Genomic DNA, 67709 nt, shown 5'->3' with positions numbered 1-67709 from the left:
CCCGGCTGGCCCAACCCGCACCGCACAGACCCCCAGGCTGAGCCCGCCTGGCAGCCCGGCTGGCCCAGCCTGCACCGCACAGACCCCCAGGCTGAGCCCGCCTGGCAGCCCGGCCTCCCCACAGCGGGGGGGCGCGGGTGGGTGCTGCCTGGCCTCAGCCCCCCGGGCAGGTGCACCCCGCACAGAGGGGCGGGTCCCTGTGGGGCGCCCACCCTGCGGCCGGGGCCAGGCTGCCGGGGGGCTCCGCTGGGCTGAGGCGGTGCTGGGCTCACAGCGGGGGGCTGGGGGGGCCGTCTTCAGGCAGGACGGCCCGGGTTCCCGCGGGAAAAGGCAGAGGGCCAGGTGGCTCCCAGGGGGCGGGAGGGGGAGCCATGCAAAGGCTCTGCCCCCCCCCCCCCCCCCCGCCCCGCTGCGCTGCCCCTCCCCACGGGCCTGGGGCGTGGCCATCGGGAACAGCCCCGGGGCCTGCTGACCCCGTGACCCCTGTGGCCGGGCGGGGCCGGGAAGCAGAGGTGACGCGGACCGACCGGCCGGGGGTGAGGGGCAGCTTCCCAGCTCCGCGCTCAGACGCCCTGACCACCGGTCACCCAGGAGGCAGCCCGGCGCCCGGGCCTGGCCCCTCCGCGGCGGCTGCTGCTGGCACACCCCGGGGGCGGCCGCTGGAGGGCCTGGAGGGATTTGTATTCATGGGATCCCCTCGCGCCCGCCCTGTGGGTGCAGGAGGGGGCTGGACCCCCTCTGGGGAGCCTGCGCCTCACTGACTCTGAGGAGGGAATTCTGTTTGTGAAGAGAGAACAGAAAAACTCTGTTCCTGCCCAGCCGCCCCCCTCCTGCCCCTCCCCCTCCTGCCCCCCCCCCCCCCCGCGCAGCTCCCGGGGGAGGAGCGGGCAGCCCGTGCAGGGGTGGGAATGAGCGGCAGCCGGTGACCCGTGTGCACCCCCCCCGCCCCCAGGACAGTGGTCCCGGGACAATCCCGCAGGCCGGGCACCCTTCAGGGCGGGCCGGCGCCCCATGGGAGCTGGGACCCCCCCGGGGAGGGTGGGGGCTGGGACCCCCCGGGGAGGGTGGGAGCTGGGACCCCCCGGGGAGGGTGGGGGCTGTGGGCTGTCTCCTGGGGAGGGTGGGGGCTGGGACCCCCCGGGGAGGGTGGGGGCTGTGGGCTGTCTCCTGGGGAGGGTGGGGGCTGGGACCCCCCGGGGAGGGTGGGGGCTGTGGGCTGTCTCCCGGGGTCTGTCAGACTCACCCCATGGCCTCCTGCGGGAGGCCCTGCGCCGTCCGGTTCCCCGTCGCTCCCCGCCTGCCAGCGTGAGAAACCCTCATGGGGGGCCTCCCGGGTCCACGCCCCGAGCAGCAGCAGCAGAGGAAGTGAGGGGGTCAGGCCAGCCCAGGGGCCTCCAGCCGGGTCTCGGGCACCATCCCCAGTGCCACCTGTGCCAGGCTGCGGGCCGAGGCCGGCCTGCGGTGTTGGCGGGCGGGGGAAGCATCCCTGTGATTGATAGAGGAACAGGAGCAGAGAGGCGAACTCACTTTCCCGGAGCCACACAGCAGCGAGGAGGGCGGGACTGGACCCCATGCCTGGGCAGGAAGGAGACCTGCTCCACGGACGGAGGGAGGGGCCCGAGGAGGCCCCTCAAAGCCCCCCTCGGCTGGGCTGCAGCTCGTGTCCCGTCCCATCAGCCCTGCTCCAGCCCCTGGTGCAGCACGGACAGCAGGTCCCGCGACAGGACCAGGGCTGGGGGACAGCAGGTGTGGAGGGAGGGGGGCTGGTGGGTGTCCTGCCATGTGGGGACCCAGGAAGCTGGGTGAGGAGCAGGGGAGACCCTGCACAGCCTGCTCCTGTTTGCCTCGGGCCCTGCCCGCTGAGCTCCCCCGTCACCCGCCTCCAGGGCCCCTTCTCTCCGCCACAGCCTGTGGGCCCACTGGACAGCGGGCAAACGGGGGTGCGGAGAGGACAGGAGACCGCCCAGGGCCCCGAGCTCCGGCTGAGAGGGCCCCTCTGTGCCCGGCCCTCCTCAGGCACAGCGCCCTCCTGCCCGCCCTCAGGGTGCCCCCTAGGGCCCCGCCTCGATGCCAGGTGGGCAGCTGCTGGGAGCCACCCCCCGCCCCCCGAACACTGCCCCCCGGAGGGAGCCGTGGGCGGCCGCGCTGTAATTGCCGTGTAGCTGGGCCTGTGTGTGTTATTGGGCGACACTTAAATCCCAGCCTTCTCAAACGCAAACCCGGGTAAGTACAGGCTCGGGAACCATAATTCCACGCTTGGGGCGTCCCTCGAGGCCGATGGGCGCGCGGCCACCCGACCGCGGACCGTCCCTCTGCGTCCTCGGCTGTGATGGTGTCCGTGTCCGTGGAGGGGGACCTCGGAGAGCGACACCCGTCCCCTCGGCCGGCTCATGGCTTCACAGCGGGTCCACTGGGCCCGGCCCCCGGCCACCGGCCACCGGCCACCAGCAGGACGGTCCCCGGCCACCGGCCACCAGCAGGACGGTCCCCGGCCACCGGCCAGGATGGTCCCCGGCCACCGGCCAGGACGGCCCCCCCATTGGCGGCCAGGACGGCCCCGGTCTGCGGGATGCGTGACGTGCAGCCTCGGCGTCAGGGAGGCCAGAGCAGGGCCCGGTGTGAGCGGAGGGGCCGTGGCCGCGGCCTTGGGGACCTGGGCCCGAGCTACGCCGCAGAGGGACTCAGGGTCTGGGCGATGACGCGTGGAAGACCCCAGCCACAGCCACGCGAGTTCAGGGCCGTGCAGCAGCAGACTGCGTTCGGCGGTGGGAGCCAAGAGGCGTCGGAGGGAGAGAAGGTGTTTGAGGGAAAGTGAAGCTGCCGGGGGCTGTCTCCCTGCCACGGGCTGCACCGACCCCCCTCCCAGCTCCATGCCACCCCTTTTCTGGCCCTTTGCTGGGGCTCTCCTGGGGGCTGCTGGCTGGAGGCCTGGCCCACTCAGGTGTGAGGTAGGGCTGCCCCACCCTTGGCCTGGCCTTGGGGCGGGGGCGGGGGGCAGTGGGGCCGGTTGTGAGGTCGGTGGACCTGGCAGCCCGAGCCTCGGGGCCAGAGGCTCCTGCCATTCGGCCGCCTGTGCCCGGGCGGGCGGGCGGGCGCTCTGTGGGGGCTGCCCCCGCGCCCCCGCCTGGGCTTTGTGCGGCCTTTCCCGGGACCATGGAAAGGCCGTGTCAGCGCAGCCTTTGTCTGCGGACAAAGCGCCGTTCACAGCCGCCGGCGCTCGGTGTTTGGATAATTCGCCCACAAAGAGCGAGTGGCCTTCCGCTCCAGCGGCCGGACCCGCACCGCCTCCGGCTCTCAGGGCGTCTGGGAATTCCCACAGCCCGCGGCGCGGCCGGAGCACAGCGGCTCCGCTGACACCGTCCACACCCCTCCCCCTCCCCTCTCGCTACAGGCCCCCAGCTCCCGGCCATCTGGACGGCCTGCCCCCCACCCTCGGCCCCTGTGCTCCCGGGGACGGAGCATCGCTCCCTGATCTGCAAAAAGGGCCCAAACACGTGGGAGCTGGGAGAGGCCCCAACCCCCCACGCACACCCACACACACGCACGCACACCCGCGCGCACACACGCGCGCGCACACACACCCATGCACACACGCACACGCACACGCACACGCACGCACACACGGGGCCCCCAGCGCGGACGGCACCTGCAGGCGGTGAGCCCGGAGGAGGAGTGCCTGGATGGGGCAGGAATCGCGCTGCCACAGAGGGAGGAGGTCACCGCTGGCCCAGAGGCTGAGAGACCCCCAGTCCCATCAGAGCGAAGACCACGGTGGGGGGGGGTGTCTGCACCCCTCCCGGCCCCAGCCAGAGCCCAGGGGCGGCCGCCCGGCCCTCAGACACGTTTCCCGATGGAGAGACTCAGGCCCAGCGACTGGAAGAGCTGGCCTGGGCCCCAACGCCTGAACCCCGAGAGCCGTGGCCCCAACGCCTGAACCCCCAGGGCCCTGCAGCCGGCCTCAGGTGCTCTGCCTCTCGGCGCTGACTGCTGGGGCTCCTGCCGGCTCCGGGCTCCTGGTCGGGCCTGGCCCTGGGCAGCCAGGGTTTGGGGGCTGCAGTGGATTTGCCGCCCAAGATGCTGGTGACACGGAGGCCAGCATGGACGAGAGGGCGTGGATGGGAGGGCGGGCAGCCTCAGTCACGCCATGGGATCTGATTCGCTGACACCATGGGGACACGGGAGGGCGTGGGTGGGAGGGCGTGGGCGAGAGAGTGTGGACGGGAGAGAGTGGACAGGAGGGCGTGGACAGGAGGGCATGGACGGGAGGGTGTGGACGGGAGGGCGTGGGCGAGAGAGTGTGGACGGGAGAGAGTGGACAGGAGGGCGTGGACAGGAGAGCGTGGACGGGAGGGCGTGGACAGGAGGTCGTGGACGGGAGGCGTGGACGGGAGGTCGTGGACGGGAGGGCGTGGACAGGAGGGCGTGGATGGGAGGGCGGGCAGCCTCAGTCATGCCTTGGGACCTGATGGCGCTGACACCGTGGGGACGGCCGGGCGGTTCCTTACAGAACAAGGCGTCCTCTTTCCAGACGACCCCGCCCGCCCTTTCCGTGGCTTTTCCCCAGAGGAGCCGAGCTGGTTTCCACACAGAACCCTGCCCGTGGGCCCTGGCGCAGCTCCTCCACACACCACAGAGTGGGCAGAGCCAGGGGCCTTCCGATGGCGGTGAACTCGTCCGCCGGATTCTGGAGGGGCTGGGACATGGTTTGTTTGTTAATATTTTTATTGATGTCAGAGAGGAAGGGAGAGGGGGAGAGAGAGAAACTTCGAGGAGAGAGAACCATGGATCAGCTGCCTCTGGCACGCCCCCCACTGGGGCCCAAGCCCACAACCCGGGCCTGTGCCCCGACAGGAATTGAACCTCACCTCCTGGTTCCTAGGCGGACGCTCAGCCCGGCCAGACAGCGGTGTCTCCGGAGCGCCAAGAACGGCCGTCCAGCCCGACAGGCAGGCAGGAACCCCAGGCAGGACCCCAAGTCAGAGCGGGTCTGAGGTCTGCGCGCTGTGCTCCAGCCCTGAGGCCGCCCGGGCGGGGGAGGAGGGGCGAGGCGGAGCCCGAGGGTCGGGGCGGGGTAAGGACCGCAGACGTTCATCCCACCCAGAGAGCCCGGGGGGCGCGGAGCCCGCCCCGGGGGCCTGAGGGAGAGCAGGCCGGCGCCCGGGGTCAGCGGCAGGCGGTGCGGGCGTCGGTGGGAATCTGCTCTCCCACAGCCTGTGTGTGAACCAGCACAGCTCTCAGGGGTCAGGGTTTTTTTTGTTTGTTTTGTTGGTTTGTTTTTGTTTTGTTTTGTTTATACATTTTATTGAATTTTTACAGAGAGGAAGAGAGAGGGACAGAGAATAAGAAACATCGATGAGAGAGAATCATCTACCAGCTGCCTCCTGCACACGCCCTACTCGGGATGTGCCCGCAACCAAGATACATGTCCTTGACCGGAATCGAACCCGGGACCCTTCAGTCTGCAGGCCGGCGCTCTATCCACTGAGCCACACCGGCTTTGGCTCAGGAGTCTTTTTTAAAGGGTTTTACCTGGATGACGACCACACGCACCACAGGGCGACCACAGACAGCTGGGGCGGCCGTCTGTGCGCCCCCCGGCGGGCGGCGCGGGGGCCACGGGGGGCTTCTAAGGGGGACCCGGAGCAGCAGGTGCCCGAAAGGGGCGCTGCTGCTGTTAGCAGAGTCCTCGCCCCCGCCCCCGCCCCCCGGGTGTCACTTCGTAAGCGCGACGTCGGGCGAAGAGGCGAGGCCGGGCTGCAGCCCCGGTCCACGCGGGTCCACGGGGATCCACGCGGGGCCACGGGGATCCACGCGGGTCCACGGGGATCCACGGGCCACCCCAGCCGGCGCCACCCGCAGGCCTCGGGGGGGGATCTGTGAGCCGCGCTCTGCGTCCCCTCCCTGCAGGTGGGCGTCATTAAACTCCAGGAAAAACAGTGTTTGCGGCGGAAACTGGAAATCCCGGAGGAGGAGGAGGAGGAGGAGGAGGAGGAGGGGGAGGAGGAGGGTGGTTTCTCTGGTCCCCACGCTCCCCACGGGGGGAGGGGGGTCCCCTGGAGAGGCCAGGACGGGGCAGCCTCGGAGGCCGCGTTCTCTGGGGCCTCAGGCTGGGTCGCCTCCACTGAGGGGTGTTCTCTGGGGCCGGGAAGCCCCTGTGCCGGCCCGGCCGAGGCCTGTTCTGCTCCGAGGGCCCCGGGGCGGGGGGGGGGGGTGGCCCCGTGCTGGGACCGGGTCTGGAGGGGCTGGGACGCCCAGGGCCACTCTGGGACTGGCACCCGAGTCCCGCGCACCCGCCCCCCCCAGGCCCTGAGCAGCCCCGGGGCCCCCTCTCCTGGCCAGGAGGCGGCCACAGGGAGGCCAGGGCCAGGCCAGGCTGGGGCCAGGCCGGTGACATCATGACTTGATGCTGCCAGTTCCTTCCCGACCTCGGAAACCCCAACATCCCGCTCCAGGAACTGGTCTGCGGCCGGGCTTTGGCCGGCTGCCCCGGGAGCGAGTGGGGAGGCCCCAGGCTCCCCTCCCTCCCCCTGCCTGTCCCCGAGGCCCCTTCCCTTCTCGGCTCCCAGGGAGCCGGTGCCAGTGTGAGAACCAGTGGTCAGCTCCCTCTGCCCCCCCCCTGCCCCCCTCCACGGCAAGAAAAACAAACAGCTGTCCTCGCTGCCCTGGAGCACCGCCCGCCTGGGCCCGGCCCGGCTGACTCACCCGCTGGCAGGGCCACCAGGGGCCCCGTGGCTGCCCCGCGGTGACCCAGGCCTCGCCCCCCAGCCGGGCCGGAGGGCAGGGGCTCACGTCCCCCTGCAGCCGCGCCCCTGACCTCTCCGGGCCCGTGGCTTCATCGCCAAGGCCGCCGAGGGCCAGGCCTCCGCTCTGACGGTGGCGGCCACCTCGATGGGAAGGCCGAAAACAATGTGGTTCAGTGGATAGAGCGTCAGCCTGCGGACTGAAGGGTCCCGGGTTTGGTTCCAGTCAAGGGCATGTACCTTGGTTGTGGGCACATCCCCAGTAGGGGGTGTGCAGGAGGCAGCTGATCAACGTTTCTTACTTTCTATCCCTCTCCCTTCCTCTCTGTAAAAAAAAATCAATAAATAAAATAAACAAAGTGGGAGGACATGGGCCCGGGAGCATCGCCCGGGGACTGCCTGCCGGTGACCGGCTCCTTCCTTCCTCCCGCAGACAGGGGGCGCCGTTCGCAGAGGCGGGCAGGAGGGCAGCTCCAGCCGCGGCCTGCTGAGGGCACGGGCCTCCCAGCCCGAGTCCCCACCTGCCCCTGGGGCCCCGTCTCTGCTGGGGTCAGCAAGGACCGGACAACCCAGAGAGCTGGGAGCTGCGGCCCGTTCTGGACCTGCTGTGTCCTGCGGGCGGGGACCTCTCCCAGGGGCAGGGGTTGGGTGGGGGTGGGGGGTCCAGGCCTGGCGGAAGCCACAGGAGAGCGTGCCTCGGGGGTGCCCTGGGCACCTGCACAGGCCCCGGGTTCTGCAGGCAGGCAGCGGGGCCGGGGCCGGCCCGAGGGCCTGGCAGGGCAGGGGGCAGATCAGAGGGCACGGAGCCCCGCTGGGTTCCCACGCCGGCCCGGGGGCAGGTGTGGCCTCGGGGTCAGGGCGCGGCGGGGGCCAGGGAAAGCCGGGTGTCTGGCCCGGGCCTGCCGGGCGGGAGCGCCGGCCAATTACCCCGCGGTGGCCGGAGCGAGGCTAAGAGGATTTGCCTTTTGTCTGGCTGACGATCCCAGCTCATCGCCCTCCGGGGGCACCAGCCCGATCGCTAATTAAAAGGAAGCCGCCTTCGCCATTGCCCCGAGGCTGCGCGACGTGAAGCCCTGGGGTCACCCCAGCCCCGCGGAGGGGCAGCTCCCAGCGCCGGGCGGGGGTGTCTGCCGGCCAGCAGCCGGCCGCGGCTGAGGCCCACAGTCGCCGGCCGTCCTCCGGGAAGTGCGGGATGGACCCCCTGCGAGGTTTCCACACATGCTCAGCGGCAGAGCCCGTCGTCAAACTGGCCCTCTGTGGAACCCCACGTGGAGCAGGTCACGGCAGAGCTGCTGTGGGAGGGCAGGGGGTCCCAAGGCCAGCGCCCTGCCCACCCGCCCTGGGTCGGGGCACCCCTGAGGGCCGCCCCGGGCCACCCCAGACTGGGATGTGGGGTCCAAACCCCTCTCTCTTACTGCGAGGCTGAGGGGGGTTCCCACTGGCCCCCCGAGGACCCCGCCAGCCGCTGCAGCTGTGGGCCCCCCTCTCCTCCGTGGAGCCGGGAGCCCGGCCGCAGGAGCCGGGGGAGGGAGCAGGCCCAGCGCCCCCCTCCGCCTCCGGGACCCGGGCCTGGGGCGGCAGCCTGGCAGCCAGCACGCAGCTCACGGGCCGCCTGGCGCACAGTGGGCGCCCAGCCATGTGCTCGCTGGGCGAAGGCATCGCGGAGCTCCTGACCTTTAGCTGCCTGAACAGGACTGGGCGCTCAGGACACGGGCAGGCAGGCGGATGAGACCGGTCCTGGACGGCGGGGCAAACTGGCCGTTCTGTGGTCTGTTTTCAGACCTTTGTGGCATTTTCTCGTTGAGCCAGGCTCTGCCAACTACCACCGCAGGCCCACCAGACAGCGCTCCAGGCCTGTGTCCTGGGCCTGCCACCCGCTCGCCCCTCCATGGGCCCGGCGTGCCGCGGAACCTCCCAGAAGCCTGGGTCCAGTGGTGGGGAGGGTGGGCAGTGGGGGGGCCGGGCGGCCGGGGGGAGAGGCCGATGTGACACGAAGCCTGGACGGTCCCTTACAGGTTGGGGTGATGAGGCCACAAGCCAGGGACCGGGGCCGCCCCAGGAGCCGGACGGATTCTGCCCTCGAACTGAGCCCCTGAGGAGGCGGCCCTGCTGACCCTTGGCCGGCTGGTGGCCCCGGGCTGTGCAGAAGGAAAGGTCCCCTCTAAAGCTCCCGGGGAGGTCATGGCCATGCCCCCCGGCGGCCACAGGAGAGCGTGCCCCCTGCACCGGGAGCTGGGGCACCTTTGGGTGCTGTCATGGCTGCTTCTGCAGGACGGAGCCAGGCGCTGACCCAGAGCAATCAGAGGGCAGCCGCCTGTGGGACCTCTGCCCCCACATCCGATGGCGGCGGTCCCTGTGGGGCCCGAGGGACGGCTCAGCGGAGAAGGAGCCCTGGGGTCGCTGTCCGGGCAGGAGTCGGCGGGAGGGTCAGGCCTGCGCGGGCGGAGGCGGGAGCTGCCCGGCTCGTTCCACCAAGGCCGGTGCTGGGCGGGCGGGGACCCGGAGGGTGGGGACCGGGCGGGTGGGACAGGAGGCCCGGGGAGGGGCCGGGTGGGGCCGCAGGAGGTGCGGGTGGGGCGTGTGGGGACAGGCGAGGCTCCCCGGAGCCAGCGCGGCTCAGCCGAGCCCGTGCTGCAGCCCCAGACCCGCCGCCCACGCCCTTTTAAGAACAAAAACAGATATTTGTGTTGCGTGTTGTGTGTGTCGGGGTTCGCTTTCTTGGTGAAGCCAAAACTAGGTGCCCGCCACGACCGTGCGGTCCCCCAGCGCCGAGCGAGGCCGGGGCTGCTGCCAAGGCCGGCAGGGACGGTGATGGTGACCGGCGGGCGCAGGTGTCAGAGCGATTATGGGATTAAGGTGCCCAGGAGGCTCAGCTGCGGGCGCCACACCCAGGCGGGCGGCCCTGGGCCGGGGCACCGGGAGGGGCTTGGACAGCAGCCGGGCCCCTGTACCCCACAGCACCCCCCCCATTGAAGAGTAAGCAGACAATAACAGACGGGGGGGGGCACAGGAAGAAGACGTGTCTGCTGAGGGGGACAGAGCAGAGGGGTGGGGACCTGGGGGTGTCCAGCGGGAGCAGGGCTGGTGATGGGGGAGAGCGGGGGCTTGGGGGGGAAGCCTGCTGCCTAAGGGGGGGCTGTGCCCAGGGCAGTGTCCGCTGCTGGTGGCACAGGAGCCTGGGCCTTCAGGGAGGGGCTGTTAGGCCGCAGGGAGGAGTCCAGGGCAGGGGACTCGGGGACGAGCGGGGTGACACCCACAGGAGCCCGTGAGGGGACGGGAAGAGCCTCCATCGGGGACCAGGAAAAGCATGAGAGGGAGGGACACCAGCCGAGGGATCCCCGAGGGTGATGGAGGCCGGGACCTGGGGGCCCACCTGCCCGCCTGAGCTCCAGCCCCCAGGATCCTGGTCCCGCCCTGAGGCTCCCAGGGTCCCCGCTGCACGGGAGGCGCTGGCAGGCCCTGGGCCTCAGCGGGTCCTGAGAGCGGCCCTCCCTGCTGCGGGCACCCCCAGTCTGGGCGCCCCGAGCCCGGGCGCAGGCCTGGCTGCTCAGATCTTGGCCGCCGGCTGCCCTCCCGCCCAGTGCTGTCGCTGAGGTCCATGGAGCTCTCCCCTCTGGGAACCCAGGCGGGGAGCAGACCCCCCACGGCCACCCCAGGCTCCCAGCAGCAGGCCCCGCCCTGTGGCTGAGTGACAGACAGGAGAAGCCTAGGCCTAGGGTGGGCCTGCTGAGCCCACAGGCGGCTGTGTGAGGAGCCAGGAGGGGGGGAGTATGGGGAGCGGGGGGGAGGGGGCCATGGGGAGCCGGGGGGGGCATGGGGAGCGGGGAGGCCTGCACAGCGCCCCTCCCCCTGTGCCCCCCCTGCTGGGCCCACCCTGGGTCTGCCCCCACCCTCCCACAGGCAGCCGAGGCTCAGCGCCAGGCCCTGCTCAATGTGTGCACTGGGCTGTGGGACCCCCTCCCCCCACCGCAGACCCTGCCCCAAGGCCCAGCGGGGTGGGGGGGATGGGGGGCAGGAGCAGCCGGGTGGCCGGCACCCAGCCTCGCCCCGCCCTGCACAGCCGGGACTCTTGTGTGCGGACTTCTCTGCTGAAAGCCCAGCGCCCTGGGCAGAGTGGGCGGGAGCCAGCTGGCACGCAGCCTCTGCCCGCCGGAGCACTGGGCTGCACTGGCCGTGGGCGGGGGAGGGGGCAGCGAGAGGTCCTGCCGAACGCTGCAGAGCCTGGGGCTCAGTGCACGGTCGCCGCTCCGGAACCTTCTGGATCCTCGTCAGCTGTGGGGCCGCTCCAGGCTGCACTGTCCGCCCGCCGGCCCCCCAGCTCCACGCTCCCTGTCCTGTCAGTTCCCCCCGGCCTCGCTCACCTCCGTTCTCAGGCCTGAAGCATCTCTGCCATCCCCCCTCCCTCCCGACCTCCCTCTCCTGCCTTCTCTCCTGGGCCCAGCCGGGGTGCCGATTCCTCCAGGAAGCCCTCCCTGACCACCACACCCAGGCCCGGCTCCACGCCCTCTGCCCTCCCAGCCTCGGGGGCTGAGGGTGGGCCCCTGGGGGGCAAAGGGCCAGTTTTTCCTTCTTTCTGTCCCTGTCAGCAGGGCTCTTAAAGGGAGACTTTCGTTTGGATTCTGCTCTGGGACCCTGGCCTCCCCAGCCGAGCTCAGTGACGGACAGACAGACGGGCAGAGGCAGACCCCGTCCTGCTTCTGGGGAAGCAGAGGCTCCGGAGCCGGAACGGGCAGAGCCCCAGGCCCCTCGGGGGGCATCCAAGGTGGAGCCGGGGGACGGCTCAGCAGCCAGGGGGCTTCCCGAGAGTGTGTCCTCAGGGGCAGCCGGGACCCCCGCTGGATTAGCACTCGGGCCTCGGAGGGCGGGGGCCGACCAGGAGGCCAGCGAGGCCCCAGGGAGGCACCTGCCCTGCACCTGCAGGCCCGCCCTGCCCTGCGGGCCGCGGGCCTGGCCTGCAGGGGGAGTCAGAGGGCCGCCGCGCCGGCTGCTCCCTGCCAGCGGCCCTCACAGCCGCCCAGGTGGTGGCAGGTCCAGCTGAGTCCAGGGGCACGGGCCCCGGACCAGCCAGGGGGGCGGGCAGGCGGGTCCAGCCCGGGCACTGCTCCGGGCCCCTGGGCTCCCCTCACCTGTCCACTGGCTGACCACCTGCCGCTCCCAGGACTCAGCTTCAGACGCCGGGGCCCGGGACGCCCAGGCGGGCATTCTGGGTGCCAGGCTCTGCCAGACTGAGGACCTGTTGGCAGGCACGTGGCATCCCAGAGAGGCAGGTGGGTGACGCCAGGACCCGATAAAGGAAACGGCCGCAGGGAGACCCAGGCTGACCCCCGGCTCCGAGCCCAGGAGCCCACCCTACGCCAGAGCTCCAGCCCCCACTCCCCGCCGCCATCCCGGCCCCAGACCACAGCCCCCCTGCCCCAGGCCCCCTCAGCCCAGGTCGCCCCCGCCCTGCCCTCCTGACCCCCCCAGCGCTGGCTCTCCCGGGTTCACGCAGCAGCCTGACCCAGATCCTCGCCCTGAGCCCGGTCTTTCCTGTTCCGTCCGGGCGAGGATTGTAGTTGTCACCTCCGCCTGAGACCTGCCCTCACCACCGCCGCCCACTCCCGGGAGCTGTGCAGGAGGAAGACCCCAGAGGGCCTGGCCTCAAATCCTGGGTCTGCCTCTCGCCGCTGGTGACCTTGGACAGAACCCTGTATTCCCCGTGCCTCGGTTTCCCCGTCTGTAACATGGAGCCGGCACTGACCGATTTGGGGGAAGGGTGCTGGGAAGGTTGTGGGCACCTGGGGGCCAGACCCAGGGGCTGGCATGGTGGGCTGCTCAGTGTCCATGGGCCTCAGCCTGCTGGGGGCAGGGGCAGGCAGCAATGAGAGCTGCCTCAGGACGGGGACGGGGAGAGCAAGGGGAGGGCAGAGCCTGGTGAGCTTGGGCAGACGGGAGGGTGTGGGCAGGGGCAGAGGGCACAGCTGGGGACCAGGGGTGCGTGGGGCAGGAGCAGGGTGGGGGAGGGGCTCGCTGGCAGGCGGGGCTCTGCGAGGGGCGGGGCTTTGGGGGAGCTGCAGAGGAGGCAAGGGTCAGGAAGACCTCCTAGGCCACCCCAGGAGCAGGCCTCTGCTCCCCGGCCTCAGGCCGCTGCGGGAACAGCCTGGGCAGGGGGCAGTGCAGGAGGCCGGGGTGCTAAGCTGTCTCCCCGACAGGAAGGGGGCCGGCGGGCACATCTGGAATGAGGAAGGAGGGGCGTCGGAGCCAGCCCATGCCCTTCCTGTCTCCCAGGCCCCTCGGCAGCAGATGCGCCCCCAGGACCAGCTGCCGCTCAGGGCCCTGAGGTCCCTCCCCAGGGACAGCCTGGGGCAGGCCCCCGGCAGAGCTGCCTGGGCCCGGGCCCACGTGAATAAATGGGTGAGCAGGTGGCAGTGAGCCCCCCCTTCACTCTCACGGGCACCCCACGCCCTCCCTGCTGCCAGGCAGGGCCAGGGCAGTGGGAAGGGCCCACGAACCAGCCCACCGAGGCAGGAGCCCTGTTCCGGGCGCAGAGCAGGGGGCCGAGGCGACCACGGCCCGAGGAAGGCTGGGGCGGGCGGGGTCTCGGCCCGGGGCCGGGCGGGCAGAGTGGGCTCGCGCGGGGGCGGGGGGGGGGGGCAGGGCCGCGGGGATGTGCCCGCCGCGGGGGGGGCTGGGCCCGGTTGAACTGTGGCCAAGAAATGAGAACAGTCTGGGCACCGAGGCCTGGCCTCGGCTCTTTCCTCATTCCTGGGCTCGTGGGAGTAGCCGGACCCTGGCGTTCCTCCGCGGCCGCCACCTCGGATCTGCTTACCGTCTCACGGGGACGAGCCTCCTGCCAAACTCCGCCACCGGCAGCCCCGGCCCCGGGCCCACCGCCCCGCCCCTGCCCGCCTCCTGCTGGCGGGGAGACTGAGGCCCACGTCAGGGCGGGCCCGTCCACCTGCCCCCTCCGCACACAGAGGGCCGCCCCCTCGGGCCGCCCACCTGCAGCGCCTCCCCCGGGGCTGGGGCCAGGCTCCGCGGTGCCCGGTGGGCAGAGGGCGGACGGGCTGTTGATCAGAGGTTCCGCCGATGCCAGGCTGCTGGGGCCGCGGGCGGTGGCCAAACCGGCCAGGTGGCATGCCTCCCGGCCCTTGGCAGGAATGCCATTCATCCTCCGGGCATGGTTACCTCGGGCGAGGCCGGCCTCAGAGGAGGATGGTGCTGCCCGGGGCCTCGCTGCCTTCCCATCACCAGAGCGGGCGGGGGGGGGGGGGGCACCCCAGGGCACATGAGCCAAAGCCCAGCAGACACGGCTGGACGGACCACCAGCCACGCCCAGGCCAACTGGAGTCGGGGGGAAGGGAGACACCGAGGGAAGCAGATGGCGCCAGGGGCACCTGGCTGGGGCTCCCCACCCCAGGCTCCCCATTCTCCCGAGAAGAGCCCCAGCCCGCCCCCTGCAGCCCCCTCCCCCTGCAGCCCAGCCCCTGTGGGAGCCTCGCTCTGTGCAGGCCCCGCCCCCGTGGCCTCCTGGGTGCTCGCTGGGTGGGGCGGCCCAGAGCACCTGGAAGGTGTGACTCAGTCCGGCTGGGCCCTGGCCAGGAGCGGAGGGAGGGGGTGGGGATGGCAGGTGGTGCCCGCGAGGGCAGTGTCTGCGCCCGCGTGTCTGCGCCCGCGTGTCTGCGCCCCGCGTCTGTGTCCCGCGTGTCTGTGCCCGGGTCGGCGTGTCACACACGTGTTCTCTGATCCCAGCTTTATTGGAGCCGCTGCTCCCAGGAGCGGACACAGCGTCAGAAGCCCCGGGCCACACGGACCCTCACCCGCGGAGGGCCCACCGACAGCCAGGGAGGCCCGGGAGGCCGGGACAGGGCGCACGGCTCCTGGCGGCTCCAGGGCCCGAGAGTCCGTTCAAGCAGGAGGAGGAGCCGGTCTCGGGCAGCCCCCATACCCAGTGTAGGTCACAATAACTTAAGACACTATAGACATCTCACTATATCACAACATAAGTTAACCAGGTGCCCGGCAGAGGGCGGCGTGGGCGTGGGTCCTGGGGCCGGGGGGGCGGGGCGGGCGGGGACATGGCCTGGAGGGTTCCAGGACAGCAGCTAAGGGGTGTCCTGCCACCGCTGGGGGCACCGGGGGTGGAGGCCAGGCCCAGACCAATGTCCAGCCCCCGGGGCCGGCCAGCCGCCCGCGGACGCGTCTCCACCCACCCCGAATGACCCGATTTAGGGTGATGGTGGGCAGAGGAGGGCGCCCCGCAGTCCCCACACCGGCTTCCCAGCGGTCACCTCTGCAGCCCGGTCCCCCTGGGAGGTGGGAGTGTCGGCAGAGGACACGCCTGAGACCCGGTTTCTCGTCTCTCCCGCCCCCCGGGGATCAGAATGAGCCACACCCCCTCCCCCCGCTTCCCGTCTCCCAGGCTTCAGGGTGAGTGACCGCAGGGAGGGCCTGCGTGTGCGGGATTGGGGGGGTGTCAGGTGGGCCCTGCACAGGGTTGCCTGGCCCCAAGCTTTCCCCGCATCGGGGTCCGGGGGAAAGGCCAGGACGGGCAAGGACACACTGTCAAAGGCGTCTCAGGGGTGCAGAGCCGGGAGGCAGCAGGAAGGGTGCAGCGGATGTCTCAGGCGTGGGGGTGCCTCACCCCAGCCTGGTGTCCCCAGAGCTTGTCCCCTGGGGCAGGGAGCCGTGGCCGTGGGTCAGGACACCCAAGCATGGCAGGCACCCCACTCGGGTCCTGGGGCCTCTGTGGCCCCCTCTGTCCAATGAGGCAATGCCCTGAAGACTCCCGGTCCCCCGCACCCCGCTCAGCGCTGGCCTGGGGTCCCGCTGGCTCCGGGTGCGAGGGGCTCTGTAAACTGCGAGGGGCCAGGCTGGTGAGGGCTGGGGCCACAGCCGGGGAGGGGCGCAGCCTGGACCTGATGTGGGGACAGTGTGATCAGGGTGACGGGGTTTCTAAGATCTTTCTAAGAGCCGGAGCAGAGGCCCCGTGCAGGGCTGCCGCCGGTCTGGTCCCCACGCCCTGCCCGCTCACCGGGCACCGAGCCCACAGCCGCCTGTCCCGGGCAGAGCCGGGCAAGCTGGGGGGGAGCCGGGCAGAGGGCATGTGCTGCTGGGCGCGGGGTTAGGACCAGCTGGCCCTGTGCCGAGTCCCCTCTGGTTCTATGGAAACATAAATAATCTGTCCACGACCGCCCGGCCACGCCAGGGGGCCCGCAGCTGATGGCTGAGATAGTCTCACAGGAGCCGGCCGGCGTGGCCTGTCCGTGTTCACCCCACCAGGCCGGGCCGGGGACACGCGGAGTCCTGGCGTCTCTCTGTCCTCCAGGGCACGTGTGTCCTTGAGGCTTGCTTTCCGGAGAAAAGGAGAGGCAGCCCTAGGCCGGCCACAGGCGCTGTTCTGCCACAGGAAGCGAAGGAACGGCAGGAAGGAGCCTCGGGGCGGGGAGAGGGTGCTGGGCCCAGGGGTTCCTCCTGCGTCTGGAGCCCCACTGTCCTCAGCGTGGCGTGTCCAGCGTGGCGGGCGGCGTGGCCAGCGTGGCCGGGGCAGCGTGGCCTGGGCAGCGTGGCGTGGCCGGCGTGGCGGGTGGCGTGGCGGCGGCCTCACTTGCAGGTGAAGACCTCGGTGCGCTCGCTGCACGTGTTGCACTTGACGAAGCAGCACCAGTGGAACTTGCAGTTGCACTGCCACACGCGGGTGTACTGGTGCGTGTTGTAGCCGCGGCCGCAGCACATGGTGTGGCAGCCGTCGGCGCCGGGCGAGGTGCGGTTGCACAGCCGGCCCTGTGTGCCCACGCTGCCCGTGGCCGCGTCCTCCTCGCAGTAGTTGGGCGACTTCTCGATGTACACCAGGTCCGTCTCCATGGGCTTCTGGTAGCTGCGCAGCTGCTTGATGCGCAGGAAGGTGGGCTGCCGCAGCCGGCTGGCGCGCACCGCCTCCACCTGCACAGCCGCGCTGTACTTCTCCTTGAGCAGGTGGCCCACCTCGCGGAACTTGGGCAGCGTGGTCCAGCAGGTCTTGGTGGTGCAGGAGCCCGACACGCCGTGGCACTTGCACTCCAGCTTCATGCGCTCCTCCAGGACCTGCGGGCAGAGCGGGCTGAGCACCCGGAGCACCCTCCACCGCGCCCTCCGCCCTCCGCCCTCCGCCCTCCGCCCTCCACCCTCCGCCCGGGGCACCCCTCCTCCCGGAGCTCCCTCCGCCCGGGGCACCCTCCACCCAGGGCACCCCTCCGCCCTCCGCCCTCCGCCCTCCACCCTCCGCCCGGGGCACCCCTCCTCCCGGAGCTCCCTCCGCCCGGGGCACCCTCCACCGCGCCCTCCGCCCGGGGCACCCCTCCTCCCGGAGCTCCCTCCCCCCGGGGCACCCTCCACCGCACCCTCCGCCCTCCGCCCTCCAGCCCTCCACCCTCCCCCCTCCACCCTCCGCCCGGGGCACCCTCCACCCTCCGCCCGGGGCACCCTCCGCCCTCCACCCTCCGCCCAGGGCACCCCTCCTCCCGGAGCTCCCTCCGCCCGGGGCACCCTCCACCCTGGCCACCCCTCCACCCTCCACCCTCCACCCTCCGCCCGGGGCACCCCTCCGCCCTCCGCCCTCCGCCCTCCGCCCTCCGCCCTGGGCAGCCTCTGCCCTCCACCCTCCACCCTCCGTCCGGGGCACCCCTCCTCCCGGAGCTCCCTCCGCCCGGGGCACCCTCCACCCAGGGCACCCCTCCACCCTCCACCCTCCACCCTCCGCCCGGGGCACCCCTCCTCCCGGAGCTCCCTCCTCCTGGGGCACCCCTCCACCTGGGGCACCCCTCCATCCAGGCCCCCAGCCTCCACCCTCCACCCTCCGCCCGGGGCACCCTCCACCCAGGGCACCCCTCCACCCGAAGCTCCCTCCGCCCGGGGCACCCCTCCTCCCGGAGCTCCCTCCGCCCGGGGCACCCTCCACCCTCCACCCTCCGCCCGGGGCACCCCTCCACCCGGAGCTCCCTCCTCCTGGGGCACCCCTCCATCCAGGCCCCCAGCCTCCAGCCCTGGCAGAACCAGTCAGGGTGCTGACCGCCCTCCCGAGCCGGGCCGTGCGAGGGCCGTGAGGACATCTGAACCGGCAGAGCGGCACACACACCGTCTCCCGCAGCCCCGGGGGAGCCGGGCGATGGCGGCGGGGGGGACGGAGGCCTGGCTGCCGAGGGGCGTGTGCAGGTCCCGGCCGCAGGGGGAGCGGGGCGGAGGGCTGGAGCTGCATCAGTGTGGATTCCGGCCTGGCTCCCTCCCTGCCCTCCTGCTGGGCCTGGCGTCCGAGGGTCTGTGCCTGCCCACTGTGTGCGTGGGGGGCTCCCCGCACCCCGTTTGCTGCGGGGGGGAGGGGTGGGGGGGTGAGCCGGTCAGTGAGGCGAGGCGTGCCGTCTGCTGGGAAGTGTTTCCCCTCTGGCTCTGAGCGGCGTGAGGGCCGGTTCCCAGCGCCAGCCCTGACCCCAGCTACACATTTACCCGGATCGAAGGGCCTGCCAGCGCTGATGGAAGATGCGAATCATTAGCCCTGGCTGCGGGGCCATTTGTCAGCTGTCCCTGCGCCTCACTTCCGCTCCAGCTGGAGGACTGGCTGCCCTGCCCCTGGCCAGACCCAGCCCTCACCCAGGACCCCAGCCCTCACCCAGGACCCCAGCCCTCACCCAGGACCCAGCCCTCACCCAGGACCCAGCCCTCACCCAGGACCCAGCCCTCACTCAGGACCCGGCCCTGCCCAGACCCCAGCCCTCACCCAGGACCCAGCCCTGCCCAGACCCCAGCCCTCACCCAGGACCCCGGCCCTCACCCAGGACCCAGCCCTCACCCAGGACCCCGGCCCTCACCCAGGACCCCAGCCCTCACCCAGGACCCAGCCCTCACCCAGACCCCAGCCCTCACTCAGGACCCGGCCCTGCCCAGACCCCAGCCCTCACCCAGGACCCAGCCCTCACCCAGGACCCAGACCCCAGCCCTCACCCAGGACCCCGGCCCTGCCCAGACCCCAGCCCTCACCCAGGACCCAGCCCTCACCCAGACCCCAGCCCTCACCCAGACCCCGGCCCTCACCCAGGACCCCGACCCTCACCCAGGACCCGGCCCTCACCCAGGACCCCGGCCCTCACCCAGGACCCTGGCCCTGCCCAGACCCCAGCCTTGGCCCAGACCCCAGCCCTGCCCAGAGGAGGCGGCCACGGGAGGGCAGGAATGTAAAGGGGAGAGAGGGGCTGCCCACAGAGCCGGCCGCTGCCCATCTCTTTGGCTGCCCTGGCGGCCTGGACGCCGGCAAGGACATCCGTCCCGGGCTCATGGCCAGCGAGGGCAACGGAGGAAACTGCCACACAGGCACAAAGTGCAGGCCTCTGGCCTCCGCCTGCCGGGGGCTTCCTGGAGGAGGAGGTACGCCGCTGCATGTCCATGGAGAGCGTTAGGTGGAGGAGGTGCGTGAGGAGGTGCAGCTCAGAGGGAGCCTTTGGCCAAGCGAGCAGTGTGCGGGCGTGAGGCCGGCTGCTGGGGCTCGGGGCGGGCCCTCTGCTCCTGCGGGGATGACCCGCTGGGGGGGGATGACCCGCTGGGGGGGGATGGCCCACTGGGGGGGATGACCCGCTGGGGCGGGCGGGGATGACACGCTGGGGGGGGATGACCCGCTGGGGGGGGATGACCCGCTGGGGGGGGATGACCCGCTGGGGCGGGCGGGGATGACCCGCTGGGGCGGGGATGACACCCTGGGGCGGGGATGACCCGCTGGGGGGGGATGACCCGCTGGGGGGGGATGACCCGCTGGGGGGGGATGACCCGCTGGGGGGGGATGACCCGCTGGGGCGGGCGGGGATGACCCGCTGGGGGGGCGGGGATGACCCGCTGGGGGGGGATGGCCCGCTGGGGGGGGATGACCCGCTGGGGGGGGATGGCCCGCTGGGGGGGGATGGCCCGCTGGGGGGGATGGCCCGCTGGGGGGGGATGACCCGCTGGGGGGGGGATGGCCCGCGGGGGGGGGATGGCCCGCTGGGGGGGGGATGGCCCTCTGCTCCTGCGGGGATGACCCGCTGGGGGGGGCGGGGATGACCCGCTGGGGCGGGCGGGGATGACCCGCTGTGGGGGGATGACCCGCTGGGGGGGATGACCCGCTGGGGGGGGATGACCCGCTGGGGCGGGGATGGCCCGCTGGGGGGGGATGGCCCGCTGGGGGGGGCTGACCCGCTGGGGGGGATGACCCGCTGGGGCGGGGATGACACCCTGGGGCGGGGATGACACCCTGGGGTGGGGATGACACCCTGGGGTGGGGATGACACCCTGGGGTGGGGATGACCCGCTGGGGCGGGGATGACACCCTGGGGTGGGGATGACACCCTGGGGTGGGGATGACCCGCTGGGGCGGGGATGACCCGCTGGGGCGGGCGGGGATGACCCGCTGGGGCGGATCGGACCTGGGCCGGCAGGGACGAGGCACAGGCCGGAAGCTGGTGTGAGGGTCTGGGTCCAGGGCGGGCCCTGGTGGGACCCCTTCCCAGGGAGAAGCCCTCCTGTCCCTCCCCCCATGTCTCCTCTCCTGCTCCCTCCTCGCCCTCTCCACGCTCATCTCTGTGCTCCCCTCTCCTCAAAGCCCTTCTTCCATCACTGGCCCTGCCAGGTCCGGGGGTTCCCTGCCCTGGCCGCTGCCCCACGGACGCCCTCTCAGAGCCCCTCGCCTGGGCACCCACACCCCAGGCTCCTGTCCCAGATTCCTCCTCCTCTCAGAGACCTGGCCGGGCGCCCACACTGGAGGGGTTCTGGGCCAGGGCCGGGGTCCCGGGTGAGGGCTGGGTCCTGGCCAGGGCTGGGGTTCTGGGCAGGGCTGGGATTCAGGCCGGTTGGTCCCAGCTTAGCCGCCATCTGCGTGTCCAGTTTGGCTGAACAGCTGCCCCCCCCCCCCCGCCCCCGTGCCACCTGCCCTAACCCCTTCCCTCCGTCCCATCTTCCTGCAGCATCAAGGCCACAACCCCCCTCCTCCCGCCCCCCCCACGGGACCCTGTGAGCGGGACCAGGGGTAGATGGAGCCGATTGGCCGCTGTTTGCAGAGCGAGGGGCCGCATCCTCGCTTGGCTGGTCCCGCCCGGCCGCTGGGAAGTGATCGCAGGAGGGAAGAATGTGTCCTCGAGATAAGAGACAGCGGAGGTGGCGCCAGCCCGCGGCCGAGACACCGGGCGGTGCGGAGCGGCCGCTGCACCCGGGGCCAGGGCCGGAGCGGCTCCCCCAGCTCGGTGCCTGCCGTCAGCGGGGTGGGGAGATGGGGCTCCTCCTGGAATAAGGGGCGCCCCCACTCTGGGGACAGAGCTCAGGAATGCCGGGTTAGGGAAGAGGGAGCAGGTCTCACGCTCTGCCTGTCTGCCCCTGGCCCACAGGGTGGGGGGGACCGCGTGCCCGCCCAGGGCGGGCTGCAGAGGGCCCCCCTCAAACACACACCCACTCGGACCTCAGATTGAGATCTTCTTTGAAAACTCAGTTACCTCTTGTTTGCAACTGTAACTGAGGTGAGACCCAAGACCATTCTGGACAAGGGCGGGCCCTGTGTCTGAGGACATGGGGTGGGGGGCGGGCACATGCAGACAGAGGCAAAGCCTGGATGCTGGGGCCACAAGCCAGGAGCACCTGGCGCCCCCAGGGCTGGCAGGGGCAGGGAGGACCCTCCCCGGAGCCCACTCCTGACAATCTCCTCCTCAGCTCACAGCTTCACCCCAGTGCACCCCACATGCTGGCCCTCCTCCTCCTGCGTCTCCCTGGCAGCTGGGACCCGGCCCCAGCCCCCAAGCTCTCCTACCCCCATCTTACCCCCCCCAACCGGGCCCCATCCTGCTGGCCTCTTGCCCGATGCCTCTCGCCACCTGTCAGTCTCTGAGCACCCACGTCCCCCCCAGGCCAGCCATGGGTCCACACGGGCCTCAGAGCCGAACCAGACATGACCCTGGCCCCGGGCTGCTCGGCCCCCCGCTCCCGCAAGCGATGGCACCTGTGCCCAAGGGGCTGCCATCGGCCTGGCAGTCAGCCCTCTGCCCAGGCCCGCTCGGCCGCCCTAACCCCTCGGCTGGGCGGGAAGCCCGGCTGCACTGCGCGCGTGATCTTGGCCTGTGCTGGTCCCTCTCGGGCTCCCTTCCCCCGTCTCCGCCGCTCGCTCTGCCACCTCCCCACGGAGCAGCGGCCAGGGCCGGGGGACAGTGAGACCCTCTCCCCAGGGGCGTGCGGGCCCCACTCCGGGCCCGGCCGCTGCAGAGGCTGCGGGGGTGGTCCATGCGGGCCCGGCTATGCCTCCCCCCGGCTCCCATGCCTCCCTCGGCCCCTGGGCACCGGTCTCCACCCGCCTGTGCGCAGAGCAGCGGTTTCCACGCCCACGTCGCAGGAGTGTGTGAAACGTGCAACACGGACCAGCCAGCGGTCTGACCTCCTCCCTTAGGCTGTGGAGTGAAAAGCCGACAACAGCCAGCGCGGCAGCCACGCGGTGCGGGTGGGTGAAAACTACATCCGTGTGACACGTGGATCAGCACAGCCATGACGCGTGTTTCCGTGTGCGCCCACGTGCCCGGAGTGACACAGGCTGGCATCCCTGCCCGGAGGCTGCGCCTGCCTATCTGAGCTCCGGGGGCAGACCGCCCCTCCCCGCCATCTGCTGCTCATCTGACCAAAATGTAATGACCTCAGCAGAAAGCCAAACACTCGGCCTGGGTTCAAGGCCTGAGCTGGCCCGCCAGCTCGCCTGCCCTTCCTGCTGGGGCCCGCTGGAGTGCGTGGCAGCCTCGCCCCCTTTCCGCCTCCGGCACCCCCCCCTCCAGCGCCACCTCCTGCCTCTGCATCTCGGCTCTGCTGTGTCCCTCAGGCTCCGGCCGCCTCCCGGGAGCGTCTGCTCGCCTCCCGCTGGCCCAGGCTCTCGGGGACCCCGGGTGTGGCCTCTGCTCCCCCAGGTTCCCCTGTCGGTGCGGGGCAGCTCCCGGCCAGGGTCACGTGGGACTCTCCCTGTCCGCGTGTCCACCTGGGGGGCACGGAGCGCTGGCTGAGTGAGCGAATGAGCCAGCGCAGCGGCCTCCGGGGTGGTCCCTGGGGGCCTTTCTACTCCCTGCCCGGAAAGGCGAGCCTGCCCGCGCCTGAGCGCCCCTCGGCCTGGCGCCTGGTGCGGCGTTCTGCTCCGCTGCCTGCCCTATCTCTGGCCATCTTGCCGCCACGGTGGCCGCTCCTCCCGGCCCAGTATCTGGGGCCCGCATCTCCCCGAGGCAGGACTGGGCCCATGCTGACCTCTTCCCCAGTGTGTCCCTCCCCAATGTCCTCCATTATCCCCCCAGGCTGCGTCCACCCTGTGCACAGTGCCCCCCACCGGCATGGCCCACCCTCCCCGCCCGCTCCCCCTGAGGGAACTCCCCTTCCGCAGGCCTCCCAGGCCACTGAGCCAGCCCGCCTCCTCCAGGGCCTTGCTGTATCGGTATGCCGGCGTGGGCCCCTGGGGCCAGCCAGGGACAGGGGACTGTTGCCTGGGGGCCTGCCCCACCCCGGGGTCCCCAGGCAGGCCCAGTTCCCATTCTGCCTGCACCCAGGGTCCCTGTCTCCTCCTCCCAGTGGTTCCTGCGGGGAGGAGGGGCAGGCACATCCCTCACTCCCAGCCTCAGGGCTCACACCTGGGGAATGGGTACAGCGAAGGCCTCTCAGAGCTGCTGGGAGGATGGGAGGGACTGTTCTGCCCCGCCCCGCCCACACCGCACCCCAGGGTCCAGGCTCCCAGCTCACACCTCAGGAGGGGCGCCCAGCGCTGCGGAGGTCAAGGCCGGTGACCTAACCGGCCGCCCCCGCTACCCCCGCTCCTGTCGCGGCCACGCCCACACAGCCCCACCCCTCCCGTAGCCCGCCCCTCGCCGCCACGCCCCCGCCCTACCTTGCGGCCCGCCCTCCCTTAGCCCCGCCCCTGTAGCCCCGCCCCAGTAGCTCCGCCCCGCCTACCTTGCGACCCGCCCCTCCCATAGTCCCGCCCCCAGCAGCCCAGCCCCGCCTACCTTGCTGCCCGCCCCTCCCTTAGCCCCGCCCCAGCAGCCCCGCCCACCTTGCTGCCCGCCCCTCCCTTAGCCCCGCCCCAGCAGCCCCGCCCACCTTGCGGCCCGCCCCTCCCTGGTAGCCCCGCCTACCTTGCGGCCCGCCCTCCCTTAGCCCCGCCCCAGCAGCCCCGCCCACCTTGCGGCCCGCTCCTCCCTTAGCCCCGCCCTGGTAGCCCCGCCTACCTTGCGGCCCGCCTCGTTGTTGTGCAGGTTCATGAGGCGCCGCGCGTTCTTCTTGATCTCGCGCGCGTCCACGAAGCGGCGGGAGAAGTCGATGCCGTAGCGCACGTCGGCCGAGCAGCCGCCCCACTTCCAGCCCTCGGCCTGGTTGTAGAAGCCCTGCTTCTCGCGGTCGCAGCCGCAGTTGCTCAGGTTGCCCTGGCTGCAGGCGGCCGTGACGGCGTGCGCCACGCCGGCCGCCGTGATGGCGTAGGTGAAGGCGGCCTCCCGGCTCCCTGCGGGGTGGGGGGCACACACGTGAGGCCGGGCTCCGGGGCTCCGGGGGCCCTGACCCAGCGGGCTGCAGATCCCCCAGCGTAGGCACCCCCTGGACAGGCGAGGCCCGGCCTCTGCCCCCCGTCCCCCAGGGGCCAGCCCGCTGCAGACCCGTGGGCCCCAGCAGGACCCACAGAGCCCAGAGCTACGCGGCCTCTGCCCGCCTACCACTCCGTGACCACCAGTCACCTGTCCCCAGGCCTCCTGTTCCCTTCTACACCCCCGCCGGCCTGCCTGAACCCAGCCCCGAGGATGTGGGTGCGGGCCTCCCTGCCTCCCGCTCCCCAGCCACCGCCCGGTGGGCCCAGGGGGCAGGCCTGGCACCTCCGCCCACACCTCCCTCCGCAGCTCTCCTCGGCCTGAGCTGGGCAGGAGCCACGGCCCAGACCCCAGTCTGCGCCCGCCCTCCAAGCCCCGTGCCCACCCCGGCCTCCGCCATCAAAACGTCGCCCCTTCAGCTGCTCACGTGCCCTGGGGCTACCTGGTCTTTTGGTGGAATCCCCTCTCCTTCCTGCCCAGATCCTGCCCTTCCTACCCCGTCCCCATGCCGCCTCCGGGCAGCCCTCCCGGGCACCGCCAGAGTGAGCCCTGCTGCCGGCCGCCTTCGCGGCAGCTCTGACCTCCGGCTCTCCACGCTGTCCGCCTCCTCAGCCCCACGGCGCGGCTTCCCGGCTACAGCGGGTCCGAGGCCCCTGGGAGGACGGGTCCAGCTCCAGTTCCCTATTCTCCACGGCCCCTGGGCAGGCCCTGTGCCCCGCACCATCCTGCCCGTCTCTCGGCCCCTGTCCCCGTGCCCATGACCAGAGGCCCCTGTGGGCCCAGCCGGCGCTGCGGGCACAGGGCTCAGCGGTGCCGCCGGGACCAAGCCCCACTCCGGGGGACGACCGGAGTCCCACAGGAGGAGCAGCTGGGACCCGCGCCCCGCCGTCCACAAGCCCGTACCTGTCCCCGGCCGCTGTCCCTGCTGCCGGGGCTGGGTGACCTGGAGGGTCAGGCCCGTCCCACAAGCATCCACGCGCGCTGTCTGCCTGCCTGTGCTTGGCGCTCACTGTGTGCTCGGGTCCACCTCCTCACGGCTACCCGCCCGGGACTCACTCAGAGGGTCCCCGTGCTCCTGGGGGCTCACCCTGGTGAAGGCCTTGTTCCCTGGGCGCTTGCCCCACAGCCGGCTCAGAGCACGGCCTCCGGGACCAGCTGACCACAGGGCTCTGCTCCCGGCTCCTTAACCAGCCTCCCTGCAGCCCGGGGCGTGGCCTGAGGTGCCAGTCCTGAGCCATCAAGGCCGCTGACCAGGGTCGCCCAGACACGGCGGGACCATGGGGATCGACCCCCTGGCTCTAAATCAGGCCCCTGTGCTCGAAGGGCAGTCCACTGGCTGTTAAACTCCTTGCTGTGCTGCCCAAGCCCAGCACAGCCTGCTGATGAGGTCGCAGGACACACGGGCAGGAGCAGTCCGCCGGGCGGGGGACCAGGGAAGGAGGTGACTGTGGGCTCAGTAAGAAGGGGCCACAGGGAGGCATGGCACCTCAAAGGACACCTGGCCCTCCTCATGGGGTGGGGAATCTGGGGAGGCTTCCTGGAGGAGGTGACCCCTTAAAGTTTAACAAGACGCACGTGTTGCCTTAACCAGTTTGGCTCAGTGGATGGAGCATCAGCCTGCGGACTCAAGGGTCCCCGGTTCGATTCCGAGCAAGGCCACGTACCTTGGTTGCGGGCATATCCCCAGTAGGGAGTGCACAGGAGGCAGCTGATCAATGTTTCTCTCTCATGGATGTTTCTAACATCAATAAAGTATATATATATTAAAAAAGAAGAAGAAGAAGAAGAAGAAGAAGAAGAAGAAGCAGCATGTGTTAACTCCCTGTGAGTGTGTGTGGCATCTGAGTGTGTATAGACATGTATGGTGTGTGCACGCGTGGTGTGTGGGTGTGTGTGCACATCCCTGCCCCGGCAGGAGCCAGGCGCAGAGGATGGCGGTTTGGTGCTGAGGCCGAGGAGTGTGCGGTCAGAGGAACAGGAAGGGGAGGGTGAGGACGGGGGGCCCTGTGCGGGGCTGGGGTGGACGCAGTGCAGCGGGATGAGAGCTCACGGCCGCACGAGGGGGGCGGCCCGGGACTGGTGGAGAGGCCGGCAGAGCCGTGGGGCCAGGCGGCCGCCGCTACCATCAGCAGCTGCCCCGCATCCCAGCATCCTCTGGCCCAGTGGCTCCCAGCCTTCCTGGGGCCGCCACGGCCCTTTAACACAGCTCCTGTGTGGTGACCCCAACCATACCATCATGTTCGTTGCTACTTCGTAACTGATTTTGCTGCTCTTATGACTCTTAACGTAAACATCTCTGTTTTCCGAAGGGTCTTAAGAGACCCTGCTAGCGACTCCCGACCTGCAGGTGCGGCCATAAGGGGAGGGGTCGCTGTGTTCGGACAGCCTGGATCTTGGGAGGGGGCGGGAAATAGCAGCGAGCCAGCAGGTGCGTGCTGAGTGCGGGTTCGGGAGCTCAGGGAGACCCAACCGGCTTCAGAGGGCATGACAGCAGCCAGGCACCGGGGAAGGGGGCGGGCGGAGAAATCACAGACGATTGTGCAATCCTGCCAGGAGGCCGGCCAAGTCCTGCCTGAGCCTGACCCTCTTCTCCTCTCCCCCCCCCCCCCGCCCCCCCGGCCCAGGAGCCCACGGGACTCCTCCCGCGCCCCGCAGGTGCTGACTGTGCCTGGGGAGGGCGGGCAGGAGCTCCCCATCCTTCGCCCGGTGCGCTCCCACCTGGCCAAGCCCAGGCCCGGCTCAGACTCGGTTACTCATCAGTTACTCACCGGGCCGCCACTCCCGCTAATTCCTTTTTTATTTGGTTTTAATGAGCCAAACCCTCTTGTCTCACCATGGAGACGGGGAGGGGGGCAGGAGGGAGCCCTCAGTTGGGGAGAACCAGGAGGCTGGCCCCAGGTCCTGGATCCACCTTCCGCACGCTGTACGCGCACCTGCTCAACTCTCCCGGCGGCCCGGACAGACCTGGGCCCCCGCTCGGGTCCCCCGCGCTCGCCCGGGTCAGTGTGCCCAGATCGCAGCCTGCCGCCCGGCCAGGCCCTGGGTTGCTGCCCCAGGGGGAGTGGCCACGAGGGCTTAGGAAGCCCCTCAAACCCTGGGCCTTGCTCCGCAGCTATCTGGCCCCCTGGCCTCTGAGATGCCCCGAGCCCTGCCGGCCTGACTCCGCCCACAGGACCCCGCCCACCACCACCTGCAGCTTAACTTGGCCACATGGGCAACTGGCCCGTCTGCAGGCAGGTCGGTGGCCGCCAGGGTGCACCGCTCTTGCCCAATGGACCATCCGGCTGGGCCCTGCCACGGCCCTGGGGGGCCCTGGCCCTGGCCCTGCCTGGGGCGCCTACCACTGCTCACAGGCTGGCAAGCTCGGCACACCTGGCCGGCCCTGCTCCTGGCAGCCCCGTCGGATGAGGTGCCCAGGGGCTCAGGGTGGTGGGCATCTGACCCTTTGGTGCACCCCAACTCAATGTTTCCTGGACCCCAAACACAAGCAGGGGTACGGGGAACACTGTGGCCTGCCCGGCCGTGGCCACAGTTCCGCTCACCCGGCCCCCTGTCGAGCTGTGCTGCCCTTGTTTAAAGAAAAGAAAACTGGCCGAAACCAGTCTGGCTCAGTGGATAGAGCGTCGGTCTGCGGACTGAAATGTCCCAGGTTCAATTCCGGTCAAGGGCATGTGCCTTGGTTGCAGGCACATCCCCAGTGAGGGGGTGTGCAGGAGGCAGCTGATTGATTTCTCTCTCATTGATGTTTCTTTCTAACTCCCTATCCCTCTCTCTTCCTCTCTGTAAAAAAAAGAATAAAATATATTTTTTAAAAACTGGCTCTTCTATAACAGCCACAAAAGCACCCACCCAGTTAAAACCAGGAAGAGGACCCGATAGCCTTTCTCCGAACAAGAGTGCAGCAGCAGGGAGTGACCGGGTGCTCAGCGCCACCCTCAGGGAAGCACCGTGAAAACCCCCACCCGGCCGGCGGGCTCAGCCGCTGAGCATCGGCCTCGGAGCCAGGCGGTCAGGGTTCGATGCCTCGTCAGGGCACAGGCCTGGGTTGCAGGCTCCACCCCAGAGGGAGGCGTGCAGGAGGCAGCCGATCCAGGAGTCTCCCATCATGGATGTTTCTCTCTCCCTTCCTCTCCCTTCCTCTCTGAAGTCAATGCAAATATATATATATTTCAAAATCACCGTGAGAGAGCCCGCACCCCTGATGCGTGGCTGAAACAGACAGGCAGCGAGCAGCAGTGGCAAAGAGGTGGCGGGATCAGACCCCGCACGCTGCCGGCAGCCACGCTGCAGCCGCTGCGGAGCCGCTCAGCTGTCCGCCGGTGCTAAGCCTCGTTCCCGAAGGACCCAGGCCCCCTCCTTCGCACCGACTCCAGAGAAAGGACACACTGTCCACACAACCACAGCCCCAATGCCACAGCGGCAGGAGGGACAGAGAGGCCGTGGCCCGTCCACCCGCGGACACTGCCCAGCCGCGAGGAGGAGCTGCGCCCGGCGGGCCTGGACCAGGAGAGCTGCCGGACATGGCCACGTGTGCGTGAGGCCATCCCCACGGCGTTCGGACAGCAGGGGACGTGGCCAGGGGCTAGGGGTGCAGAGCGGCTTTTGAACGAAATGAAAGGATTCCGACCTGGACTGTGGTGCCAGCGGCACACTGACCACGCCACGCGGCACGCACACGGCAGACCGGTGAGGTGTGTGGTGTGAGGGGAGGTGTGATAACACAGCAGCGGATGGTTTTAGGGGACTGTATATAGCTTGTCATACTCGCTTTACACCCTCACAGCCCCCCTCCCCCTCCCCGCAGTCAGGGTGCTCGGCGCAGAGGAGGCAGGAGACTGGCCCAAGGTCACGTGGCAGGCCAACCACAGAGCAGGGATCTGACCCGGGCCCCGAAGTCTGTGCTCAGACCCCTCTCCACGCACCCGGACAGGGAAGCCTCAGGCCCCGCCTCCCACCTCCTGCCCAGGCCGGGCTCAGGCTGCCCTCTCCCCCTCCCTGTCCTCGCTCCTCTGAGTCCATCCAACGTCTCTCCAGCACCAGTACCACCCTCCCTCAGCCCCATCCATCCCCCAGCCTGAGACCAAGCACCCAGCAGGCAAGACTGACCACTGCAGCCCAGGGGCAGGGCCAGGGCAGGGCTGGAGGGAGGGGGCAGACACGGCCGGGGAGGCGGGTCCTGAGCGCTGAGCGGGAGCCGTGCACAGCTGCGGGGAGCAGTGTTCCTTCAGGCAGAGGAACAGCCATGCTAAGGCCCGGGAGAGAGAATGAGCTAGGAACGCGCACACAGGAGCAGTGGCTGCTGTGACTGTCCATCCACTGAGCGGACCAAACCCCCGGCCAGGGCATCGAGGGTGGGGAGGCCATGCTAGTGCTGTGCATGCTCATGTGTGCACGTGTCCGTGTGGGTGCATGTGTGTCTCTGTGTGTGTCTGTGCATGTGCACATGACTCTGTGTGTGCACATGTGCCTGTGTGTCTCTGTGTGTGCATATTCTGTGTGTGCGTGTTTCTGTGTGTATGTGTCTCTGTGTGTGTCTGTGTGTCTGTGTGCATGTCTGTGTGTGCGTGTCTCTGTGTGCATGTGTATGTTTGCGTGTCTGTGTGTCTGTGTGTGTGTCTCTGTGTGTGTCTGTGCATGTGCACATGACTCTGTGTGTGCACATGTGCCTGTATGTCTCTGTGTGTGCATATTCTGTGTGTGCGTGTCTCTGTGTGTATGTGTCTCTGTGTGTGTCTGTGTGTCTGTGTGTGCGTGTCTCTGTGTGCATGTGTATGTTTGCGTGTCTGTGTGTCTGTGTGCGTGTCTCTCTGTGTGTCTGTGCATGTGCACATGACTCTGTGTGCGCACATGTGCCTGTGTGTCTCTGTGTGTGCATATTCTGTGTGTGCGTGTCTCTGTGTGTATGTGTCTCTGTGTGTGTCTGTGTGTCTGTGTGCGTGTCTGTGTGTGCGTGTCTCTGTGTGCATGTGTATGTTTGCGTGTCTGTGTGTCTGTGTGCGTGTCTCTGTGTGTGTCTGTGCATGTGCACATGACTCTGTGTGTGCACATGTGCCTGTGTGTCTCTGTGTGTGTGCATATTCTGTGTGTGTGTGTCTCTGTGTGTATGTGTCTCTGTGTGTGTCTGTGTGTCTGTGTGCGTGTCTGTGTGTGCGTGTCTCTGTGTGCATGTGTATGTTTGCGTGTCTTTGTGTCTGTGTGCGTGTCTCTGTGTGTGTCTGTGCATGTGCACATGACTCTGTGTGTGCACATGTGCCTGTGTGTCTCTGTGTGTGCATATTCTCTGTGTGCGTGTCTCTGTGTGTCTGTGTGTATGCGTGCGTGTCTGTGTGTGTGTGTCTGTGTGTGCATGTGTATGTTTGCATGTCTGTGTGTGTCTGTGTCTCCGTGTATGTGTATGTGTCTGTGCGTCTGTGTGTGTATGTGTGTCTGTGTTTGTGCATGTCTCTGTGTGTGTGTCTATGTCTGTGTGTCTCTGTGTATGTGTCTGTGTATGTGTCTGTGTGTGCCTGTCTCTCTGTGTGTCTCTCTGTGTGTGTGCATGTGTGTGTGTCTGTGTGTGTGTCTGTGTGTGTCTGTGTGTGTCTGTGTGTGTCTGTGTGTATGTCTGTGTGTGTATGTGTCTCTGTGTTTGTGCATGTCTCTGTGTGTGTGTGTCTGTGTGTATCTGTGTGTATCTCTGTGTGTGTGTCTCTCTGTGTGTGTATGTCTCTGTGTGTGTGTGTCTGTGTGTGTCTCTGTGTATGTGTGTGTCTGTGTGTGTGTGTCTCTCTGTGTGTGTATGTCAGTGTGTGTGTGTGTCTGTGTGTCTCTGTGTGTGTGTGTCTGTGTGTCTCTCTGTGTGTGTGTCTGTGTGTATGTGTCTCTCTCTGTGTGTGTATGTCTGTGTGTGTGTGTCTCCGTGTGTGCATGTCTGTGTGTGTGTCTGTGTGTGTGTCTGCGTGTCTGTGTCTGTGTGTCTGTGTGTGTATATCTGTGTGTGTGTGTGTTTCTGTGTGTGTGTCTCTGTGTGTGTGTCTCTGTGTGTGTGTGTCTCTGTGTGTGTGTGTCTTTGTGTCTCTGTGTGTGTGTGTCTGTGTGTGACTGTGTGTATGTCTGTGTGTGTGTCTGTGTGTGTCTGTGTGTCTCTCTGTGTGTGTATATCTCTGTGTGTGTGTGTCTGTGTGTGTGTCTCTCTCTGTGTGTATGTGTCTCTGTGTGTGTGTGTGTGTCTCTGTGTGTGTGTCTGTGTGTGACTGTGTGTGTATGTCTGTGTGTGTCTCTGTGTGTGTGTGTGTCTGTGTGTCTCTGTGTGTGTCTGTGTGTCTGTGTGTGTGTATGTGTGTCTCTCTGTGTCTGTGTGTGCATGTCTGTGTGTGCATGTCTGTGTGTGTCTGTGTGTGTGTGTGCATGTCTGTGTGTGTCTGTGTGTGTGTGTGTGCATGTCTGTGTGTGTGTCTGTGTGTGCATGTCTGTGCACACACAGGTGCTGCCGCCTCTGTCCTCTCTCTCGTGTCTGGCTTCCCTCCGTCCCTCTGACCCCTGTCCTGCCTGCATCCCCGCCCGGCCGCGCCCGCCGGCGGCTGAGTCAGTGTCTCCGGGAGCCCGCCCAGCCGTTGTCATAAACAGCAGCCTCCGCCAGCCCCGGCACGCCGGCCGCCGCCCCGGGCTTTGTTCTGGCCGGCGAGGCCGCACACGCGCAGCCCACAGGTGGGTCGCGCTGCCGCCGGGCAGGGCGCGCCCGCCCGCCCGGAGCGGGGAGAGCGGCCCGGGCCACACGGCGAGGGGCGGCCTGGACGGGCACCCAGGGCCGGGGCCCCTCCTGTCCCGTCCTGTCCGGGAGCCGGCGCGGCAGCCGGCCCTCCTGACCGCCGCAGCTGGTCTCCCGCAGCAGCTGCACCGCCCGGCCGGCCAGGGCAGAGCTGGCCTCAGGTCACACCGCAGCTCTCCCCGTGAGCCTCAGTGTCCCCGCTGTGCTGTGTGCACAGCAGCGTGGGAGTGAGTGGCGCTGCTAGAAGTGGGCAGGGGCTGCAGCACAGACATGACCCTCCCGGAGGTGGTGGCCGCAGGCGTGGCTCGGACGTGGCCATAGTCAGGGCCGGGCCAGGCTGTGGGGACCAGAGCCCAGGTCAGACCCCCATCCATGGAACCCCTGGTGGAACCCTGATGTGACCACTGAGCGGTGAGGGCCATCCTGCCTCCATTCTGGGGAGAGACCCCAGCTCCTGGCAGCCCCGATGGGGAGACTGAGGCCCAGGGAGGGAAGGCCGTGCCCCGGTCACACAGGGTGTGGGCAGCTGGCCGGGCGGGCTGCCCCCTGGCAGTGCCCTCTCCCCTCCCGGGCCACCCCGCCACAGCCCGTCCTGCCCGCTGGGGCCCGGCTGGCGAGGGTGGAAATTCCCTCCCTGGCCCCGGTCCAGACGGCCTCCACGGGCCACGTGAGCGGGCAGCCTCGCCCAGCCCGGCACCCCGCTGGCCAGGGGCTCGCTGACCTTCGGGCTTCCCGCCCCCATGGGAAGGCCACGGGCACCTCAGAGCAGCCCAGGCCGCTCGGCGAGGGGCATCTGGTCCTGGCGGGGCCGTGTCCTGTCCGGGAGCTGCACCCGGAGGGGGCAGCACCTGCCCTCGGCCTCCCCGGGGGCCTGAGGCAGGAGTGGGCTCGAACCGCTCGGGCCCGGGGACGTCCCCCTGATGGACAGTGAGCCCAGCTGTCCCCGGGGTCCTGGCCGCTGGACCCTGAGCCTCACAGACGGCTCTGTGCTGCCCCAGGCCGGGGTGGGGCCGGGAGTGAGAGCGGACAGAACAACGACCTGCTTCCCTCAGACCCGGCCTGAGCCCAGCCCGGCCGCCCCCTGGGGGCCCAAGCCTCAGTGACACCTCCCGCCTCGCCCAGGCCTGGCACAGAGTGGGCACTCCCTGCACAGGCTGCCCGGGGCTGGGGCTGCCCAGGAAGCAGCTGGCCGGCGACCTCTGCCCGCAGCGGGGCTGGAGAAAGTCAGGTCAGGGTTCAAATCTCCGCGCCCCGCGGCTGGGTGACAGCCCCTGCCCCCGCCGGCTGCCCATCTGGCCGACAGCACCGGCCCCGGGTGGGCAGTGCGGCCATTGAAGAGCTTTTCCGGCCCTCTCTCTGTCTCCGCGGTCGATTTGCACTGCCACGTCTCTGTGCCCCGTGGCCGAGAGGGCCCGGCCCTCCTGGGGACCCCGGCGGGACCCCGGCACACAGGGGGCACACAGGCCCCTGCCCCAGGAGTGCCTGTGTGACCTCGGATTGCCCAGGTCCCGTGCCTCGGGGTGGGGAGCCCGGTCCCCAGAGGTCTGGGTCTCCGGTGGTGCCCGCGCCAGCCTCGGGGGGCTTTGCTGCGCCCACAGAGTGGCTACGGGGCTGGGGCGGCTCCCGACACCAGCCTCTCCGGAGCCAACAAGACGGAGACAGCGGCCGGCGGCCACGTGAGCGGATTAGGGTGCCCCTATGCCTGGTCATGTCTGAGTGCCACATGACGGGCAGGCGCGGTGTCCCATGGCCGCGGGGGTGGGTCCCCAGGGCTCCGGTGGGGGCGGGGCGGTCCTCCCACGCCTGCCAGGCCTGCCCCAGCGCCTGCCCTGCCCCGTCCTCCGCCCTGGGTCTCTGCACCCTCCCGCTGCCCTCCTACTCCCCCTCCCGCTCCCCCTCCCACCCCCCCCCCAAGGTTTCTGGGTAACACCTGCCGCCCTCTGGCTCCTGGGCCCTGGCGCATGCTGTCCCCTCCTCCTGGAGCCCCCTTCCCTGTGCTCCCCCAGGCCCCTCTGATCTGCCCTCAGGTCTTCCCTAACCTGCCGTCCTGACCAGGAAGCCCAGGCCGCCATCCTGAACGGAACACAGGGCCCGTTACCCATGTCCTACGCTGCCCGGTGCCCTGGAATCCAAGCCTCCCCCCGTTCTGTTCCCTTCTTCCCCCCTGCTTCAGGAAACAGCTAAGTCAGGGACACATTCACCCAGTGGGCACATGTGCACACACACATGCACACTCGCTCATTTTTGGAAGAGACGGCTGAGGAGAGGCCTGTGGGCACAGGGAGGCCGCGGACAGGGGCACCGTGGGCAGCAGCCGAGGAGCCAAAGGGACCTCACTCCTCGAAGGGCCGGAGCCACGGGCAGCGGGAGCCCAGGCGGAGGCAGCGCAGGCGTCACTGGAAGCTGAGCTCCTGGGGGAGCAGTGAGCCCCCGACCCCCGGGCTCAGGTGCAGGAAAAGGAGGTGGACTCTGCACAGGGGGAGCCCCTCTTGGGGGTCCCGCCAGCCTCAAGGTGCAGGCATGGCCAAGGTCACCACAAGGCCCGAGGGCGGTCCCCCCACCAGGCCGCTCCCCCTCTTGGGGCCACGCATTCATTGTCGCCGCTTGAGTGGCTGCTCCCACAGGCCCCGGCTGGTTGCCAGCTCACAGCCCGGCTCCCGGCTCTTGCCAGAGCCCGCGTGCCTCCTACAAGGCCTGGCCGGGTCCTCGGCCCAGCTCCCTGCGCGTGACGCCCCGCGCCCAGCCCGGGCCCCGGAGGAGCGGGCGCCTGCTCAGACCGTCCCCCCAGCCCGCTGCCTGCAGAGCAGCCCAGCCCAGCGCCAGGCCCTCTGGGGAGGAGGGGGCGGGGGCCTGGCTGGGCAGAGAGCCCCCAGCCGGGCAGCGTGCAGGGTGGGCTCCGGCAGGTGCTGTGCTGACCTGGGCTGAGAGCAGTGGGTGGGCAGGCGGGTGGGCAGGAGGACGTGACCGCAGCCTGGCTGAGGGCATGGAAGAGGCAGACGGGGGTGGGGGGGTGGAAAGATGGAGCCCCTGGGGAGGCAGCAGAGCGGCAGGAAGGGTGGCCCGGGGAGGGAAGGGGCTGGTATGCCTGGGGGAGAGGAGGGAGCAGGAGTGACAGGCAGGGCTACTCAGACACCAGTTGAGACTGCCTGTGTCCCGGGCAATAGGGAGCCATTGCAGGTGGTGGAGGAGGGGAGGGCTGGGGGCAGGGGGCAGAGGTGGACAGAAGGGACAGAGGCGGGGCATGGGGATGGCCGCGGCAGGATGCCGAGCCACAGGCCCGTGGTCAGCTTTCTGGCAGTCCATAGGGTGCGGCCATAGGTTGGCCCCCGGAGGCGCAGACGAGCGGGGCCCGGAGGGAGCGGACACAGAGGAAGCCGCCAGGGAGCGGGGGGTGGGGGGGTCAGCCAAGAAGGAGGGGTCACTCGGCCACACAGAGGTCACACAGCTTGGCCTTGAGTGAGGGGAGCAAGAGGAGGGGGGCATGGGGGCATGGGGGCGGGCGGGCAGCCCGGCCGAAAGGTTTGCCTCTGGAGGCTCATTGGAGGGGGGCTCTAGGGGGCTCCCCAGAAGCAGAGCCCGAGACGCAGACGCTGTGGGAGCCCAGGGCATGAGGACACCGACAGCCCCCCCGGAGGCAGGGGACCCCACTACCTCCTCACCCAGCAGTGACCCCGCCCCTGGCCTGGCCCCGGGACCACACCCACTGCCCGTCTGCCCGGCGAGGCCCGAGGGTTCCAGAGAGCAGGGGGGCTTGAACCCAGCCCCCGAGGCCGGGCTGGCGGCTCAGCCGGGCCTGGGGGCGCTCGCAGCTGCCTCCCAGCCGGAGCCGCGGGGCCTCCCAGGCCGGCAGGGGCACCTGGCGGCGCTGGATGGGCGGGCAGCCCCCCTCCCCGCTGGCACCTGGAGGGACGAGCTGCACTTGGGTGGTGGGGCCCCAGGGAGGGGCGGGGCCCCTTGCCCGGCAGTGCCAGGCGCCACCCACGGCTGCTCACCGCAGGGGGCCCCGGGCGCTTCCCTGCCACCCCAGCCTGTGCCCGCGCACCAAACCCAGCAGCGCGCTGCCTGGCCCGGAGCCCAGCAGCTGTGGCGCTTGGCTCTCCGGGGCCGGAAAGAACGCCGTGCCCACACGTTCCCAGGCCCACCTGTGCCCTCGCCTGGGGCCTGAGAGAAGGCGCCCTCACGCCCGGCGCTGCACCCCACGGCGGGGCCGCCTCCGCGGTCAGCAGCGGTCCCGGGGCGGCTGCACAGACGCGGGGAGGCCCGGGCCCAGCAGAGCGGCCCTGAGCGGCAGGAGGTCCCACGGCTGGATTCTAACCCAGGTCAGACCTGGAGTCACACTTCCCCCCGCCCCTCGCGGGCCTCAGTCTCCTTGCCTGTAGAATGGGTGTGACGGAGCCTCCCGGGGCTGGGGGGACATGGAGACCCCGCCTCCTGAGCTGCCCCTGCCCAGGGGATTGGAGGGGCACCCCTCCCCCCCGAAGTCCTGATTCCACCTGCACATCTACCCACCTGCCTCCCACCCTCGGACTGTATGCCACACCCGTGTGACCACGTGTGACCACGTTTCCCTCTGCCTGAAACCCCTTCCCCTCAGGGCCGTGGCGACATTCACGCCACAGCTCCTGAGGGCCGGGCCCCGTTCCCACGGAGCCCTCCCGCCCCTCGTGGGATCCACACTGTCACCGGGCTCTGGAAGCAGCACTGCAGACCTGGGAGTGGGGGTGGAGACGGAGGTCCTGGGCGCGCACAGCCGCCCAGCAGCAGGGAGCGCCTCCAGCCACTGCCCCACACTGCCCCCACCAGCCTGCCCGCTCACATCCATGCCAGGACGACGTACGTTCCCCCTCCCACAGCCCACAGCCCGCAGCCCGGCGCCAGGACCCTCCTCCACTTCCAGGCTGGCTCCCAGCAACGCCTCCCTCGTCCCAGACATGGCAGGGTCCCTGGGGCAGGCCCGGCAGAGTCATGGGGGCAGGTGGCCGGGCCTGGCAGTCAGTGGAGGCGGGGCCGGGCCTGGCGGTCAGGGGGGGCGGGGCCGGGCCTGGCGGTCAGGGGGGGCGGGGCCGGGCCTGGTGGTCAGGGGGCGGGGCCTGGCCTGGTGGTCAGTGGGGGCGGGGCCTGGCCTGGTGGTCAGTGGGGGCGGGGCCTGGCCTGGCGGGCGGGGGGCGGGGCCTGGCCTGGCAGTCAGTGGGGCCGCCTGGCCTGGCCCCTCCCCGAAGCCGGGTGCTGGGCCCGTGAGCCCGGCGGTGCCCTTACCTACTCGGAGCTCCTGCCCGAAGACCGTCTTCTCGCCGAGGGCGGAGCAGTTCCAGCGGCCGAAGCGGAACTGGTACTGGCACTCGTTGATGCCCATCTGCGCCCCCTCCCCGATCACGATGATGGCATCGGGCCGGCTCTGGCAGATGGCGCGCTGCCGCGGGGCCAACCCGGGGATCTTGTTGCAGATGATGTTGGCCCCGAGGGCCACGACGGACGACAGCGCTCTGGGGGGAGAGGACAGGGGCGGTGAGCCACGGCCCGCCGACGGCACCCCTGCCCCCCAGCCTCCCTCACCGGGACCGGGACGGCAGAACGTGGAGTCCCGGCCCCGGGACCCCGGAGGCCACGGACAGGAGCCCGGCCAGCGGCTCGGACACGGGCTGCACCATCCCCTCGGGTCTGCACACAGCAGCCCCAGCAGCACGCCCCAATCCCGGCTGGGCCCGGGGTGCTGGCGGGCAGCTGTGCTCAGAGCTCAGAGCAGTCCGAGGGCGCCCTGGCACGTTCTCCCAGCATCCCCCGGGAGCTGGACGGAGGCGGAGGGCACTGCCAGGCCCACGCTCTGGTCTCGAGCTTTATCGACGTGACTGTCTGTTTGACAAAGTGAAAGGCCATCACATGAGGTTAAGCATGTTAACCTTCAGCACATTCACTGTGCAACCACCACCTCCCGGCCCTGACGCCGGTTCCCTGGCTTCGCCCTGCAGACGCCTCAGAGACACACCGCAGCCCCCGTGCCTGAGCCTGGCTCCTCCTCGGAGCACCGCGTGCTCAGGGGCCGTGACGGGGGAACAGTGTCCGTGTTTCCGTTCTCTTTAAGGGGCGGGAGCGGCCCACCCTCTGGAGAGACGCCCTCTGTCCCCCGTTGGGCACATGGGGACGGGACGGGCTGCTGCGGACGAGGGCCGGGGGCTGGTGTGATCCCTCCCTCTCTCCCGCTCCCTGGGGCTCCCGCCAGGAGGGGAACTGCCGGGTCATCCGGGCGGTTGTTTGGCGTTTCGGGGAACCGCCAGCTGTCGTCCGGAGCTGCGCGGCCGGGGGAGGGGCGCGGTCTCCACAGAGGCGACAGCTGGTTTCGGATGCTGCTCAGTGAGGCCGGAGGGAGGGAGTGGGGGAGCCCCGGGGCCCCACCACGATGCCCACGGCCAGTGGCCCTTCCCTGAGAGCCAGCCGGCGTTCCCCCAGGGCGGCCGGCACCCACCGCCGCCTGGGAAAGTCCCCGGGGGCCGAGCCCACAGCACGTGCTGGGACCCGGAGCCAGCCGACACCCAATCCCCACCGCCGCCCGCCCACCCGCTAATCTGCCCGGAACCCCCCCGGTCTCCCACGGGCACAATGGGCAGCGGGAGGCTGGCGTGGAGGAAGCTCTGGGCTCGAGGCGCTGGAATCCGGGGAATTCGCCCGGAGTAACTGTAGATCCTCCGAAAGCTGAGCCTGGGAACTGAGACGATGGGAACCCTGCGGGCACAGCCGCCACCACAGGTCACAGCCGCTGGGGTCCCGCGCCCGCTGCCCGCGCCCTCCGCCCCAGCATGCCAGGCTGGGCCAGGCGGAGAGGAAGCCCGGGGCAGGCAAGGGGGCAGCCGGGCCTGCCGGGAGACTCCCGTGGACTCGGGTGGATGCTGGGGTGAAACGGATCGTGGCTGCCGTGGTCTTCCGCCTCCAGGAAGCCCACCCGCCCCGCAGCCACAGCGCCCACACCAACCACGCACTCCGGGCCACAGCCCAGCCCCAGCGCCGGCTCCACCGCCCGGGATTCAGGTCTCACTCAGGAGCTCGCTGCCTTTCTCTATGGCAGAGGCTCCCTCCCTTCCAGGCCCACGTGCAAGGCCCCCAGGGGGCAGCCCCTCCGCCCAGCAGTTTCCCACCGAGAAGGCGGGTCCAGTCCGAGCTGCGCCCGGGGCCTCGGCTGCCCGGCGCCACTACCCACGTCACAGGTGAACATGGAGCAGCCGGCGGCCTGCGAGCGAGGGGCTGTGAGCACGGTGCACCCCGGGGAGACGCACTCAGAGCTGTGGCCGGGCCCCGGGCACCTGCCAGCGCTGCCCTGCTCAGCAGGACGGAGCTCCGGTGCTGGCGCGGGTGTGGGGTCCTTGAGCTGGTGGAGCGTGAGACGGTGAGACCCAGGCCCTGGACTCCACACTTCGGGGCGCAGCCACAGCGTGGAAGGCGGGTTCCAACAGAACCCTGAGCACACACGTTCACAGCTGCGATACACATCAGCCCAGAGGCGGGACCACCCCCATGTCCGTCATCATACGAATGAACAAATAGAATGTGGCCCCGGCCGGTGCGGCCCAGTGGATAGAGCATGGGCCTGCAGACAGAAGGATCTGGGTTCAATTCTAGTCAAGGGCACATCCCTCGGTTGCAGGCTCCTCCCCAGCCCGGGCCCTGGTCAGGACACATGCAGGAGGCAGCCAATTGTCTCTCTCACACCGATGTTTCTCTCCGTCTCTCCCTCTCTCTCCCACTCTCCCTAAAATCAGTGGAAACTTATCCTCGGGTTAGGATAAAAAATACAAATAGAATGTGGTCTGCTGTGCTGCGGAATGGGATGCCACTCGGCCACGAAAAGGAAGGGGTGCCCGCCCACGCCACGGGCACGCACCACAGAAACCACCTCCGCTCCGCCTGCAGCCACGTTTCTGCCACGCTGCCCAGAGGCCCGGAGAGGCTGGGTCAGCGTGGAACGCAGGTGTCACGCCCTGCCCCCGGCGCTGGGCACCTGCAAATGCAAATTAACCCACCATGTTTGTTCGGTTAATTTGCATGCTCACTCCTGATTGGCTGGTGGGTGTTGCGAAAGCACGGTCAATTTGTATCTTTCTCTTTTATTAGTGCAGATACTGGTGTATATACATACACATATATACAGGCACCACTTAGAATCACAGGAGCATGGATAATCAGATACGATTAGTACCTCAGAAATTACTTCAAAACAGTCTTCCTTAGACTTAGAGTTTCGTCCTCAACATCCTTAGATTCTCCTGCTCTGAGCCTCGGCCGCTCCTGGCAGGGGGAGCCCTGCCATAACCCTGTCACTGGGTGCAGCCTGGAGCTGTGAGAGGCCAGGGGACCCGCTGTAGCCACACAGCCGGGCCGAGAGCTGTCTCCGCTGCCAGACAGCGCTGTGGCCCCAAGCACTGTGTGTAGTAGGTGCCTTACAAACACAAGAGGTCGGCTAGGAATGGAAGCCACACCCCCTTCCCATCCCGGACAGCTGACCTGCTCCCCGCCCGGCGGGTGTCCTCCGGGCACTCCTGAGCTCGTCCGGGGCTGTGGACGGTCACTGCTGGCCTTGGAGGCCGGAGCAGCTGCGGCCGCCATCACCCTCTCCCCACAGCCCCGTGCCTGCGGGCTGGCCACTCCCTCGCAGGCAGGCCTGGCCCTGCCGCACCCGGGACTGTGGGCAAGTCCTGGGTGAGCCCACACTCTTCCTTCCGCCTGGGAGGGAGGGACGGCTGATAAGGCCGGGCTGGCTGTCCTCAGGGAGCCATTGGCGTGGGATGGGGATAAAAATACCTCACAACCAGATAGCCGGTTGCCAGGTGGAGGCGGGCAGAGCAGGCACATCCTGGGGTGACTGGCCTCGGGGTGCGGCACGCCCTGGCGCGCTCATCACGCCTCCAGAGAGGGGGCTGGCTCTCCCCCAAAGTGGGGAGAACCTCGGGGCCCCTCCCGCCTGCGGCTGCCCGCTCGGGTGCTGGAGCTGCTGGCCAGGACACCCGAGGGCCGGGCACCCGGGAGGCAGCAGCTGACGTTTCCGTGGAAAATTCTGCTTTGGGCTCACCCCTGCCCTGCTCAGAGCCTCGGGGCACGGAAGGGGACACAGCTGAGCGTCCGAAACGTCCCTCGCTCCCGGCCAGGGCCAGTCAGAGAAGGGGTTCGGGTTCGGGGGCCGGCAGACAAGCAGCTCTGTCCCCTGGGAACTGGGGTCAGGACGCCAGTCTCAGGCCGGAGGTGGTGAGGCCAGCAGCGGGCCTGGCGCGGCTTTAGGTGGGCTTCCTGCAAGGAGGGCACAACAGAAGGAAGGAAGATGCCGAAACCGGTGTGGCTCAGTGGATAGAGCGTTGGCCTGCGGACTGAAAGGTCCCGGGTTCAATTCCGGTCAAGGGCATGTACCTTGGTTGCAGGCACATCCCCAGTAGGAGGTGTGCAGGAGGAAGCTGATCGACGATTCTCTCTCATCGATGTTTCTAGCTCTCTGTCCCTCTCCCTTCCTCTCTGTGATGAATCAATAAAATATATATTTTTTAAAATGAAGGAAGATCCCCAAAGCGTCCCAGTGGGGGAGGGGGCCATGCCGGGTGACAGGTGGGTGCAGAGTGGTCGGCAAGGACATGAGCAGGCCCCGCCTCCCCACCTGGCCCCCGGGAAATGAGAGCATATGCCCCACGGCCACCATGGCCGGAGACCTGGCTCTGCCTCTTCTGAGCTGGAGGCCTCAGGCAAGTTTCTGGCCCTCCGTGCCTCAGTTTCCCCATCTGTGAAATGGAGCAGATGCGGGCCTGCCGCCCCACACTGCTGCCAGAGGACAGGATTGGAAGCACTCAGCACTCTGTAGCCAGCCTGTGGCCAGGGGTCACCGGTGGGGCTGCATTCACCTCGGGGCCTGAGCCGGGGCCCATTGCTGAGGTCATTCCGTGAGCCATGTGGGGGCCGGGGAGCGTCCATCCGCAGCTCTGGAGCCAGCGGTGCCCTCCAGGCGGTCCACGTGGGATCCGCTCCCAACCCACATCTAGCTCCAGATGGAGGCCACACCCTGAGGAGGTGAGCTCTGTGTCACCACAGCCACACAAGCCAGAACCGCCCTGCAGGGTCACCCCGGAGAAGGACAGATACACTGTGACACGTCCACACCGTGGAGACATGGCCACACCGTGGAGACACGTCCACACCGTGGAGACACGTCCACACCGTGGAGACACTTACACGTCCACACCGTGGGGACACGTCCACACCATGGGGACACGTCCACACCCTGGGGACACGTTCACGCAGTGGGGACACGTCCACACCATGGGGACACGTCCACACCTGGGGACACGTCCACACCCTGGGGACACGTCCACACCTGGGGACACGTCCACACCCTGGGGACACGTCCACACCCTGGGGACACGTCCACACCTGGGGACACGTCCACACCCTGGGGACACGTTCATGCCGTGGGGACACGTCCACACCGTGGGGACACGTTCACACTGTGGGGCACGTCCACACTGTGGGGACACGTTGGGCACGTCCACACCATAGGGGCACGTCCACACCATGACACGTCCACACCTGGGGGCACATCCACACCATAGGGGCACGTTCACACCCTGGGGGCACGTTCACACTATGGGGCACGTCCACACCGTGGGGACACGTTCACACCGTGGGGACACGTCCACACCGTGGGGCACGTTCACACCTGGGGACATGTCCACACCCTGGGGACACGTCCACACCCTGGGGACACATCCACACCATAGGGGCACGTTCACACCCTGGGGACACGTCCACACCGTGGAGACACGTTCACACCATGACACGTCCACACCTGGGGGCACATCCACACCGTGGAGACACGTTCACACCATGACACGTCCACACCTGGGGGCACGTGTCCCCAGGTGTGGACGTGTCCCCAGGGTGTGGACGTGTCCCCAGGTGTGGACATGTCCCCAGGTGTGAACGTGCCCCACGGTGTGAACGTGCCCCACGGTGTGGACGTGCCCCATGGTGGGAGTCCACGTGGGAGACCCTCCCAGCCACACTGAGCCGGAGGAGCCAGACGGGACAGGCTGCAGAGCAGGCCCAGCTCCCCTGGAGACAGCACTCAGACCGGTCCCCATGGGTGGGAGGCACCCCTGGGAGGGCTGGAGCCTGCAGAGTTCCGGAACATTCTCTGTCCCCGCTGGTCACGATCACACAGGAGCCCACAGAGTGCAGCACACGCCCCACCGTTCTCTCACGACCTCAGCGAGCACCTCACGTGGCTGCACACACAGGCCAGGCCGGCGGACGGGGCGGGCGAGCCCCAGGGCTTCTGACAAAGACTCGCGTCCGGAAGACGAGGTGAACAGGAAAACCATCGCCACGGGCCTGTCTGTGTGTGCCCACCCGGGGCTGCCCCTGCAGGAGTGCACCCCAACCCAGGCTCTCAGACACCCGGACGCAGAGGCCTCCCCCCCACCCCGCCTGGACGTCACGGAGGTGCCGCCCACCCCCAGGCTCGCGGCTCTGTGAACCCGAGTGAAGGGACAGGCCGCGCAGGGGCTGGGGGCCGGGAGGACGGACAGCAGAGCCTGGGGTGAGGCCTTCCCCATGGGTGACAGGCTGGCCTGGCCCAGCCCGCAGGGCCCGTGGCTGGGGACACGCCCGGGGTCGCTCGGGGAGCAGGACGGCCAGCGAGGCCACCTCCGGGGGACGGGCAGGTGGCCGCCCGGGCCGTCCGGCCGCCCCACCTTCACTGCGGTCACAAAGGCCGCTGTACCCCCACTTCCCCCGAGGGCCTCAGCACCCAGGCCCTTCCCCTGGCCTGGGAGGGGCCCTGGGCACAAGCCCCGTCCCCCCCCTCAGGGCAGCCCACCAGCCCCTGCCCTCTGGCCGCACCGCTCACGCCCAGCCTGCCCTCCCCGCCGGCAGGACAGCGGCCGGGGCCCTGGGCAGCAGCCAGCCTGGCCCAGGGCTGCCTTATCGCCCTCCTGCCCACAGCGCTGGCGGCGGCTCAGCGGGGTTCCCAGGCCGACGGACACGGCCTCACAGACCCCCTCTCCCCCGGGGACCCTCCTCGGAGGCCGGGGAGAAGGGCCCGTGCTGGACCCCTCGGGGCAGGCTGGCACCCCTGCCGGGGGCTCCTGGGCCAGGGATCCCCAGGCCCAGCACCCAGCGGGCCCGAGCTGGCCTCGGACCCGAGTCCCACCCCAGCCCCAGCTGCTTGCGAGAGGGGTGCACTGGCCAAGCTGGGCCCAGCCCCAGCCTCCTTCCGGCCCCTCCCCTGGCGCCGCCGCCGCCCGCTGCCCCCGCTGCTCCAGCCCCGGCTCTGCCCGGAGCCTGCAGTCCTTCCTCCTGGGCATCGTCGGCGAAGTATTTGAGGAATGTTCTAACGATCTGCCATCAGCCAGGGAGGCGAGCGGTCCACTTGTCCAGGAAGTGTTCGCAATACCTCCCCCCTGCCCTGCCCCGCCCCGCCCGCCCGCGGCCATGTCCTGCCGCGCCCGCAGGTGCAGGGCGGCCAGCCCTCCCGCCGCAGGGTCCCGCCTGCCCCTGGGGAGAGCACGGCTCCCACCCCAGGCCTGGGCCGGCAGCAGACCCGCCCCGTGGGTCAGAACCAGAGAGGGCGGCGGGGGGGGCCCTGCAGCCCCCCGGCCTCTGCGATGAGCGGAGAGAGGGGGGCAGAAGGTCGGAGCCGGGGGCTGGTGCAGGGCCCGGCGCTCACGCTGCCCGGTGCCTGGACCTCCGAGTGCATCCTCGCCGCCCTCCCCCAGGGGCTCAGGGCCCAGCTCAAGGCACGGGCGTGGGGACATCCGGAGTTGGGAGGGCCACACGGGGCTGTTCCCAGCAAGTCTCGGTTTTCTCACCTGATCACAGGGACCCATCAGCCCTCCCTTCCCTGGCCTGGGCCCTGCAAGGAGTGGGGGACGTGAGGATGGCCAGCAAGCCCTGGCCCCCGGCCCTCGGCCCGTCCCCTCATCCCTGTCCCGGCCCTCAGCCTGTCCCCTCATCCCCCCTCCCGGCCCTCAGCCGGTCCCCTCATCCACCCCCCCCCCGGCCCTCAGCCTGTCCCCTCACCCCCCCCCCGGCCCTCGGCCCGTCCCCTCATTCCCCCCCCCCCCCCCGGCCCTCGGCCTGTCCCCTCATCCCCCCTCCCGGCCCTCAGCCGGTCCCTTCATCCCCCCCCGCAGCTCTCGGCTGTCCCCTCATCCCCTCCCAACCCCCCGCCAGAGGCCCACTGTGCTGAGTGGCATCCCCGCCCCACTCCCCCCTCCCCCCGCCCGGCTCCTCAGAAGAGGCCCCCGCCTGCCTCCAGATGAGGAAACCGAGGTGTAGGGCACCCCGGCCGCGGGCATCGGGTGCTGGGCAGGGACGAGGGAGTCCCTGGAGGAGGCACAGGGAGGCCTGGCGGCAGGAAGAGGTGCCGCTGGGCCAGGCGCCCCCCTCTGCCCCGCCCCTGGGGCCTCAGTTTCCCATCTCACAGTGAGCTGTGTGCTACAGTCCGGCCTGGGATCCTGCGCTCCTTCTGCTCTGGCCTCAGTGTGCCCGTCTGTCCCTGGGGAGAGCAGTCCTGCCCCGGGGGCGGGTGCCCTGCCCGCAGGCTCCCTTTCCAGGCCGCTGCCCGCAGTGTCCCGGGAAGAGAGCGGGGCGTCCGCCCTCACCCCCGCCCGCCCTCCCCTCAGAGCTGGCCTGCCTGGCCTGGCACCTGGACTCCGCCCGGAGAGAGCCAGGCAGGCTGGGCACAGGCACAGGCCGGCCGCGAGCAGGGGCGTGGCGGGGCTGAGGCAGGAGGTGGGCGAGGACAGCCAGGGCCTCCGAGCCCTGAGCAGCCAGCCCTAACCCTGCGGCATCAGAACCTCACCCCTCACTGGGACCCCAACACGCTGACCCTGACCTCAGAAACGCCCGGACTCTGCTGGGCATCCGGGGCCACTGTGAATGCCTGGGCTCAGGCCAGAGGGCCTGGCACTCCCCCTCGGAGGTCCCGCCCCCTCCCACAGCCAGGCCACGCTCCAGGCCTGCTCCTGCCTCCCCCAACAGCCAGCCTGCTCCTCTCCCCTGCCCTCCACCCCTCCGCCTGCTCCTCTCTCCTACTCCCCCCTCCCCGCCTGCTCCTCTCCCCTGCCCCCCTCCACCCCTCCGCCTGCTCCTCTCTCCTACTCCCCCCTCCCCGCCTGCTCCTCTCCCCTGCTCTCCACCCCTCCGCCTGCTCCTCTCTCCTACTCCCCCCTCCCCGCCTGCTCCTCTCCCCTGCTCTCCACCCCTCCGCCTGCTCCTCTCTCCTGCCCCCCTCCCCGCCTGCTCCTCTCCCCTGCTCTCCACCCCTCCGCCTGCTCCTCTCTCCTACTCCCCCCTCCCAGCCTGCTCCTCTCCCCTGCCCCCCTCCACCCCTCCGCCTGCTCCTCTCTCCTACTCCCCCCTCCCAGCCTGCTCCTCTCCCCTGCCCCCCTCCACCCCTCCGCCTGCTCCTCTCCCCTGCCCCCCTCCCAGCCTGCTCCTCTCCCCTGCCCCCCTCCACCCCTCCGCCTGCTCCTCTCCCCTGCCCTCCACCCCTCCGCCTGCTCCTCTCCCCTGCCCCCCTCCACCCCTCCGCCTGCTCCTCTCCCCTGCCCCCCTCCCCGCCTGCTCCTCTCCCCTGCCCTCCACCCCTCCGCCTGCTCCTCTCTCCTACTCCCCCCTCCCCGCCTGCTCCTCTCCCCTGCCCCCCTCCACCCCTCCGCCTGCTCCTCTCTCCTACTCCCCCCTCCCAGCCTGCTCCTCTCCCCTGCTCTCCACCCCTCCGCCTGCTCCTCTCTCCTACTCCCCCCTCCCAGCCTGCTCCTCTCCCCTGCCCCCCTCCACCCCTCCGCCTGCTCCTCTCTCCTGCCCCCCTCCCAGCCTGCTCCTCTCCCCTGCCCCCCCTCCCAGTCTGCTCCTCTCCCCTGCCCCCCTCCCAGCCTGCTCCTCTCCCCTGCCCCCTCCCAGCCTGCTCCTCTCTCCTGCCCCCCTCCCAGCCTGCTCCTCTCCCCTGCCCCCCTCCCAGCCTGCTCCTCTCCCCTGCCCCCGTCCCAGCCTGCTCCTCTCCCCTGCCCCCTCCACCCCTCCGCCTGCTCCTCTCTCCTGCCCCCGTCCCAGCCTGCTCCTCTCCCCTGCCCCCCTCCACCCCTCCGCCTGCTCCTCTCTCCTGCCCCCCTCCCAGCCTGCTCCTCTCCCCTGCCCCCCTCCCAGTCTGCTCCTCTCCCCTGCCCCCCTCCCAGCCTGCTCCTCTCCCCTGCCCCCTCCCAGCCTGCTCCTCTCTCCTGCCCCCCTCCCAGCCTGCTCCTCTCCCCTGCCCCCCTCCCAGCCTGCTCCTCTCCCCTGCCCCCGTCCCAGCCTGCTCCTCTCCCCTGCCCCCTCCACCCCTCCGCCTGCTCCTCTCTCCTACTCCCCCCTCCCAGCCTGCTCCTCTCCCCTGCTCTCCACCCCTCCGCCTGCTCCTCTCTCCTCCTCCCCCCTCCCCGCCTGCTCCTCTCCCCTGCCCCCCTCCACCCCTCCGCCTGCTCCTCTCTCCTGCCCCCCTCCCAGCCTGCTCCTCTCCCCTGCCCCCCTCCCAGCCTGCTCCTCTCCCCTGCCCCCCTCCCAGCCTGCTCCTCTCCCCTGCCCCCTCCCAGCCTGCTCCTCTCTCCTGCCCCCCTCCCAGCCTGCTCCTCTCCCCTGCCCCCCTCCCAGCCTGCTCCTCTCCCCTGCCCCCCTCCCAGCCTGCTCCTCTCCCCTGCCCCCTCCACCCCTCCGCCTGCTCCTCTCTCCTGCCCCCGTCCCAGCCTGCTCCTCTCCCCTGCCCCCTCCCAGCCTGCTCCTCTCTCCTGCCCCCCTCCCAGCCTGCTCCTCTCCCCTGCCCCCTCCCAGCCTGCTCCTCTCTCCTGCCCCCCTCCCAGCCTGCTCCTCTCCCCTGCCCCCTCCCAGCCTGCTCCGCAGGGTCAGCGTCACCTGCTCCAGCCCTGACCCGGGCTGGGCCCCACCTTCCCGGCCTCTCTCCTGGTCCCGGACAGAAGGGACGGGGGCCGCCATCCGGAGGCGGTGGGAGCTGAGCCTGAGCAGGGTGACCCTGCCTGGCCCCGGCACTGGGTGACCGGGATGGCCGACCTGCAGCCTCAGGACAGACTGGACGCCACGAGGGCGGGCGGGAGGGAAGGCACTGGCCAGATCCTGGCCACAGGCACCTCTGGGCCGCCCAGGCCTCGCCGCCCGGCTGCTCAGGCCGTGGTCTGAGGCGGGTTGGGGGGCAGCAGAGGGAGCAGTGACCTCTGCGAGGACCGTGGGGCAGGTCACGTCCTGAGGGTCCCCCGCTGGGAACAGATGAAGGCGGGGCCTGCGTGGGCCACGCAGTGCTCAGAGCAGGATGAGCCCAGTTCCCACCACAGGCCTGGGTCCCAACCCCCCTCAGCTCCACGGCCCTGCACTCAGAGCTGGGAGCTCCCATCTGGCCCCGGCACCCCCTGGCTCAGCCCCTCCCCGGCCCTTTCCAAGCAGCCCGGGCCCTGGGCACTTCCCAGGAGAATCTCTGGCCCGGACCTCTCCAGCGACCATTCTATCCTGGCTGCCTCGCGGGGCGGGGCGCTCACCACCCCGGAGCAGCCTGCTCCACCCTGGGCACCGGTGTGGCCACCCGAACCACGTGGTGGGCGCTTAGGGCAGCCGCTTGAATACCCCCCTTCAGCTCAGCCATCCCTCCCCGGCCTCCCCGCTGCACCCCTCAGAGGAGGCACAGTGTCTGGTCCAAGGCCAGGCAACCACCTGGCAGGGGTTCGGCCTCACAGCCAAGGGCAGGGCAGCCCTGGGCCTTCCCTGCTTCCTGCTTCCTCAGCGCTGGCCGCCCTCCCCCCCTTCCCCTGCAGAAATCTCCACCCTGGAAGGCAGCCGGGGAGGGGAGGGAAGGGCAGGGGAGGGGAGGGCGATCCCCGGTCGCTCTGGGCTGGCACTCGGCCTTGGCTGCAAACCTGGCTCTCAGCACCGCCCTCGGAGGGCCGGGAACCACCCGGGGTGGGGGGCTGAAGCTAGACACACAGGGGACTTCCCTGCAGTCACTACACCTCGCACCGCCTGGCCCGATGTCCCGCGTGGCCCGGCGTCCAGCCGCACGCCTCAGGGCTGCCGCCCACCCGCAGTGAGGCTAGCAGGGCGCTGGCAGGGGGGCAGGCGGCAGGCGGCAGGTGGCAGGTGGGAGAGGCCAGGAGCCCCAGCCTCTCACAGCCCTCGCCCAGCCCAGCCCAGCCCCAGGTCCAGAGGGCAGGGCCAGATCCTGCTGGAGGCAATGGCCCCGCCCTGAAGCCCCCTCCCTCTGAGCCCAGCCCAGGAGCGGCCCCTCGCCGACCCCAGGATAAAGCTGTCCATCCTGCCCCGCTCAACATCTTCCTGCCCTCAGCCCCAGGTCCGGCCAACTGCCCCCACCACCGCACCCTCACCGCCCACCGCCCACCACCCACCGCCCACCGCCCACCGCCCACCTCCCACCACCCACCGCGCCCTCACCGCCCACCGCCCACCACCCACTGCGCCCTCACCGCCCACCGCGCCCTCCACCCACCGCCCACCTCCCACCGCCCACCGCGCCCTCCACCCACCTCCCACCGCCCACTGCGCCCTCACCGCCCACCGCCCACCACCCACTGCGCCCTCACCGCCCACCGGGCCCTCCACCCACTGCCCACCGCGCCCTCACCACCCACCGCCCACCGCCCACCGCACCCTCACCACCCACCGCCACCGCCCACTGCGCCCTCACCGCCCACCATCTCCGCCCACCGCCCACCGCCTACCGTGCCTTCACCAGCCACCGCCACCGCCCACTCCACTCAACTGGCTGCTACCCAGCCCGTCACCCAGCTCTCTGCCGGGAATGCCACCCTTCTCTCCAGCACTTTCTCTTCTTTTAAACCACACGTGTCAAACACAAGGCCCGAGGGCCAAATCCGTCCCGCCAGGCCTTGCAATGTGGCCCGCACCGCGCTGTCATCACTGCACTCCGCTGCGTTTCCATCACAATGACAGTTTATGACTGTTCAGTAAACCATTTGGCCCGAGATTTAGGCTGGATTTTAGATTTTGGCCCCTTCTCTGATTGAGTTCGACACCCCTATTTTAAACATTTTTATTGATGTCAGAGGAAGGGAGAGAGAGAGAGAGAAACATCCATGATGAGAGAGAATCCTGGATCGGCGGCCTCCTGCCCGCCCCACACGGGGGATCAAGCCCACAATCCGGGCCTGTGCCCTGACCAGGGATCGAACCGTGACCTCCTGGTTCATAGGTGGATGCTCAGCCCCGGAGCCACGCCGGCGAGGCCAGCACGTCTTTAGGACCAGGTCAGAGGTCAGCTTCCAGGAGAAGGCCCCCTGCCCGCCCTCACGCGTGGGAAGGGAGAGGCGCTGCCCAGAGCCACCTGCGCGCTCTGCCACCGCGTGGTTCACCGGCACTGGCCGAGCCCCCATCCGTGGACCGCAGAGCCAGTGCCCCGTCCGCCCGGGGCAAGCAGTGCTCTGGAGGAACCCAGCTCAGAGGGGAGGGGTCTTCAATGCTTTACCGTCGGACGGCGTGGGCCCCAGCCGCAGCTCCGACCTCGGCGCCCGCCCCGTGGTCCAGCGCCTGCTCCCGGGGGTGAGCTGGGCCGCCACCCCCTCCCAGGCCCGGCCCTCCCGGCAGCAGGACCAGCAGTGCACTGTGGGGGGCGCATCCGGAAAGTGAGGGGCCCTCGGGGGTCCTGGGGACGGAGCCAGGGAAGGCTAAGGCTCCTCCTGGCCAGCGGATGCCCGGCCGGGAGCTGCTTGCTGGGAGGGCAGTGGGCAGGCTCAGGTCACACCCAGTGCCAGTGTCTGCCCGGCACAGTCCCAGGCGGAGCCCTCCCGGCACCCAGGCCGCAGAGGCCACCTGCTACGCGGGGCTCCCGGCTGAGGCTGCGGGCGCCCCGGGCTCAGCAGCCTTCTCCGCGGAGTGGGCCCAGCACCCGCGCGGCCACGGTGCAGCCGGCCCGTGAGGAGGCTGCCTCCCGGCACGGCCCCTCCCCGGCACCCGGCATCCCACCGGCACCCGGCACCCTCCCGGCCAGAGAGCTCACCACCTCCGCTCCGGCCGGGGCTCCCCCTTAGGGCAGGACGGGAGGGGCTGGCCGGGAGGGTCCTGTGCTGGGGACAGGGTAGACAGACAGGGAAGAGCGAGCACACCTGTGCCCACCCCCACCGCCCAGCCCGCGCCAGGGAAGGAGGACAAACGGAGGTTTTGTCCTTGGCCCGCGGGCGGCCGCTCCACACAATGACCCTTTCATCGGCCGAGGGAGCCCTGGGCCGGGGTTTCATCTGACAAGGGAGGGCGCCCGGCCTGTCCCCTCGCCGCCCCGCCGGGGGAGTGAGGGGGAGCCCTGAGCAAGCTGGACCGAGGCGTGGAGAACGGAGGCCCCGAGCCGGCCGGAGCCCCGCCCGCTGCCCCTGCTCCTCCGGGAGAGGCGGAGGGCCAGGGCCTGCCACAGGCTCGCTCTGGGCGTCCCCATCCTGAGCTCCATCTCCTCCCCTCGCCTCCGCTGCCACAGCCTCCACCCAGAGCACGGGCCCAGGTCCCGCTGCGGCTCTGGGCTCCTCAGGGCTGCTGAGGCTCGGGGACAGGCTGGGTGCAGGGGTGGGCGGGACTTGCTGGGCCTATGTCCCCGGGGAGCTCAGGGCAGAAACCATGTGCCCACGGGGCCCCACACGCCTCCCCCCCAGCACCTCCGCCGGCTGCCAGGCTTCCCCGGAGGCCCCAGACCCCGCGCTCCTCTCTCTGTCGGACCCACAGGGGACACTCCCTCACAGCTGCTCCCTGGGCGGCTCGGGAGAAGGCCTCTCTGCTGGACGCAGGCACAGTCTGACGCCCTCCGCCAGGTGCTGCGAGGCGCCCACGAGACACCACGTGTTGTGGTTCCTCCTAAGGGTCTCGCTCACGGTCCTGTGTGGTCTGGGCAGCTCCTGCCCATCTTTCCAAACCCCCAGTCTCGGTGTCACCTCCTCCCGGAAGCCCTCCGAGAGCTCACCACTCTCCTCTGAACACACTCCTCGGAGCTGGGGCCGAGCCCACTTCCGAGCGCTTACTGTGTGCGTGCAATGCCGCCGAGCACACCCCTGCCCGGGCTGGCTGGACGCTCACGCCCAGGCCGGAGGTGTGAGTCCCCATGGTCCCCTTGTGTGGAGGACACAGCCGAGGCTCCAGGACTCCCAGGCGGGACCGGGGGCGTGGGGACAGGGTCTGGATTGCCACCTGGCCCCCGGCCTCGGAGCCCTCACGGGAAACCTGAGGAGAGAGGGGCCGCCCTCCGGTGGCCTCGGCACCGCTCAGAGCCAGTGCGGCCCAGGAAGCCTCGAGGAGCCCTCCGCACACACAGAGGTCAAAGGGCGTCCTCCCAGAACACAGTGCGCCCCCCCAAACGCACTGCACCCCCTAACCAGCGCAGGATGAGTCTCACATGACTTGTTGGGTTCTCTGATGGGTCCCTGAGCTGGGGGTCCGGGGGGTAAGATGCTGTCAGCTCCCCGCCCACCCGCCCAGCTGCTCACACTGGGAGCCGTGGCACGGGCCTGCCCTGTGTGTGCGAAGGAGGCCTCTCCCTCCCCGGCGGCCGACGGAGGCTGAGGCCCAGAGAGGCCCTGGGCCCAGCCAAGGCCACACAGCACAGCGCCTCCAGCCCCCTCCCCACAGGCCAGTCAGCAGGGAAGCTGCTCCTCCAGGGCGACCTGTCCGCGCCCCGGCCTGGCCCCGCTCTGCCCCCACACGGGCTGTGATGCTGCGGAGGGGACCTGATTCACCCCCCCCCCGGGTCCTGCCCACAGGGCTTCTGAGCTGCGGTGGGCATCACCATAAGCCACAGCGGCCGAGCCAGGAAGAGACCAGCCGGGCTGGGCAGTGGTGAGCGCCCCCACCCCGCACAGCCAGGTGGTCGGTGAGTAACCGCCCTGTCACTCATGACTCACCCGGCTCCCCGGAGCAGGCGGTCACCGCGAGGCTGCTCCCGGAAGACCGGGGATCGCCAGCCAACCCCCACGGGGGAGGGGGCAGCCGGGCCGGAAGGGCCTGCCAGCACAGAGTCAGCTCAGCCCTGGCACCAGGCCCCCGCCAGGCCCCCAGACCAGCTGACCTGGCACCACCGCGGCCTCTTGGCCTGGGGCCCCCCACCTGCCTCCCCGCCCTCGCTGACCCGCGGAGGGGAGGGCGTGGCGGGCCCAGCTCAGCACCAGGCCTGGGGGCGGGGCGGGGCGGGGGGGGGGGGGTCAGGGCCCTTCCAGGCCAACACACCCGTCGGACCCAATCAGCACAGGGCCCAGGCATGCATCTGGGATTCGCTGAGCACCGACCACAGCCAGGGACAGGGAGCTGGGACAGCAGCCAGATGGAGGGCAGGATCAGCTGTCCGCCACTGTGCGACCCCAGCCATGGGGGGCCTCCTGGAAAGTTCTCTGGGGAAGAAAGAAGCCTGTGCCCGAGGCCCCTCCTGCCTGGGCATCCTCAGATGCCCAGCTTCCCAACGGTCCCTTGATCGGCGCCCAGCTTCCCAACGGTCCCTTGAGCCCAGTTCTCCGGGCTTGTTGGCGCTGGAGGCTCACCTGCCTGCGGGCATCAGCTCAGCCTGGTCTCTCACCACTGCACTGCCCTGCTCCCGCCCATGGCACCATCGCATACACCAGGCCGTGCCCACCCACACGGGCGGGATGCCCAGAGATGCTCCAGCCGCCCCCCTCCCCCCTGTCCTGGGAACATCTGAGCTCCTCTGCCCGGGAAAGGCAGGCTCAGCACCCCCCCGCCCCGCCCCCAGGCCTGGGCTGCAGCTCAGGCTGGCGGGCGGCTGGGCCCGGCTGCTGGAGGCAGGCAGGGCAGGGGGCAGTGCCCGCTCCAGACCCCAGTGCCAGCCCAGGAACACTTGGGAAAGCTGCTGCTGTAGGAGAATTCCGCCAACCAAGCGGGCAGCATGCACGGTGGAGAGAGCCCATGTGGGCACAGAGGGTGGCCACTGCGGACCCGGATTTGGGGGCCAAACCCCCAGGAAAGCCTGGGGTCTGCGGAGGCCGACTGGCCGCCACCTGCCCCACAGCCCTCTGCTGCGGCCCCGCCCCCCGGCTCTGAGCCCCCGGCCCCCCTCCTGCCTCAGAGCTCACTGCCCCCCAGGAGCCAGGGCAGAGCGGCTCTCAGGCAGCGCAACTGTGGGTCCCCAGATTGGAGGCTGAGGTGCGGGGTTTTGGGGAGGGGGGCTGCTGTCCGCCACCCCTAGACCTCTGAGACCCTGAGGCCGGGATCCAGGGCCGCTGAGCTGGTCGGTGTCCCGGGAGCCCCGGCAGCAGGACCCTCAGGCGGTCCCGCCCGCCCCGCGCCTGCCGGCCGCCCGCTCCCCCACCCGGCGAAGCGTCCGCAGCGGCTGCTCTCCGCGCCCGGACCTTGTAATTATGTCCCACAGCCCGGCAGACCGCGGCCTCGCAGCATCTGGCTGTGGTTGCGAACTTTTGTTTCAAGATGCGCGACTATTTATAGCAGGAAAACTGGTAGGATAGTAATTTCCTAGGGGCTGGAGGAGGAATTGGCTGTGTCGCTATTAGAAGGGGGTGGGGGCGGCCGTTCATTAGAACCGCGCGGGCCGCTGGGGGAGGGGCGCGCAGGGCGGGAAGGCCGCGGTAGGCGACCCCGGACGTGGCCCGCGTGTAAAGGAGGGGGCGGGGGAGGGGAGGGGGGAGGGAGGAGGGGGAGAGGGAGGAGGGCGGACGGGCGGGAGCCGCGCGCTGGCTCTGAGGTTTAATCAGTAGCATCCAGCTTAAATTCCCCCAAACGGCGGTTCCATAAATCAAACTTCTTTTCAAATCGGAGGCCAGAGCATATGCGTCCCATTAGGAACCCAGCGGAGCCACCACCGCTGCGCCAACGTGCCCCTCGGCTCCCCGGCCGGCCTGCCCGCCCGGACCGCCCGGCCGGGGCCCCGATCGCTGGCCCACGCTCTGTGAAGCTGCCCGGGCCGGACCCGGCTCCCCTCAGCGGGAGCTGCACACGCTCCCTCTGCTCCCCTCAACCCCAGGTGCAGGGAGGGCAGGGAGGGGCCGCCCCGGGGGAAGGAGGAGAAGCCGCAGACTCCGGGCACCGCGGAGCTCTGCCTGCGGGGAGGGCGTGCACGTGTGCGCCCAGGCCCCGCCGGGGAGTAGGTGCGTGCTGGGACGCTCTCCAATGTGGCACCCGGTGAGGGCCCCATGGGTGTCTGTGGGGAGGGAGGGGGACAGCTGGTCCAGGACCGGCTGGGGGTGCAGGGCACCTCTGCCCGCCCGGAGCCCTCCGGCCCTGGGCGGTGCCTGCAGCCTGGCCTCTGGCCTCTGGAAGCCACCTTTCCTCCCACCGACCCGAAGCCACCGTATCTGCCTGGCAAGCTCCCTCCCCGCCCCGCCCTCCACCTCGGGGCTCAGGCCGGCCAGCCCCCCCAAAGCACCCCTACTTTGGCGCATGCTGGGCACCGGTGCCCCCCGGCTCCCCGCTCCCTCCCCGGGGCTCCGCACTGGGGGGGAGCCCCGCCTGGGGAGGAGAGGGGCACTCACAGGTAGCTGCCGCTGGACAGGAGCAGCAGGATCTGCGGGCAGTACGCGGACAGCAGCGCGCGGCGCGGCGACAGCAGCAGCATGGTGGGCCGGCCGCGGCGGGCTGGGCCGGCCCCGCGGGCAGGGCGCCTGGGCCGGGGGCGGCGGGCTGGGCCCTCCCCGCGGTGGGGCGGCGGCGGCGGCGGGCGCTAGGGACCCCGGCGAGCGGGTCCCTGCGCGGTGGTGGCCGGAGCCCCGCCGCCAGGGCTGCGCATGGCCCGGGGCGGCGCGGGGCGGGTGGGGCCGCAGGGGGTGCGGGAGCCTCAGCCGCCGACCCGACCTCCGTCCGTCCGTGGGTGGGTCGGAACCGGCTCTGTCACTCGCGCGGCCTCACGTCTCCGAGCCTCCCGAGGCCCCGCTGCCATTGGCCGCGCCTCCCGCGGGCGGTGTTAAAGGGGAGGCTGACCGCGCGGGAGCCGCCCCCGGGCCTGCCCGGCCCGCCCTGGCCCGGACCCCGTCCCGCAACCGGGCGCCGCGGGCGCTGGCGGCCTGAGGGCGCACCTGGGGCAGCCGGGCGGCCTGGGGGCGGGGCCCGGGGGCAGCTCGGGCTGCGGAACGGTGTGTGCGGGCCGGCGTGTGGCTGCATGTGCGGCCGCGGCGGGGGCGCAGGTGCGCACAGAGGCCCCGGGCCGCGCGCCCTCCGGGCTGAGCCTGGCTGCGGGTCCCGGGAGCCCCGCTGTGGGTCCCGCCCGCCCGCACGCTCCGCTCCCGCCAACCAGGCCCCCGCAGGGCTCACCTGTGCACATGCGCACTGGCCTCTGCAGGGTGGGCCTGAGTCTCTTGGGGGAGGATGACAGGGGAGCACACCCAGCAGGTGCATAGAGCCCCCCCCCCCCCCCGCTCCCCTCACCCCCCTGCTGTCTCTGAGGGGACGGTGCAGTGAGTGTGAGTGATCCTCCCAGGGATTCCCTTTCAGCCCGAACAGGCTGAGCTCCACCTGCCATTGTCTGCCCAGCCTGGCTGCCCCGAGTCTGTGAGCTGGGTGAGGGCACCAAGCAGGCAGGTGACCAGGAAGCAGAGGCCTCGGCAGCATGGCGGGGGGGGGGGGGGGGTAGGTTCCAGTCCTGCCCTCGGCCTCGCCCTCCACGGAGACCACCCCACACCGGAGGGGCCCGCCCCTCCTCTCCATTCTTTGGGGTCCAGGGCGCTCAGGCCCCTTTGCCTCTCCGGCCCCAAGGCCAGGAGGCGGCCTGGAGCAGGGCTGGGCTTGGGACTCCACGGCCCTGTCCTGGGGACAGAGGGGACTCAGACCTGGGCCTCTTTGGGGCTGGATCTCCAGGCTGCTCAGTGCCCCGCTGAGAAACAGGGACTCCCCAACAACGATGCTTTAGAATTGTGCAAACCCAGGGACATCTGGCCTGGGGACCCCCATCCCAAGGGATTAAGGGCCTAGTTCTCCGTTTCTGCTGGCCGGGACCCCCCCAGGGGCTGAGACCTCACTGGCTGAGGGCCATGGGGGGTGTCTGTGTGTGCACAGTGTGGGCAGGCAGGCTGTGATCATGGAACATCCCCCTCTCACACTGGTACCCTCTTGCACTCGGGTTCTGAGGCGCAGGCCGCGCTGTGAGGTCCCGCTCGGCATTAACAATAAGAGAGGCTGTTCCGGTGTGAGGGGACCCCCCCAATCCCACACAGAGGCCCCCAGAACTAACCGTCACAGCACCCAGGAAAGGAGGCGACACTGCTACCCCATTTTTAAGATGAGAGCAGGTGGTCCGGGCAGTTATAGAGCTCATCCTAAGCCCCTGGAGGAGGGGTGTGGGGCACTGCCCCCAACTTCCACCCCGACGCACAGTCCTATTTGCAGCAGGGCCAGGAGGCTCATGGCAGGAGGCGGGGGCAGGAGGCTCGTGGCAGGGGGCGGGGGCAGGAGGCTCATGGGGGCCGCCCTGGGCACCCAGGCTGGGCACTGGGGGGGGGGGGGTCTCACAGAGCCCTTCCTGGGAGCGCTCTCAGGGCTCCCGTGGGGGAAGGGGTGCTGGGAAGGGTGCCCCTCGGAGGCCAGAGTCAGTTGCTCCCGCGCCCCTCACTCTCCTGGCTGGGTGTTTGAACCCTTCACTGCGGAGCGCCAGGGAGGGCGCGGCCTGGTGCTGAGCAGATGCTGCGGGCCTCCTTGGGGTGCCCATTACTTTGGGGGGCACAGAGAGAGTAACCGCAGGGGCCGCTGCAGAGTCCAGGAAGCGGTCTCCCTCCCTACCGCCCACCCCGCACCCTCAGCAGGCTCCCTGCGAACTGGCACCTCCAAAAACACACGCAGACCCAGGGCAACACGGCGGCCAGGACAGCGGCTCCTGTCCTCCCGGCCTCAGTTTCCCCCCCACCCCCCGTGAGGGGCCGGAGGGGCCGTGGGCGAGGGCTCTCCTCGGGGGAAGCCGCGTCTCCGCCCGGCACCGGCACCGGCACCGGTGGGCCGGGCCTCCCTCCGGGGTCGCAGCTTCGCCCCGCGGGGACCGGCCTCGGGCTCCGGTGCGCACAGTAGGCACGCGGGGCCGGGGCGCGGGCCGGGCCCCCGGGGAGTGAGCGCACCGCTCCCCGCCCCCCTCAGCGGGCCGAGCCGGAGGCCGCCCGGGGAGAGCGCAGCCCAACAGGTAGGGACTCGGCGCTTCAGGAATGTGGAAATACGACTCGGAGCCACCGCCGCGCGCGGCCCGCCGGGCGCCCGCCGCCCGCCGCCCCGGGGAGCGGGGAGAGGGCCGCCCGGCCCGGGGCGGGGGCGCGGAGCCTGACCGGCCCGGCGCCGGACCGGTTGTCAAGGTGATTTCAACACGTCCCTCCCGGTGATGGATAGGGACCGGGCATGGCGGGGCACCGGCCTGCGTCCCCCCCCCCCCCCGCCCCGAGCCGGGGCCTCCGAACCGCCCGGCGCGCCCCCGCCCCCCGCCCCGCGCGCCTCCGGGCGGCGAGCGCTCGGCCGGGCTCCGCGCCCAGCGCAGCCGGGGGAGGCAGGGCGGTCCGCCCGGGGCCGGCGCCCAGCAGGTGAAGCACGCGGGGCGCTCGCCGCTACCCGCCGCTGCCCGGGGCCGCCTCTCCCACCCTCGGGCCCGGGCGCCCCTCGCGGGACCCGCGCTCGGGGTCCGGCTGCGCCCCGCGCGGCGTGGGCGGGAGCCAGCGCCCGCGGCCGGAGCTGGGAGCCGCGCGCGGCCACGCGGGGCCCAGCTTCCCTCCCGGGAGGAGACCCCGGAGGCGGCCCGCCCCGCACTCACCCGAGCTTCACGTAGAGGACGCCGAAGCAGAGGAACACGTAGAAGAGCCACTCGCGGGAGTTTCTGTGCATGATCCGGCGCGGGGGGATCCGGCGCGGGGGGATCCGGCGCGGGGGGATCCGGCGCGGGGGGATCCGGCGCGGGGGGATCCGGCGCGGGGGGATCCGGCGCGGGGGGATCCGGCGCGGGGGGATCCGGCGGGGGGCTGCGCCATAGACCGCGGCGCGGCGGGCGCGGGGCGGGGCGGGGGCCGCTCAGCCGGCGCTGCGGCCCCGGCGGCGGGCGAGGCGCGGGCGCGGGGCGCGCGCGGCCACCATGGTGAGCGGGGCGCCGCCGCCGGCCGGGGCGGGGGGCCTGGGCTGGGCGGAGCGGCCGGAGCCCGGAGCACCGGGGGCACCGGGCCGGGCGGGCGCGGCGGGCGGGCGGCGCTGGTGTCCGGGCGCAGCGCCTGGGCCGTGCGCCTCGCCGAGCGCCGCGGCCAATGTGCCCGCACTTGTCGGCTCCCAGGTGACGCGGCCCCGGAGCCGCAGGGAGCGAGCGCCCAGGTAGGACCCGCCTCCCGCCCGCCTCCTCCTCGCCGCTCTCTGCGCGCTCCCTCCCCCTCCGGCTCCCCCTCCCTTTCCCCTCCTCCCTCCCCGTGACACACAGGCGCACCCACCCTCCCGGCGCCCTCCCCGCCCGGCGGCCGGGCTGGGGGGTGCGGGGGGCGGCTCGGAGGAGACACCTGCGCGGGGCCGCTCCGCCCGCGGGGAGGGTGGGTGGGGCGGGATGGACAGTGCGGATCGGGCGGCCACTGAGCCTAGTGTCTGAGGAGGGGGAGGGAGAGACCACCCAGCCATCCCTGGTCTGGCGCTCCCCCCCCCCCCCCCCAGCACCGGGTCCCGGCCACCCCCTGCGCCCGCAGCCAGGCCCGGGTCCGATCTCCCGCCCCAGCACCTGTCACACTGCTGCCTCCCGGCGGCGGGAAGGGACGGCGGCCCGGCCAGATGGGGGGGCGGGGGGGCGGGCGCTCAGGGGACCCGCCAGCCCTTCTCTGAGTTTCCCAGGACCCAGACCAGTGCAGGACATGGGGCACCTCCCAGACTCGGAGGGGACTCCAGGCTTCAGGGGTCCCTGCCTCCCCTCCCAGCCTGGCCCCTCTGGTCTTGGGGTCCCCTGTGCTGGGCGGGAGGTCAGGCCGGCGGGGGTGTCAGGCACTGCTTGGCTGAAACCCGGGCTGTTGGGGGCGGGGGGGGGGCGCAGGGACAGCGACCAGGAGCCTAACCTCAGGCCTGGAGGCCCCTCTCCCGCTCCGGGGCGAGTGGATGGAACTGGGGAGCTCAGTCCCCAGGACCAGCCGGGACCCAGACTCGCCAGAGTGGGATATTGGGGGGCGGAGGGGGGCGTTGCTGCAGTCACCCTGGGTCCCCCCCAGCCGAGCTCAGGACGGGCCTGGAGCTCAGAGCCGCCCGCCCCCTGGGCCCCCGCCGCCCCCGGCCCTGATCCCCTTAATCCTGCAAATCCCTGGACCTTTGCGGTGACCCGGGCGGCCGTTCCGGCCCCTGGACCAGGGCGGGGGACGCTGCAGCTGCGCAGAGCCCGCGGGACGCCGTTCCCGGACTCAGGGGAGCTGGAGACAATCGCAGGCGGGGAAACTGAGGCACAGAACTACGTGCAACGGCCATAGCCGCCTCACCCCGTGTCCCCTGCGGAACCGAGGGCTGAGCTCTGAGACTGGAGGGTCCGGGCCAGGCCCTGGGGGTCCGCAGCCCCAGAGGGTCGGCGGGGAAGGGAGCGGCGGAGGAGCTGGAACCCGCGGGCCGATGCTGCCCCCTGGCGGCCGCTGCGGGCTCAGGCGCGGGGCGCGGGCCGCCCAGCCTCCCGGGCGGGGACGTGCAGGCGGGCGGTGTCCCCACCCAGGACCGCGTCCGCGGGCCCCGGCGCCCCGCCGCCATCGCCCTCCGCCTCCCCCGTCCCCCGTCTCCCCGCTCGCTAACGGGGCGGATCCTCGGGAGCCGGGGGTCTGCGGCGCGGCCTGGAGAACCGCGCAGGGGCCCCTCCCGCCGCCGGCCTGAGCCAGCCCAGCCCGGGGTGCAGGGACCCCATCGCCCACCCGTGTCCCCTCCTGATCCTGGAGGGTCGGGGCCGGGAGGCCAGAGGTTACGGTCCGCGGGCGGGACGCCGGGGTCGGCTCACTCTCTCAGTTACGCAGTGTCCTGCTGCCCCCTGCCGGCGGCGGGAGGGAACGGCGCCGGGTCCGAGCTCCCGCTCCAGCACCTGTCAGCACTGCTACCTCCCGGCCGGCCGGAAGGGGCAGGCAAGCCCGGCAAGATTGTGGGGGGCTCCGGGGACCCGCCGGAGCCCGTTTCTAAGTTTTTCATAATCCAGGCGATTGGAGGACAACTCAGGAGACCTGCTCCCACCCGGGCTGTTCTCCTCCGGCGTTTGTGCACACATACATGCACACACATATGCACACATATACGCACATACATGCACAGATACATGCATACATGCAGGGAGCAGACACAGCTGCCTATGTTCCCAGGGCTGAATCCAGGGCTGCATGACCCCACCTGTCCTTCCTCCCAAACGGGACTGAGCAGGAGGGGCTGGTGTGGGTTACGGTGGGAAGGATCGGGTGGAAAGAGGTAGAGGGGACCAAGGATGGGGCTCCGGTTCCCGCCACATAAGGAGACAAGCCAATGCCCAAAGGCGGAAGTCTTCAAAGTGAGGGCACCCTAGGGCCCCGGGTGGGTGTTAGGCACCTTTGGACCCAGCGGGGCAAAGTTCTCACCGTCTGCAGCTCGTGTTTTCTCGTCTCCGTGCGAGGGGACGGTAACCCTGCAGCCCGGGCTTCAGGCAGAGGGACGAGCTGACTGCACAAAAGCCACGGGCAGAGGGCGGGCAGGCGGGCCCAGCCTGTCCCTCCTCTGCCCCCTCACAGGCCCTGTCCTCTCCTCTCTGTCGCCTGGTCCTCCTTCTTGTCACTTGGACACATGGAGCTAGCTCCTGCCCCCGCCCTTGCACACGTTGTCCCTCCCAGTGCAGTGCTCCGTCCCTGTTCTGTGCAGCCCCCGCTTACCTGCCCCACCTCAGGGGCCCTCACACTCCTCCCTCACAGCGCTCCCTGGTGCTCTGTATCCTGACACAGCACCGCTGACCCCTGGTGACCGGGAGGCAGACCTGCCGTTGTCTGTGTCCTGTCCATCGCCCGACGGTAAGCTCCATGGGGAGCGCCTCTTTGTCCGCTTTGGTTCCTGCTCAGTCCCCAGGGGGTAGGATCGAGCCTGGCATATAGTACGTGCTCAGTAAACCATTGTTGGGCCCTAACCGGTTTGGCTCAGTGGATAGAGCGTCGGCCTGCAGACTGGAGGGTCCCAGCTTCGATTCTGGTCAAGGGCATGTACCTCGATTGCGGGCACATCCCCAGTAGGAGGTGTGCAGGAGGCAGCTGATCAATATTTTTCTTTCATCGATGTTTCTAACTCTCTCTCCCTCTCCCTTCCTCTCTGTAAAAAAGCAATAAAATCTATATTTTTAAAAATACACCATTGGTGGCAAATGAATGCTTTCCAGGAGGCGGCTGGCATCCGGGGCCTGCCACGTTGCAAACGAAGGAGACGAGGAATCTGACAGGGACTCCTCTGAACCCTGAGTTTGACCTCAACCCCCACCCCCTACCCCCAGCATCCAGCACACCCCATGCTGCCTGCCTTTCTCCTGCCCCCTCGTGCTCCTTGTTCCTGGCTTCACTGACAAGCATTCCCTGTGCCCCCAAATCTCTCCTGAGGTCACCCTGGGCGTGTATGGAGCCCCTTCTACGTAAGGAGCACGTGCTTGCCTGGGGACCTCCGGCAGCCTTGTAAAATGCTGCTGCTAGACCCATTGCCCAGGTGAGGAAACTGAGGCAGAGGAGGCAGGGCTTGGCCGAGGTCACACAGTGGGCGGAGCTGGGACTGGAGCCCAGGCCCATGGAGCCCAGAGCTGGGCTTCTCTCCCTGCACTTTCAGCCTCCAGGGAGGCGGGACCTGAGCCTCAGGAGGTGGAGCCGCCACACACACCCCCCCCATTCAGGGGGGACACTGAGTGTGGAGGGAGCAGAGGACAAGGGGCCACGAGGACCCACGGGGTGAACCCCGGGGGAGTGAGGTCCCTGAGGGGGGTCTGGAGAGGAATGGCCCCCAAGGTGCCCTGCCCTGATCCCAGAGAGGGTATATGGTGATGTGAGGCCCATGAACATGCCGTGTCACGGGGCAAGAGAAGTGATCACGTGACTGATCAGCTGACTCTGAGTTCATCACAAGGGGGTTAACCAGTGGGCCTGGCCCAATCACTTGAGCCCTTTATTTTTTAAAAAATATATTTTTATTGATTTTGAGAGAGAGGATGGGAGAGATAGAAACATTGATAGGCCCAGCCAGTTTGACTCAGGGGTTGAGCATCAGCCTATGAACCAGGAAGTCACGGTTAGATTTCCCCGTCAGGGCACTTGCCCGGATTGCGGGGTCGATCCAAATGCAGGGTGTGCAGGAGTCTGCCGATCTGTGATCCTCTCTCATCACTGATGTTTCTCTCTCCCTCTCTCTCTCTCTCTCTCTCTCTCTCTCTCTCTCTCTCTCTCCCTCTCTCTTCTTCTCCGAAATCAATAAAAACATGTTTTAAAAAGAGAAGAAACTGATGAGAGAGAATCATCCATCGGCGGCCTCCTGCACGCCCCCAGCTGGGGATCCAGCCCACAGCCCGGGCCTGTGCCCCGCCCGAGAGTCAGACTGTGACCTCCTGGTCCACAGGCTGACCCCAACTCCGGGCCCTTAGCAGCCGGGCTTCCTTTGGCTCCGGCAGAGGGCGGCCAGAGAGCCTCAGGGTGTTGGGGGGCGTGCCAGGGCCAGCTTTGAGGGACCTCGTGGTGGGAGTCCAGGTGGCACCCGGAAGCCGAGAGCAAGGACATGGGGACCTCAGTTCTGTAGCTGCAGGCCCTGCCTCTGCCCCATGGAGCCTGGATCCTTCCCAGCCCGGTGAGGTGTGCCTGGTCTCAGGGACCCCGAGCAGCGCCCCCTGCAGGTCATGCTGCCTCCAACCCGCGAGCCGCAGCGTGAGAGCACAGGCCCTGGGACAGAAAACAGATACAGTCCCATCTGGCCGCTCAGACTTCCCCCCCTCCTCCCCTCTCCTCCGCTCTCCTCCGCTCTCCCCTCCTCCCACGCAGCTGCTCTGGGGCTGGGAACCTGGTCACAGCTGGGTGCCGGCCAGGGCCAGCTTCCACTGGACAGAACAGGTGGGCACACAGACACCAACCAGGGAGAAGAGGATCATGGGTCATGGAGGAAAACTGGCAGCTCCTCACATCCCTGCAGGTGCCAGTCCCCTCCCTGGTCCTCCCCACACGCCTGACACCCCTCCTCTACCCCCCCTCACTATTCTTATGGCCCTCCAGGCCTTCGCTCCCACCGCTCCTGGTCTAGAGGGGGCAGACCGAGCTCCGTGGCTTAGTCCAGGAGACCCTGCCCCCAGGGCCAGCTCCTGCTGACCTGCCAGCCACCCCACGGTGCCCTGTGGCCCACACGAGCTGTATGCGGCCCCATGCTGGCCATGCCTCTGGCTCTCGCACATGGAGTTATCTTCTTTACGTGTTCTCCCGATTACATCAGTCTGCTCTACTTAGGTTTGCCTGCATAGGATAGCAAAACTCAAAAAAGCAGTTCTTAAATACGATCAACATGTGTGTTTCTTTCCCATAACAGATGTCTGCCGGTGGTCTCGATCCGGCACCTAGGAGGGTTCAGGAACCTGGAGGGGGCTGTGCGTACATTAAATACGAGTCCAGAGACAAAACATAATTTTGGAAGGCATTTGGGGGAGGCAGAGGAGCTTGGCTGAAGAAACCACATTCTCCTTGTCTCAGGACCCCTTGCTTTTTATTAACGCAAATAGTCCAAAGGCAGGGTGGAGATACACACTTCAAAGGCCAGGGTTTCCTACACAGAATCCTTTGTCAGATTGGAAGAATCACCTCCAGTTGTTCAGGTGTTTGGCCAGCAGGAGGCAGTAACATGTAGATTAAGATGCCCTAAGCAATCATTTGCGCATCCTTTTCAGGTTTGAGGACATGCCCTCAGCCACTCCAGATGATTCTGCCCTGCTGAGCTGCTGGCACTGGCTTCCGGCGATGTCTAGAGGCAGATACGGAACCAGGGCTTGTATCAAGGCCACACAGGTCATGGGGACCCCGGCTCCTGCCAGCTAGTTGCTCTGCCTTCCAGAGCATGTGTCCCTTCCCCTCCGAGTCCTAGATGGCTGCTGGAGGCCACCGTCACCTTGCTCTCCAGGCCGCTGGGCAGAAGAAGGATGAATAAGGGCCCACCTCGCCCCCTTCCTGAGCACGCCCACTTAATTCTCATTGGCCAGAACCGGGTCACACAGGCATATCTCACTGCAAGGAAGGCTGGGAAACGGAACCTCACAGCTGAGCAGCACCACGTCCACCCAGCACTGGAGCTCAGGTAGGGAATGGATATTGGGGCGCACCATCACCGGCTTCTCTCCATCCCATGATCTGCTCAGGTGGCCCTGTCCTGGACCCACCCAGTCAGAGGACAACTGATGGCTCAGCCTCTTCGCTCGGGACTCAGCCGGGCCCAGCTCGAAGCCAGGCCCAAAGGCTGTGCTGAAGGAACACGGGGGCGGTGGACACTCTGCCTTCCTGCCCTCAGCCAGCCCTGCTAACAGCACTGAACCGTAGCCAGTATGGCTCAGTGGATAGAGCATTGGCCTGTGGATTCAAGGGTCCTGAGTTTGATTTCCCTTCAGGGCACATACCTGGGTTGTGGGCTTGGTCCCCGGTGTGGGGCATGCAGGAGGCAGCTGGTTAATGATTCTCTCTCATCATTGATGTTTCTATCTCTCTCTCCCTCTCCCTTCCTCGGTGAAATCAATAAAAAAACAAATTTAAGAAAGAGTGTTGAGCCCTAACTGGCTTGGCTCAGTGGATAGAGCGTCAGCCTGCAGACTGAAAGGTCCCAGGTTCAATTCCGGTCAAGGGCATGTACCTTGGTGGCGGGCACACCCCTAGGAGGTGGTGTGCAGGAGGCAGCTGATCGGTGTTTCTTTTGCATCGATGTTTCTAACTCTCTCTCTCCCTCTCCCTTCCTCTCTGTAAAAAAATCAATAAAATGTATTTTATAAAAGACAGTGTTGAGTACAGCCAGCTGCTGGCTGGTCTGACTGGGCCCGGCCTGGGTGGTGTGGGGAGAGGGCCACTGGGGAAGGCGGGTGTGTTCAAGGCCAGTGTCTGCGTGCGAGGCCCCGGCTGAGCCGCTGGCTCCGGCCTCGGGGAGGGCCGGCCGGTCAGCGGGGGAGGGAAGCGCATTCTGACCCGGGTGAGAAGGGGGTGACTGTCTGAGATGTAATGACACCTGCAGCCGTGATCCCATTTGCCAGATGGGTCTTCCCAGGTGACCAGTGTCTGCTCTGCGGCAGAGCCGACGGGACTGCAGGAGCCTGCATGCGGCTCGGCCCCCACCCAGGTGTCTCAGGGCTGCACACACCGACTCGGGCGGAGCACCTGGGAGCCGCTGGCTTTGGGGGTGGGAGGGTCACCCGGGGGCCATGCAAGGGCCGGAAGCCCAGCATGCTGGTCCCAGCACCCAAGGGGGCCCCCTCCCACGGCTACAGCCACCACTCCAGCGTTGGATGCATGGCCCGGGGTCCCCGCTCTGGCCGCAGGGCCTCCCTTCCTGCCCCCTGCGTCCAGGGGTGGCTCCCAGCCCAGGGCTCCTCAGGACCCCGCCCGGGAATCTTCGCCTCGATGCACAGACCCCAGCGGGCGGCACCCGGTCCGGCAGGTGGCTGAGGTCCTGGCCCAGGAAGGGCCTTTGTACGGTGTAAGCTCTGGGCCTCGGTTTGCTCATCTGTGAAATGGGAGGATGCCGCCCTGGCTGAGGCCTTGGCCAGCACGGGTGCCCTGTGAGCCCTGGTGAATGAAGAGGCGATGGGCCGGCCGAGGCCCCTGGGGTGCTCCCTGCCGCCCGCCCTCCATGCTGGCTGGCTCGGCCTCTCCTCAGGCTCCCGGTGGGACTGGGAGGAGCCCCCCCCCCAGCCTCCACGGGGAGGCGTCAGAAGGCAGGGTCTGCCCTGGCTGGGTGACTCAGTGGTCGGGCACCATCCCAAGCCCCAAAGGGTCAGGGCACATACCCAGGTTGCGGGTCCATGTTTCTCTCTCTCTGTGCCTCTCCCTGCCTCTCTTTGCTATGTTAGTGAGAGCAAAACAAACCACATCCTCTGATGAGGGGTAAACAGAAGCCAGTCTGCCCTGGCCGGTGTTGCTCAGTGGATAGAGTGCCAGCCTCCGATCCCAGCCAAGAGTGCATGCCCAGGTTGTGGGCTGGATCCCCAGTAGGGGGCGGGCAGGAGGCAGCCGACCAGTGATTCCGTCATCATTGATGTTTCTCTCTCTCCTCCCTTCCTCTCTGACATCCATAAAAACACGAAAAGGAAGCGGGTCTGCAGGCCGCACAGCTGGCTCCCGCTCACGCTGACGGGCGGGAAGGGGCGCAGGGTCTGGGGCAGGCCTGTGACTCAGCCTCAGTTTCCTCATTGGGGCTCTGGCCTCCTGAGCTGTGGGGAGCATGACCCCCTGCAGGGGCCGGGCCACACTGAGTGCCCAGCAAACCAGGGTCCGGGCTGGGGGGACCCTGGCTGCAAACACGGGCACTGCCAGCCGGCGCCCTCCTCCTCCGGAGCCGTGTCTGAGGGAGGGAGCATCTGACAGGCCTCAGCCTCCTCCAGGGTCCCTGTGGGAAGACGAGGGGGGCTGAGGGCAGAGCCCAGCTATGGGGGAGGGGGTCCCACTGACACACACCCACCCACCCAGACCCCCACGGAGCACACTGCACTCCCCACCCCTACACCCCCTGACCCCCTGGAGCACACTGCACTCC

At 69.5% G+C, this 67709-nt stretch overlaps 1 protein-coding gene across 3 annotated transcripts; it reads right to left on the bottom strand.

Moving 5' to 3' along the window:
• Positions 1 to 14700: 14700 nt before the first annotated feature.
• Positions 14701 to 59145, bottom strand: WNT7B (Wnt family member 7B). 3 transcript variants are annotated; one of them, XM_036420266.2, is made up of 5 exons: positions 58988 to 59138; positions 58792 to 58869; positions 37299 to 37525; positions 23945 to 24216; positions 16226 to 16802 (listed from the first exon to the last, which is right to left on the bottom strand). In XM_036420266.2, exons 2-5 carry the CDS (start codon positions 58860 to 58862, stop codon positions 16323 to 16325), a joined length of 1050 nt encoding a protein of 349 aa, XP_036276159.1. In that variant the 5' UTR covers positions 58863 to 58869; positions 58988 to 59138; the 3' UTR covers positions 16226 to 16322. The 3 variants fall into 3 exon arrangements, with proteins under 3 accessions (XP_045431044.1, XP_036276159.1, XP_036276157.1); XM_045575088.1 differs by lacking the exon at positions 37299 to 37525 and having other exon boundaries at positions 14701 to 16802; positions 58988 to 59145; XM_036420264.2 differs by lacking the exons at positions 58792 to 58869; positions 58988 to 59138 and adding an exon at positions 55550 to 55741.
• Between the last annotated feature and the right edge of the window lie 8564 nt (positions 59146 to 67709).

This window comes from Pipistrellus kuhlii, unplaced genomic scaffold, assembly GCF_014108245.1.
Source record: "Pipistrellus kuhlii isolate mPipKuh1 unplaced genomic scaffold, mPipKuh1.p scaffold_m20_p_64, whole genome shotgun sequence".
NCBI lineage: Eukaryota > Metazoa > Chordata > Mammalia > Chiroptera > Vespertilionidae > Pipistrellus > Pipistrellus kuhlii.
The sequence above is the reverse complement of the archived record's forward strand: the minus strand, read 5'-3'. Positions and strand labels throughout refer to the sequence as shown.

Bases quoted from the DNA above. Each gene is read 5' to 3' on its own strand.
- WNT7B (XM_045575088.1), bottom strand. From the start codon at position 58,862: ATGCACAGAAACTCCCGCGAGTGGCTCTTCTACGTGTTCCTCTGCTTC. The intron at 24,217-58,791 runs GTGAGTGCGGGG...CCCACCCCGCAG, and splicing joins GTCCTCTACGTGAAGCTCGG to GGAGCCGGGAGGCCGCCTTC. The intron at 16,803-23,944 runs GTAGGCGGGGCT...CTCTGCCCGCAG, and splicing joins ACAACGAGGCGGGCCGCAAG to GTCCTGGAGGAGCGCATGAA.